General features: G+C 33.6%; 1 protein-coding gene and 1 long non-coding RNA gene across 2 annotated transcripts; one reads left to right on the top strand and one right to left on the bottom strand.

The window, feature by feature from the left end:
- Nucleotides 1–24,967: 24,967 nt before the first annotated feature.
- LOC124889382 lies at nucleotides 24,968–29,337 on the bottom strand. The gene is made up of 2 exons (XR_007048341.1): nucleotides 29,050–29,337; nucleotides 24,968–25,541 (listed from the first exon to the last, which is right to left on the bottom strand). It is a non-coding gene; the product is annotated as an uncharacterized LOC124889382 (long non-coding RNA).
- An 8,606-nt stretch (nucleotides 29,338–37,943) lies between these two features.
- Nucleotides 37,944–41,918, top strand: LOC124889597 (uncharacterized mitochondrial protein AtMg00810-like). The gene is made up of 3 exons (XM_047401558.1): nucleotides 37,944–38,445; nucleotides 41,428–41,575; nucleotides 41,675–41,918. Exons 1-3 carry the CDS (start codon nucleotides 37,944–37,946, stop codon nucleotides 41,916–41,918), a joined length of 894 nt encoding a protein of 297 aa, XP_047257514.1.
- The last annotated feature ends 30,171 nt before the right edge of the window (nucleotides 41,919–72,089 follow it).

Below are 72,089 nucleotides of genomic sequence, written 5' to 3'. Positions count from 1 at the left end.
AGGTCATAAGCACCGTGTGACATCTCGGGATGGAATCTCGGGGTGTTACAGTCTCTTAAGCGGCCAAGGGTCGATTAAGAGACTTGTGCAGATATAGCTAGTATCGCAAAACAACACTTGGTCGTTGATGTGCTATAGAAATATAACACTTTGGACACTTAAAATGAGAAAAATATGCAAGTTTCTGAAGTTGTTTTGTTAGATATGGTGCATTTTGGGTATGTTTTGCAGGAAACTAGGTTTTGGATGCTAAGTTTGTAAAAAATATGAAAAAGGTGTTTTTGGCTACTTGTGTGATCAATTATTGGTGTTCGTGACACTTTCTGAATTGTTTGTGACCAAAGTATGCGCGGAAATTGAAGAAGAGCTGCAAAAAGACTTCTGGCACCTACCTAGGTCAACATGCGGACCGCATGTAGCACATGTGGACCGCATGTGTCAGAAGTCCGAAATTCCGAGAGTAGACTTGCAGGAATTTTTTGTTTGAGCATATGTGGTGGCCACATCCACCCAGCCTCAGGCCGCATGCGGACACCACATGTGGTCTTCAACTTTTTTTTTGTCCATTTTCATTCTAGATTTAGTTTTAGGGTTTCCTCACGTACTATACATACCCCTTATGTGTTTTTTAGTTGAAGTAACGCACTTTAGATACTTACAAATATATTTTGATTTTGAGATTCGATTTTGGTCTTGGAATTTTCTTTTATTGATTTCGGTTGATTAATTCAGTTATGGTTTTGGGTTTTTCCTTGTTATTATTGTGATTTCATCTTATGCTTTCAATCATGAATGTTGTAGATTACTTCACAAGCATGAGCGACTAAAAACCCTTAGCTAGGGTTGTGGAACCCTAGCGGATTAATGTTGAACCCTTAAGGGTCTGACCACACACTGAGGGACCAGGTCCCTCAGTGCTGGTCCCCCAGTGTTAATCTTAGGTAATAGAACAGTAGAGCAACTATTAGGTGCTAAAAATTAAAGTCAATGCAGGAAAGGTAAAAGCATAAGTTTTTAACTTGGAAACCCAACATGGTAAAAACCACAGCTTGCTCTCACAAGCATCAAGGAAATCTGCTATAATCAACTTCCTAATAACAGTCTAGATTTCAGCCTACCTCTAGGTTCCTTTCACTTGTAGCAACTCTACTATAGGCTCATCTTGGTAACTCTACCAAGGACTTTCTCTACTGATTAACTCTAATCATCAATAATGCTTAGATAAATCTACCTAAGCAGGTCTCTCCTCATAAGAAAATAATACTCTTATAACATTAGTAGTTCAGTTACAATTCAACACTAACTCAAGAACAAATTCAATTTAAGCTTACATAAAACAAGAAACTTAAGTAGTGTAGAAATTGGGTTTTGTTGCCTCACTTTTCACTCTTTAGGATTTGTAAAACCCAATTGTTGAAGAGACATGTATTTCCTTTTACTGATGGGTGATGATTAGGGCTTGAAAATTCATTGGACTAGTTATCCAAGTTAGTACAAAATAACACCTGCAAGTTTATTACACAAGATGACAAAACTGTGCAGAAGGTGCATGCTAGCTGTATTGTACCTTGCACATCCATGGACCTGGTCCCTCGGAGTTTAGCTTCGTATCATCAAAACTACATATAACAATTTTCCCCCTTTTAATGATGACAAACCAAACCATACAATTTGAGCATCAATGCGCATTCATCATATTTAATCAGAGTGATCACCTCCTGAGGATGAATGTTCTCCCTATCATTATTCTTTCTCTTTCATGCAATATCAGGACCTGGTCCCTTGTTGTTATTTTGCAGCAACAACTTCCCCCTCTCATCATGCATCTTTAATTTGTGCATTTGTATTTCTTCAACATTTCTTCTCCTTGTCATTATGACTCCCTTCATATAATTTAGCACATCATTTACTTTCACTTCCCTTATGCCATTCACATTCACCTAAAACATCTGAACACCTTATGCCTGGTCCATCCCTACTTAGTATTTGTATAGAACAAATGCAATACACAAAGCAAAGATTCAATCGTAAGTAGGATAAGTCTCATAGCAGTGCATAAATTAAATGTTCTTAGGGTAAAAGCCACAAGAATTATGAATGATTAACAGGTGAAGGACTAGGAAGAAGAGACTGAAAGAGTAGGGTCAAATTATTATTGAGATGCCTTATCTCTGCATTTGACCTAAGGACCCCATCAATTAAGATTGACACCACCATCTTCTTCAATCAACATTCTCATATTTAAGCATTTCATTGTCATATGGTCTTCCTTTGGATAGATGCTTAATTGTCTCTTGAAGCTTGTTGATTTCTTCATCCTTGGCAACTAAGTTGCCCTTTAGTTTTTCTATGTCCTTGCTGAGCTCCCTTCGATAAATGTTACTTGGCTTGACATATTCAGTCTTGACTAATGTCTTCATACCAAGCATTTTAAGCATAGACCCTTTGGTTCGATTCTTACAGATAATGCCAAACTGGTCAAATACCTAGTTCAACCAATATCCATAAGGCATGCCATGCTTTCGTTCTTTCCAAGAACCACTTTATGAATGTGTTTAATCATCAATGCAGTTAAATTAATGAATTCAAAGCTATTCGTGCATTCAATTATTTACAAATCAGTGGATGAGGCAATGTTTTTCTTTTGTGACCTAGGCAAGATCACGTTGTTCACAAAGTCAAAGACCAATTGAAACTCACTCTTGAATGATCTCATGTTCATTGAAGCCACTGATTTTCCATTGACCTTGGATAAATTTTCTAAGAATTTTATTGAAGGTAGCTTCTTGGAGATAGTTCTCACCCCATATATAGGAACTTCCAAAATCCTTCCTAGTCTTTCCTCATTCATCTTTATCTTTCCTTGGACTTGTGTAGAAAGATGCATCCCATCTTTTGAGAATTCCAGAGTGAAGAGGAATTCCTGGACCAACTCATCAAAATAATAGAAATAGTTCCTTCCATGAGATACATCTACCCTTGATGTTTAAGTAGCTCAACAAGTTCCACCATACCAGGTTCTGCTAGCACGTTTGAATAAAAAATCCTTATAGTTAATACTTTTTGATTATTCAAGAACTTGTTTCTTTCTTCTTTGGATACACCCTCATTTTTCTCCCTATCCTTTCTTTTGGTGTAAGTGATCACAGATTCTTTTTTAGCTACGTTCCTCTTCTTGGGACCAGGTTCCTCAAGAGTCAGTTGTTTCTTAGTAAAACTTCTAGAGCTTTTTCCAAAAAATTTTGGTGTTTTACTGACATCGGTTTTCTTATGATAAACCAAGCTCTTTCCTGAGCTATTTGACAACAAAATGAGATTTTTAGCTACCCATGTTTCATCCATCACAACTTCATCAGAATAGTTTTGAATATTCAAGGATGATTCTTCATTGACGGGTTGAGTGTTGAAGGAGTTAAGGTTTGGAAGATTTGGATAAGAAGGATGTTTTTTAGAAAGGTTTGGAAAGGTATTTTTCACAATGCTAAGCTTAGAATCCTATAAAGGACAAGAAACTTGGAGAGCTACAACCATGAAGAAGGTTCTTTTCTTAGAAGGGCTATTTGGAATTTTGGTTTTTCCTTTTTGCTATAAGAAGGAGCAATATAGCAAGATTTAAGAAATAGTAAGCACAAAGAAGGGTTTTGTGGGAGAATAATATATGATCAATTTTAAACTTTTGGTGACTTATCTTTCTTTTTAGAATAGGACAATTTTGTTTCGACACAAAGACAAGGAGGACGTGGCTTTTTCTTCATGAAACAGAAAAAATTTGCACATACAAGATATTAACCTAAGAAATGGGACCAGGTCCCTCTCTAGTTTGAGTGAATCTCCATCTTTGTTCTTGTCACATCTGTTCTCTCCATAGTTACTTTCATGGGTGTATACCCGCAAAGATATGTTACTGAGTTAGACCAATATGTTCCTAATTTATCAAGGATACCTGCCTCCTGAACATAGCCAAATAGGTGAAGAGACACTAATTCACTTGATAGTAGGTCAGGTTAGTCTGATCAATCCTAGCATCAGCTAGATAGATTCATTACACCATATGATACCGCAACTTATTCTGGAAGTATCTCTGAGGACCAGGTCCTAGACTTGGGATTCTTCAAATTTTCAAAGTTCTTTCAATATTTCTCTGAACTTGCCAGTTTTATTGAGCTCATCCTTGGGATGGAAATGCTAATCACATAAGACACTTTCACCTTAAAGTGTCTTAGGAAAGAGAATATAATCAGACCTTCCATTCATAGTCTTGAGAAATTATATAACAAGAAGATTTTTTTGACTGCAAACCCTTTGTCCCTCCTATATTTACAATAATTTGTTAGACTTAGGGAACCCATTTGAGGTTGAGTTCCCAGTAAGAGGACAGAGCTGTGATTAAGTTTTTCTTATCCGTCTAGGTAGTGTGTGCTTTATTTTTGTCCCCTTTTTCATACTTTTCAAGAACATGAAATTCTTTAGATCTTGTTGGACGTATATATCACTGAACATCCTTGCTCTATTCCAGATTCGACAATGTTCCTTCAGGTGTCCATCTCTTCCACAGTGAGTAAACAAGGGTTTATGAACTTTGTTTTTGATATCTTGAACATCTCTGTCTTGTTACCCCAAATATCGATCTTTGTGCTGATACCCAGGCCCCTTGCCATCAGTGAAATTAGAGAATATTTATGAGGATGAGGTCTACTAAAGAGATTTTTTGAGTTCTTCCTTCAAACGGACCATGTCCCTTTCTAACTCCTCATTCTTCTAGAGCACAGTCATGAGATGGTCTTGAGAATTCTTCAGCTCTTCTTCAAGCTCAATTTGAAGTAGTGATGCCTCTTTCTTCCTTTTGCTATCAGAAATATCTACTTTCTTCTATTGGCTCACCAAACTAAGACCGATAAGTTTTAATTTAGTATATTGTTCTTTTATTTCAGAGATCTAGTGATTTAAGGCAATTAATTTAAGCTCCTGATTCTCTATTCTTTATTTTAGGCCAATTTTATCAGTACTTAGCTTGCACATAGTAGCAACCAATACATTTGCTAACTTATTTAACTTTCTATCAAAATAATCTTCAAGTTTCTTATTAACGGCGGAGATAGTTACCTTATTCTCCTTTTTGCCCTTTATGTTTGCCAAAAAAGAAACCAAGGGATCATAGCTAATTGGACAGTCTTTCACTACTAGTATAGATCCATTTCTAGTCTTCTCATCTTCATCTAAGTTACTAGAAGAGTCCCCCCATGCTGCCAATATCTTCTTAATTATAAAAACCATGGCTTTCCCTCACAAACATCAAAGAAATCCACCATAATCAACTTCCCGATTACAGTCTAGATTTCAGCCTACATCTAGGCTTCTTTTGCTTATAGCAAATTTACTACAATCTCATCTTGGTAAATCTACAAAGGACTCTCTCTACTGATTAACTCTAATCAACAATAATGCTTAGATAACTCTACCTAAGTAGGTTTCTCCATATAAGAAAAAACTACTCTTATAGCATGAGTAGTTTGGTTACAATTCAGTACTCACTTAAGAACAAATTCAATTTAAGCTCATATAAAGTAGGAAACTTGATTAGTGTAGAAATAGGGTTTTGCTACCTCTCCTTTCACTCTTTAAGATTTGCAAAAACCAATTGTTGAAGAGGCATCTTTTCTTTTATAGTTGGGTGATGATTAGGGATTAAAAGGTCATTAAACCAGCTGTCCAAGTCGATACAAAATAGCACCTTCAAGTTTATTACACAAGATAACAAAACTATGTAGAAGGCGTATGCCAGTTATACTGTACCTTGCACATCCTCGGACCTGGTCCCTCGTAGTTTAGCTGATCATCATAAAAACTACATATAGTAATTGACGAATTAGGGGAAGTGCTATTGTTGTTACGAACCGATACGCATGCATGCATTGTATTATATTCACTTTAATAGTTATCTTAGCTGTTGTTAATACTAGAATCCCACCTAGATTATTGCTACTTACCCCAAAAGAGGTGTAGTGACTAGGAAAAGATAATAACAATAGTAATTTGATAGTTAGTTGTCGATCTACGCTACTAAGTATTATCTAAGTAAGATGGTTAACTTTTATTTAATAACTAGAGACTCAAAAGGTAATAGTTAACTTGGATCAAGATAAGGGTTAGTAAGGCAACATCTTGAAACTCAAAAGGTAAAGGGTGAAATCTGTTTTCTTGTCCAAAAGTTTGTAGATGGTACCTAACTTATCAATTCTGCATGTAAGGTATCGGGTTTGTTCAATAAAGCATGATAAGCATACGGAGTTGGGTGTCCAAGGGGAATACAATCCTAGTATCACCTATGACTAATTTCAACCAAAGTTGATATTCACCACTTGTTCGATATTACTACTCAAAACCCCCCTATTTACCTTTTCAGTTCTACCCATTGATTACAACAGCTGAGAGTCATGATTTTATCTATTCCCCTGGGATTCGACCCCAACCTTTATTGTGTTACTATATTTGGAAGCAACTACATAACCTTCTAAATGAAGGTATAGCTTGGGCATTATCAAACTTTGGCACCATTGTCGGGGATTACAGTGTTGATTTTTTATTTGAAGCTGTTGCAGTTTTTGGGTTTTTGTTTTTGTTTTTGTTCTTAGTTGGGTGTATCCCCAACACACAGAGTAGAGGCAATCCCTTACTCCCTTTGAATCTGAATCGAGAGAGGATCATACAAACACCTAATAGGATGACGAAACAAAAAAGAGATGATATTTCTGAAGGGGTTCATGATGATGTGCCTCCACCTCCTCCCAAAGTAGTTTAGGATATTATTGATTGATAGACTGGTAAGTTCTTGGTGGTGTCTTTTGGGTTGACCAATGCCCCAACATCGTTCATGAATTTAATGAATTATGTGTTCAGGCTTTATTTAGATTCATTCGTAATTGTGTTCATCGATAACATCCTTCTATTTTCGAAGAGTAGAGAAGAGAATATCTATTATTTGAGGATTATGCTCGATACTTTGAGAGATCATAGGCTTTTTGCCAAATTCTCTAAGTGTGAGTTCTAGCTTAAGTTAGTGACATTCCTAGGACTTGTGGTATCTAAGGATGGGATTATGGTAGATCTGACAAATATTGAGACCATTCGTGATTGGTTCAGGCCTACATCTCCGTCCAAGGTTCATAGTTTTATTATTTGGTCGATTACTATAGGTGATTCTTTGAGGGTTTTACTACTATTACAGAGTTGATGACCAGATTGAGTCGAAAAAAGGTTCTTTTTTAGTAGTCTAAGGGGTGTGAGTTGAGCTTTTGGAAGCTTAAGATATTTCTCATTTTATCCCTTATATTGGCTCTTCCTATTGAGGGTGAGACATTCACTATACATTGTGATATTTATGGTGTTAGTTTGGATTTTGTGTTAATGCAACATGGTTGAGTTATTGCTTATGCATCGAGGCAGTTGAAGGTGCAAAAACACAACTACCCCACTCTTGATTTGGTTTTAGTGGTGGTTATTTTCACACTTATGATTTGGAAGCATTATCTTTACAGCGTGCATTATGAGATCTACATGGATCATCATAGTATTCAATATCTTATGACCTAGAGATAGCTTAATACTAGGAATCATAGATTGATCGAGTTATTTAAGGATTATGATATCTCTATTTTGTATCTTTTGGACAAGGGAAACATGGTAGCAGATGTCTTAATCTAAAAGGCAATGGGTATGGGTAGATTGGCTTCTATCTTAGTTTCTCAAAGGCTTTTAGCGTGGGACCTCTAGTCCTTAGCCAACCTGATAGTGTGAATTGACATTTCTGACCCTAGGAGGATTCTGGATAATATTGAGGTGAGGTCTAATTTGTTTGAGTAGATTCAAAGTTGTTAGTTTGAGGATGTGAGACTTGGTATTATTTGAGATCAGGTGTTGTGTGGTGAGTGTAAGAGGGATACCATAGATTTTGAGGGTATTTTGAGATTCGATGTCTATATTTTTATTTTGAGGGTTGGAGATTTGATTTAGTTGATTTTGTGTAAGGCTCACAGCTCCAGATATTCTATTCACCCTGATATAACTAAGATGTATAGGGATTTAAGGCAATATTATTGGTAGAGTGGTATGAAGAGAAATATGGCAGACTGTGTTGCTCATTGCCTATATTATCAGCAAGTGAAGGACAAACATCAGAGTCCTAGTGGCTTGATTAAGAGAATGCTATTAATCGAGTGGAAGTGGTAGCAGATCACCATGGACCTTATTTTTGGGTTGCCTCATACCTCCCGTGGTTCTGATGGTATTTGGGTCATTGTAGATTGATTGACCAAATCTTCACATTTTATTCATATTCAGATATCTATCAGTATCGAGAAGTTAGCTCGTGTCTATGTTAGAGAGATAGTCCATTTACACGACTTGCCCATATCTATCATTTCAGATTGGGGTTCAGTGTTCACTTCTAGCTTTTAGAGATCTTTTTAGGAGAAGTTGGGTACTTAGGTGGATCTCACCATATCCCTCCATCCTCATACTGATAGGCAGTCAGGGTAGACTATTGAGGTTCTTAAGGATGTCCTCCTAGCCTGCGTTATAGATTTTGGAGGTTAGTGGGAATAACATTTAGCTTCAGTAAATTTTCATATAATAATTACTACCATTCGAGTATTGAAATGGCACAACTAGAGGCTTTATATTGTAGATGATATCGTTCTCCAATCGAATGGTTCGATACCCCTAAGATTAAACCCTGCGGTATTGACCTACTTCGGGAGTTGCTGGATAAAGTCAGAGTGATTTAGGACAGGTTGAGAATACCTCAGAGTAGGTAGGAGGCTTATGCAAATTGTATATTTTGTGCCATGTGATTTGGAGTTGGTGATCAAGTTTTCTTCGAGTATCATCCATGAAGGGTGTGATGAGGTTAGGGAGGAAAGTCAAGCTCAGCCCTAGGTATATTAGACCATTTGAGATCCTTACCCCCAGCTTTTGCTGTCGTCCATCTAGTCATCCATGTTTCTATATTATGGTGGTATATTCCAGATGCATCCCATGTGCTCAAATTGGACTCAGTTCAGTTAGATGAGCGATTGACCTTCGTGGAGGAGCCTGTATTCATACTAGCTAGGTATGTCAAGCGGCTGCGCACTAGAGAGATTTCAATATTTAAGGTTCAATTGAGGCATTGCCTATTAGAAAGGCTACTTAAGAAATCAAGAGCGAGATACTGACCCAGTAACCTCACTTGTTCGAGGCTTCAGGTACCATCCTAACCCTTCATTTTCATGAACAGAAATTCTTTTAGAAGTGGATATTATAATAACCCTCCAGGTAATTTTTGGCATTTCCACTCATTTTAGCCGTTTATAGCTATCTTGTAGCTGTCCCAAGTCATTTTTGACTTGTTGGAGTTGACAGTTCAATTATCGGGCAGTTCATTTGTTTTTTAGAGTCAACTCCCTATTTTGAAGTCTTTAATGGTAAGAATTGGTTATCGGGCAAAAACTCTCCTATTTTTCACCCATTTTCAAGAGTGTAGAACTTTAGAAAGTGTGGAAACTTGGGAGAAGCATTAATGAGTGATTTCAAGGTGTTTGCGAGCTTAAATTTCTTATCACTTCTCTAAATTCTTGGTAAGTTTCTATTATTTTCATGGTAAATTTCTAAATTAATTCTCAAGATTACTAAACTATTGATGGGTTGATTTTAGTACCATTTTAGCTCAAAATTTATCCAATCTTGAGGGTAATTATTCCTTGAGCATAGAGGGTCACATTGATGGTTTTGAAAATACGATTCAACAAGCGACCCCCATATGAGATTTTTAAATGATTTGGGACCCAAAGCATAAAAATGCAATATGGGTACCATTGTTCTCATTTTGATGAGTAGATTATGATTTTTATAACGTGACAACGTGTGAAAGCTTCACGAAAAAAAATTCCTTGATTTAGCAGATTTCACCAGACATTCTTCTGCATCAAGGTAGGCCAGGTCTACCTTTCTTATAGATTAAGATTAATCATAGTATATTTATGATAATTTATTAGATATAGGTTGGGAATTAGGTCTTGGAGGTGTAATTAATTGTAATGCCCCAAAAATGGGTCTCGAGACGTAACACGGTGCTCAAGACTACGAGTATCCTCAAGCTAACCCTGTAATCCTGCTACTAGATCTGAAGCTCATAATAGAGAAATATAAACATAAAATCAATGCGGAAGTCTGTTTGATCTAAGCTGAAATTATCTAAACATATTATCTGAAAATACTTGACTCAAAAATCTTGAAAATCAAAATTGGAAATCTAAATCATAAATAACAGTCTAACAAGCCTCTACTACTAACGACTAGAGATCCACTGGGACAAACCCCCAGCTGACTTGAACTGAGTGAAAATACTGAATCATCTACTCTAATTAGCTGAAAAATTGAATAACTGGGTCCCCAAACTATAAGGACTCACCAACTGTCGGGAGGTAGATGGAGATGCTTGAAATCACTCACGCTGCTGAAACTGAGCACCTAAACCTACATTATTAAACAATGTAGCATATGACATATATGTGGATCAGTACTTCTGAATATACTGAGCAAGTGGGGGTGAATGTATAAGTAAAACAATAGCTCAACATTATTATAAGTTTGTAAGAGAATGCATGCTAAGTGTAGATGACTCACATTAGCTTGAATAACTGAAAACTGAGAATCATAATCATGAGTAGTAAAGCATGTTGTATAAATCTTGTGATTCATAACACTTAGTTCTAAAAGTTGTACTTGTATTCTATCTTTAAATCATACTGCCTAAGTGTAGAAAGGACTCACTTTTATATTTGTAAACTGAAAGCTGGAATGTAGTAGCTAATGTCCTATGTAAAGCAATATTTGAATAAAGCTGTGAGCCTTTACACTTAGTTTCTAAAATCTTTTCTGTTAGGATTACTCTTTTTTTTGTAGGGAGGTTCTTCTAACTGATTTATACTATGTGAGCTATTATAGTGTTCAACGTCTAGTTCCCTTATGGGAAAACCTCACATTGGGGAGAGGTGTCATACTCTTGCCAAGGAGTATAACCTGAGCTAAGTGATCATATCTGTAACTATCATCCATATAGAAATAGTAATAATCTGATAATCTGAAAAAGTATCATCTGCTGTTATGCATTATCTTTCCTGCAGAAAAACTACAGCTTACAACAATACTATTGGCTGCTAGAAGTTCAACAAATGATAGACCTAGTCCCTCATATGGTCCCAATGAAATAAGAACCATCTGAGGAATAATTAAAACTTTTTCCTCCTAAGATCTTGAGTCCCTTGTTCCTTTTAAAATTGACCTAGTGTGAGTACCTGATTCTTTATATGGACCATCGGTAGGTTTGTCATATCATTAAAATGAAACATAGTATCATAGTAACCATCATCATCACCATAGATTTCACTACCTAATTTATAAGTCATGATGGTACCTACTTTATCGCATCGATAGGTAAGCAAAACAGTAGCCCAAAGCTATGAGCAATGGGCTAATTTTGAGGAAAGGTGGCATAAATTCTAGGAATTTTGCAAGTAACGACTTACAATAGTAAATTAGAATAAAAAAAATGGTAATAATACTAATACGGAGGATAAATAAGATAAACATAACATCCCACGCCTAGTAGTGTCGGTACAAGAGCCACTAACAAAAGAAATATGAGTATTATAATAATCAAATACAACTCAGTCTCGAATAACAAAAGACTAGACATAAATAAAAGAAAGAAATAGGGAAACTCCGACTCTGAGAGCTTACCTTATCTCTGAACTCAAATCAACATGATCTAGATGTCAACGACGGCCACTAGTAATCGGATCTGCAGCAAGAAAGTATATAAGTGTAGTATAAGTACCAAAGCCACGGGTACTCAGTAGGCATCATCGACCGATTGCGCTAAATCATAATATAAGTACAATAAATGTACAAGATAAATATGCAAAGTCAAGATGAAGGGAAAAACTTGGAATAATTCTACACATACTGTAAATAAATAAATAATTTGGAATAATAACTTAAGGAACACATGATTATCAATACAAAACTGCCCCTCATAAGACAGTAAGTGTAAAAAAGTAAATAACTCAACGCGGGCTCCCATAATCCCGGAGGGTGCAATCAAAGATACAAGTAATCAAAATTAACTAGATAACCGCATCTCAAGATATAACCAAGAATCCTTCCATAACATAAACCTCAGATTAGAACTAATCTCATAACCGACATAAACAACCCATTAAGGCCGTACTTAAACTAAAACTCATATAATCAATTTCAGACGTATACCACATATAATCAATGTCAGACTTGAATCGGAACTAATATCAACTCCCAAGTACAAAATAGCATAATAATCACGTAACCACTCTTTTCAAGCTACTAAATAAGCCATTTAAAGGGATACCATACACCTATAAAGTTAAGAAGAGCAGTTAATAGTCTTGGACTAAGATAGGTCAGAGGGTCGACCTTTAATTTTTGAGATCCATTCTTAGGCAAATTCTACCCCAGACTAAGCTAAGTCATCTAAATCTACTTCTAGATATTTATGAGTCATAATAAGTCCTAAGATAGCAATTGTACCCTAAACATTAGTAACTAAGTCAATTACGCCTAAGTTAAAGTCACCTAATAGGCTAAAACTACCAAATTATATTAATGTAGTACCCCATACTTTTCTTAGTTTTGTTTAGCTCCTAGTGTGTCAAGGGTCAACTTCAAAAGTGTATAACTCTTGATATATACAGAATTATCTAGCTCTAGACCCACCAAATTATAGATAATTGAATCATCTTTCCAATGATACCAATTTTGCCTTAATTCTATACTCGGGTGGGAAGTTATGACATTTTTTGTGTAAGGAAGTAGGCTAACGTGATAGCACCGCATTGCGGTGGAGGGCAGATTCACAATTGTCCTTTTTCCAGTGAAGCACCATGATTATGCCACGTAATGGTAAACCCTAAAATCCCACTCATCCTTTTTCAGTAGCTCACTGTGATTGGCCGATGTCGCACTAGGAATCGCAGTGGAGCATATCACCACGTTGCAGTGGAGTACAAAATGGCACTCATCCTTTTCCAGTGACGCAACGTGATAGCACCGCATCACGCTATAGTGAAAAATGGCACTCATCACTTTTCCAGTAAGCCACCGCGATGGTGCCGCATCGCGTTGAGGGTCGAAATCGGGATTCCAATTCCAAACTTAAAATTTTAAAGGGCAATTTAGTCTTTTCCCAAGCCCCCAAATAGTGAAAAATAGAGGATTAAACCTATTCTAAGAATTATAAGCTCATTATTCATCAAATTACTCTCCAAGAAATCCTAGAACTTCAAATTTTAAACTTCAAGAAAGCCAAATTCCACCATTCTTTTTCCAAGATAACTCAAAATTCAAGATTCCCAATTCAATATCTTCAAGAAACCATCCTCAATGGCATAAATAGGAACTCAAAGTTCAACATTCTTCATCTATTAAGGTATGTGGGGTTTTTAACAAGGATAATTCTTTCATCCTTGTGCCCAAAATCATTTTTGTAAATTTAATTTCACATGATTTTACAGGAGTTTCAAATTAGGTTTCATACCCAAATATTATTATTTGAAGATTATGATATTACAAGTATTTTAAATAATTATTTGTATGCATATTGCTGCACATTTATGTTCGTGAAGTAGATTATATACAATAAAGGTTGAATTTCATGATTTTAACTAGAATTGTGCAAGAACTTCATGATGTTGACTATTGAGCATGAATTATGACAATTTGACAATAAATTTGATGCATGGGTTATAAAGCCCTAGTTTGAATATTGATATTTCAAGAATAACTATGCTTTAAGAACCCTATGATTAGTTAAATTTTAGGTTTTGATCAAGATTTGATCTTTTGATATCAACCAAGATATGGAATCCACTTTACAAATTTATTACAGTTTAAAGTGAATAGATGCATGATTGGTTTTCATTGTAAACCTTTATACTAGTTTTAAAGTGGACTTCCTACAGAATGAGCATACAGATTAAAGAGAGTAGTACTTAGCACCGAGTTGGGTATATTTACATGCCTTAGAACTATGAGCCAACATAGGTTCAGATTATTAGATTATTCCTATTTTTATATGGATGACAGTTACAGATGTGATCACTTAGCTCAGGTTATACTCCTTGGCAAGACCATGACACCTCTCCCCAATGTGAGGTTTTCCCATAAAGGAACTAGATGTTGGACATTATGATAGCTCACATAGTGTATGTTGGTTAGAAGAACCTCCCTATAGAAAGGAGTAATCCTAATAGAAAATATTTTAGAAACTAAGTGTAAAGGCTCATAACTTTATTCAGATATTGCTTTACATAAGATATTAGCTACTAGATTATAGCTTTTAGTTTACAAATATAAAAGTGAGTCCTTTCTACTCTTAGGTAGCATGTTTAAAGATAGAATACAATTACAACTTTTAGAACTAAGTGTTATGAATCACAAGATTTATACAGCATGTTTTACTACTCATGATTATGATTCTCAATTTTCAGTTATTCAAGCTAATGTGAGTCATCTACACTTAGCATGCATTCTCTTACAAATTTATAATAATGTTGAGATATTGTTTTACTTATGCATTCACCCCCACATAATCAGTACATTCCAGAAGCACTGATCCACATATATGTCTATATGGTACATTGTTTAATAATGTAGGTTTAGGTGCTTAGTTTCAGCAGCGTGAGTGATTTTGATTATCTCCATTTACCTCCCGATAGTTGGTGAGTCCTTATAGTTTGGGGACCCAGTTATTTAGTTTTTCAGCTTATTAGAGTAGTTGATTCAGTATTTTTATTCAGTTCGAGTCAGCTGGAGGTTTGTCCCAGTGGCTCTGTAGTCGTTAGTAGTAGAGGCTTATTAGACTGCTAGTTATGATTCAGATTTCCAGTATTGATTGTCAAGATTTTTGAGTCAAGTATTTTCAGATAATATATTCAGATAATTTTAGCTTAGATCAGACAGACTTCCACATTGATTTTATGTTTATATTTCTCTATTATGAACTTCAGATCTAGTAGCAGGCTTACAGGGTTAGCTTAAGGCTACTTGTAGTCTTGAGTACCGTGTGACATCTCGAGACCCATTTTTGGGGTATTAAAAACTTGGTATCAAAGCCTAAGGTTATAAGAGTCCTAGTGAGTCGAACAAGTCGCGTTATGTAAAGTCTTGATCATGGGTGTGAAGCACCACATTTATGAGCAAGAGGCTGTGGGACCTTTTAGGAAATTATCCTTTTCTTTCATGATCTATTGTGCTTACAGTGTTTCTATCTACTTTTAACTCATGCTCTTACATGACAGTTGAATATAACTCCTTGCTTAGCTAATACACACAGAAATAATAACTAGCCACCCCAACCTGCTGACCATCTAAATGAGAATGTATTCTATGCTAAATTTTGGGCTGCCTATCAGGCGTTGGCCCAAGCTGTGACTGCTAATGTTTAGGGAAACCATCAGGCGGCAGTCCCAGTTTAGTAGAATGGGGATTTAGCAACAGCCAGAATTCGTGACTTTATGAGAATAAATCTTCCATAGTTCTTTGGGTCAAAAGCAGGTGAGGACCCACAGCTTTACTTAGATAAGGTAAGAAAGATCACCCATATTATATATGTTTTTTAGGAGAAGAGTGTAGAGTTGGCATCTTATTGGCTGAAGGATGTGGCATATGATTAGGTGGTTATGTAAAAGAATGGAAGAGGTAAGAATGCAGTTCCTATGAGTTGGCAGGTGTTTCAGGATGCGTTTCTAGATAAGTTCTTTCTGCATGAATTAAGAATAGCTAAGGTAGAGGAGTTTGTGAACCTGAGGCAGGGTTCAATGATAGTAATGAAGTACTGTTTTAAGTTTAACCAGTTGTTTAAGTATGCCCCTAACACGATGGCTGACCCTAGGTTGAGTATCAGTAAGTTTTTTACTGGAGTATCTGGTTTGATAGTCAAGGAGTGTAGGACTACCATGCTTATTGGGGATATGGATCTTTCTAGGTTGATGATTCATGCTCAATAGATTGAGGTAGAGAATTTGAAAGGGAGAGTGAGGGGAAATAAGAAGGCAAGAATCAGGCAATTTGAATATGGCCAGACAAGGTTTGAAGGGGTAAATCGTTCACAGTTTTAGGGTCGCTCGTCTGTGCCAGTGCCATCTTCATCTAGTGCTCCCTCCCTTAGAGCTAGGCAAGAGCAGTGAGGTAAAACTTCTATGTCTAAATCTTAGAATAGTGTGAGTGGAAAACCAGTTATCCTTTATATGCTAAGTGTGGTAAGAATTATCTTGGTGAGTGCTTGTTGGGGTAGAAAGGTAGTTATGGTTGTGGTAACTTGGGACATAGAATCAAAAAGTGTCCGCATGCTAAGCAGGGAAACATGGATGTTCGTCCCTAGACTCAGGCTACTAGTGCACCAGCTTCTCTAGGTCGCCCAGTCCCTCTTTAGGGTGCATCATCCAGTACCGATGGTGGTCAGTGCTAGAATAGGTTTTATGCTTTACCATCCCATCAGTAGCAGGAGAGTTCACCAGATATTTTTACAGGTATGCTTTGTGTCTTTCATTTTGATTTTTATGTGTTGTTAGACCTCAGGTCAAATCTCTCTTATGTGAATCTATTAGTTGCAGTGTATTTTGAATTAGGTCCTGAAAAATATTTCTAAGCCTTTCCTAGTTTCTACCTAAGTAGGTAAGTCAGTTGCTACCAAATAGATCTATAGAAAGTGTCCTATCACTGTTCTTCATAAGATCATGTTGTCAGACCTAATAGAGTTAGACATGGTCGATTTTGACCTTATTTTAGGCATGGATTGTCTCCATTCCTGCTATGCATCTATAGATTGTATCATTCGAGTGGTAAAGTTTTAGTTTCCAGATGAGCCAGTCTTTGAGTGGGAATGTAATTCAGTGTCTCTCAAGAGTCATTTGATATCCTATATTAAGGCCAGAAATTTAATATCAAAAGGGTGCATCTATCATCTAGTTCGAGTTAAAGTCACTCCGTGTAGTCAATGAGTTTTTTGAAGTTTTTCCTAAAGATTTACCAGGGGTACCTCCCGATAGGGAAATAAAATTTGGTATTGACCTTATTCTAGATACTCAACCCATCTCCATTTCTTCATATTTTATGGCTCCAGACGAGCTTAAGGAGTTAAAAAATAGCTTAAAGACCTCTTAGATAAAAGTTTCATAAGGCCTAGTGTATCTCTATTGGGCGCTCCCATCCTATTCATGCGAAAGAAAGATGGTTCATTATGAATGTGCATTGACTATCATCTTCTGAATAAAGTCACAATCAGAAACAAATATCCTCTTCCTAGGATTGATAACTTATTTGACCAACTCCAAGGTGCAAGTTACTTCTCAAGGATAGACCTTAGATCCGGCTATCATCAGCTTAGAGTAAGGGAATATGATATTCCAAAGACAGCTTTCAAAACCCATTACGGTCATTTCGAGTTTCTAGTCATCTCCTTTAAGCTGACAAATGCCCCAACAGCCTTTTTAGACTTGATGAACAGAGTGTTCAAACAATATTTGGACATTTTTGTTATAGTCTTTATCGATGATATTCATTTCTATTCTCGTAGTGAGGATGATCATGTAGACTATCTTAGAATTGTGTTGCAAACTCTTAGAGATCACCAGTTGTTTGCCAAATTCAGAAAATGTGAATTTTTGCTAAGGTCAGTAGCTTTCCCTGGAATATTATTTCCAGTGATAGCATTCGAGTTGATCCCCAAAAGATATAAGAAGTAAAAAGCTAGCCTAGACCTATCTCTCCATCAGACATCAGATGTTTCTTTAGTTTATATGGCTATTACAGATATTTTGTTAAGGATTTTTCATCTATTGCATCCCCTATGTCTAGATTGACCCAAAAGAAAGTTAAGTTTCAGTGGTCAGATTTCTGTGTGAAGAGTTTTTAGGAGTTGAAGACTAACTCACTTCATTCCCAATTTTAGCGCTACCTGATGGTACAGATGGATTCGTTGTCTATTGTTAATTTTTCTAGAATCGGTCTAGGTTATGTTTTGATGCAGAGAGGTAAGGTTATAGCCTATGCCTCTAGACATCTTAAGCGTCATGAAAAGAACTACCCTACCCATGACCTTGAGTTAGCTGCTGTTGTATTTGCATTGAAAATCTGGAGGTACTATCTTTATGGGGTGCATGTCGATGTGTTCAGGGATCACAAAAGCTTGTAATATGTATTTACTCAGAGGGATTTAAATCTTCGTCAGAGAAGGTGATTAGAATTGTTGAAGAATTATGATATGAGTGTGTTATATTATTCGGGTAAAGCCAATATACTAGCAGACGCGCTTAGTAGACTGTCTATGGGTAGTCTTGCTCATGTGAAGAATGATAAGAGAGAATTAGTTCAAGAAGTTCACTAGTTAGCTAGATTGGGTGTGAGGTTGGTTGATTCAGCTGAGGGAAATGTTTGGGATCAGAGTAGTTCAGAATCTTCTCTTGTTTCTGAAGTAAAAGAGAAGAAGGATAAGAACTCTAGTTTGGTCAAACTAAAGGGGTCAGTTAAAGACCAAAAGGAAGAGGTTTTCTCCTAAGGGGGAAATGGTGTATTGAGATCAAGAGTAGATTATGTATGCAGTGTGTTAACGATTTAAGGCAGCGTATTATGGCAGAAACACATGGTGCACGTTACTCCATTCACCCAGGAGCCACCAAGATATAAAACGATTTGTGAAAAGTCTATTGGTGAAGTGGTATGAAAAGAGATATAGCAGAATTTGTGGCCAAATATGTAATCTGTCAAAAGGTTTAGGTAGAGCACCAAAGACATGAAGGAACATTGTAGGAGTTTGGTATTCCCACTTGGAAGTGGAAAGAGGTAAGCATGGACTTTGTGACAGGGTTACCCCATTCGCGTCGACAATATGATTCAATTTGGGTTATTGTAGATAGATTGACCAAATCAGCCTATTTTTTGCCAGTTCTCATGTCCTACACAACTGAAGATTATACTAAGTTGTATATCAGAGAGTTGGTTAGATTACTCGGAGTTTTCTTGTCCATTATTTTAGATAGGGGTACTCAGTTTACCTCTCAGTTTTGGAAAGCCTTTCAGAAGGGTCTTGGTACCCAAGTTCATCCCAGTTCAGCTTTTCATCTGTAGACAGATGGTCAGGTAGAGAGGACCATTCAGAACTTAGAGGATATGTTGAAAGCATGTGTCCTTGACTTCAAAGGCAATTGGGATGACCATTTGTTATTGATCAAGTTTGCCTACAATAATAGTTACCATTCTAGTATTTAGATGACCCGGTTTGAGTTTTTTTATGGGTGGAGATGTAGATCACCAGTCGGTTGGTTTGAAGTAGGTGAGGCCACTTTGTTTGGGACATATATGGTGTTTGATGCCATGGAGAAATTTTAGTTGATTCTAGAGATATTGAAAGCAGCCCAAAGTCGTTAGAAATCTTATGCAGACATAAAAAAGAGAGATCTTAAGTTTGAAGTTGATGATTCTGTTTACTTGAAGGTTTCACCCATGAAGGGAGTGAATAGATTTGGTAAAAAAGGGAAGCTTAATCCCCGATATGTGGGCCCCTGTAGGATTTTGAGTCATGTGGGAAAGGTAGCATATGAGCTCGAGCTACTTGCATACTTATCATCAGTTCACCCATTGTTCCTTGTATCCATGTTGAAGAAGTGTATGGATGATTCAGCTATTATAGTTTCTCTAGAAAGCACAGATATTCAGAATAGACTTTCATACGAAGAACTTCTAGTAGAGATTCTTGATCACCAAATTCGTAGACTAAGGAATAAAAAAGTTCCCTTGGTCTTGAGCTACCCGCAGACTTATGGTTAGTTCATCCAGTTTTCCATGTGTCCTTATTGAAGAAGTACATGGATGATTCAGCTGTTATAATCCCTTTAGAAAGTACATATTTTTAGAATAGCCTCTCATACGAAGAAGTTCCAATAGAGATTCTTGATCATCAGATTCGTAGACTAAGGAACAAAGAAGTTCCCTTGGTGAAATTTCTGTGGCAAAATCAGTCTGTTGAGGGTGCTACTTGGAAAGCAGAAGTAGATGTGCATACCAAGTATTATCATCTTTTGTCCATGAATTTAGATTCAGCCAAAGGTAACATTCTTACTTAATTCAGTTCTTTTCTAGTCTCAGACTCAGCCATATAGTTATCTTCATGTAAATTCATGCACTCACAGATTTAGTTCAGCCGCTCAGTATGTTTTAGATTCAGCCATGCAATTTGTTTCAGTTGTGCATGCCAACATATATAGCCTTAGTTCCTTAGAATCTTCAGTTTAACTAGTCTCATTCGAGGACGAATATTCCCAAAGGGGAGATAATGTAAAACACCGTACTTTTCATATCTCAGTTTAGCTCCTAGAATGTCAAGGGTTAGCTTTGAAAATACATAAATATTGATACATGTAGAATTTTCAAGCTCTAGACCCACCAATGTGTAGATAATTGGCTCAGCTTTCCAACGATACCAATTTCTCCTCAATCTGATACTCGGTTGAGAAGTTATGACACTTTTAGTGAAGACAGTGTCTAAAAAAGAGCAGAACCGCATCACGATGACATGAAAAATGACACTTGTCCGATTTTTAGTGGACCACCCCATTGGCCTACATCGCGGTGAAGTCCCAGTTCCCATTTGTCAATTTCCAGTAGCTCACCGTGATGGTACCGCATCGCGGTGATGGACTAAATGGTATTTGTCAATTTTCAATTGCTTACCGCGATAGCCCAGCATTGCGGTGAAGTTTCAGTTCACAATAGTCCATTTTCTAATAAGCCACCGCGATAGTGGCGCGTCGCAGTAGGGCCCAAAATCAAAATTTCCAGTTTTTGAAGTTGATTTTAAAAGGGCAATCTAGTCTTTTCTTCAGCCCCCAATTCATGAATAAGACTGAATTAATCCTATTCCAACCATTATATGCTCACTTTTCATCAACTTTCTCTCAAAGAAACCCTAGAACATCAAAACTTAATTTCCAAGAAATCCAAATTCCTCCATTTTTTCTCCAAGGAAACTCAAAATTCAAGATTTTCAATTCAAGAAAATCAAGAATCTATCTTCAAGAGCACAAATAGGGATTCAACATTCAGGTTTCATCATCTAATCATCAATTAAGGTATGTGGAATTTTTCAACAAGGATAATCTTTTCATCCTTGTGCCCAAAATTTGTTTTAAAGTTGATTTTGTATGAAATTACATGAGTTTCAAATTAGGGTTCATACCAATATTGCTAATTGAAAGATTATGAGATTTGAAGAAATTTAGATGATGAATTTGCATGTTTACTTTTGTATTTTCATACGTATTGTAGTAATTTCCAGATTTTGAATTGAATTACCAATATTTACATTATCAAGCATGAATGTTATGATGTTTTGACATAAAATTGAAGTATGAGTTATTAAGCCCTAGTTTGTATGATGATATTTCAAGAATGACTATGCTTTAAGCATCCCATGACTAGACAAACTAGGGACAAACCCCCAGTTTGTATAAGTTCCAGTGACTCTCTAGTATTAGTCGTAGAGGCTTGTTGGACTGCTAGACATGATTCAGATTTTCACTATTGATAGATCAGACTCTTGAGTTCAGTATTTTCATATATTATCTTCAGATATTTTCAGCTTAGCTCATACAGAATTTTGCATTTTAGCTTTGACTGTATATTTATATTTCTTTAAGACGAGTATTCAGATTTAGTAGAAGGCTTACAGGGTTAGCTTAAGGCTACTCATAGTCTTGAGCACCGTGTGACGTCTTGGGACCCATTTTTAGGAAATTACAGACCTGACTTGTTGTAAGGTTGATTAAAGAATTCTATGTCACTAGATTACAAAGAAAGACAGGTGTATGGTATGGAATGAATTCGAGCTAATATTTGAGAAATCGGGTAGATAGGTCACATGTTTGAAATGGGTCTTCTCTAGGTATGCTAGTTGACTTATTAGGTTTTTTACTTAGGTCTAGGACTTTCCTCATTATATCTATCTTTAGAAATTATGTTGGCCCTTGGTGCGAGGTCAGACTTAGTAGTCTGGGGTAGTAGAATCATAAGAGAAAGAACGGTGTCTCGGTAGTCATAATCGAAAGTTAGAGAAGGAGGTGAAAGGGAATGTTGGGGTTGGTAATGAGCCTAAAAGAACACATATTTTCTATTGAATTTTTATGTTGTATTTGTGTAATCCAATTCAGATCTATTGATGAGGCTTACCAGTATGTGTGGTTTGTACTGATGCTACTCTGTTATACTTTTTTTGGGGAATAGTCTTTTGCAGGGATCAGTGTTGATTCCTTGAGTGTTGCGGTAGTGATCCATCAGCAACTTCCACTCCTCCCACTCATGGTAGAAATTGTATCCAGTGTTATTGTTCCTTCTAGTAGCTATTATACCTATTTAGACTAGATCCTACGGTAGTTATAATTTCATACTATTTTGCAGAATTTTCTATAATAAAGCTCACTTCATTGCTTGATTAAGGACTTCCGCTTGATTTCTTAAAGGAATGGGAAGGGATTCTCCTATCTAAGTGGATTTGAATAGGTGCCCTCATGATCCAGTAGTTTCGGTCGTGACAATAAGCTCAAAGATGTCAAGTGGTTTAAAGATCATTCCAAAAGCTATCAACTTAACATTACTAATCTCTATTTTGTAGATGATTTATTATTAATTGCAAGGGGGATGTTAATTTAGTAGGTCTATTGCATGAGAAATTTTGTATCTTTTCAGCTGCCTTAGGTCTATAACAAAATCTAGCTAAAATTACAATCTATTATGAAGGGATGGAGGATGTAGAAAAGCAGGCTATCCATGATCTTCTAAGTTATTCTAAAAGAGAACTATGTGCCACCTACTTGGTTTGGCAACTAGAGAGCTCAAGATTCTTGAACGACAACCACTTGTAACTAAAATTGTAGCTAAGGTTTCATTTTGAACTGCCAAAAATCTATCTTATGTGGGGAAGCTACAGCTAGTGATGTCTGTCCTATTTGGGATTCAATCCTATTGGACACAAATACTCATTCTACTTGCTAAGGTAATGAAAACTATTGAGACATATTGTCTACTAAGAAGGCTTTAGTCTCTGGAAGTAGGCTTTGTCTTCCTAAATCAGCAGGAGGTTTAAACATCACTAACATTAAGCTATGTAATATGTAAATATTAGTGTGATTGGTGAATTGTAGTACTAATTAAGGTGACTTGTACATAGTAATACTTGCATTAGATATTTGTACTCAAATAGTAAATGTGATTAGTTAGTGATAGGTGGTTATGATAATTAATGATGTAATTAGATATTTATATATATACTCCAACTACCGACTAATTAGAGTAAGTCGGTTACTTTCAACTCACTGCTTCACTGTTCTCTCTCTTCCTTCTCAGTAAATTCCCCTTTCCCAATTGCTCCTTCTTAGCTAGAAGTTGGCTTTCAATATGGTATCAAAGCTATGGTTGTGAAACAAACCTAGCTGATATAGTGAGTATTTAGGATTTCTCTTTCTTCGTACAATCTGGAGAGCTGGGAACAATATATTGTTGTTAAAATTCACTGAAGGTTCAGCAATTTCTATCAAAATATCAGAGTTTTTAATACATCGGTGTCATCAATTTGTAGAAGACGTTACAAAAATGGCACAAACAGCTAAAACAACAGAGACAACAAATCAAATGCAAGCTCAAAGGTTCAGTGACATTCAACCCAGAAATCCTCTGTATTTGCACCCATCGGATACACCAGGTAGGATCCTAATCCCTCAATAACTATCTAGCATGGAAAACTATACCACATGGAATAATTCTATGAGAGTAGCCTTACTAGCAAAGAACAAAATAGGGTTTATTGATGGAAAATGTAGAAAAAAGAACTCTACACGGGAGATTTGGAGCATGAGTGGGAAAGATGTAATGCCTTCATTTTATCATGGATTACTAATTCTGTTTTGAAGGAACTAGCAAATGGCTTGATGTTTTCGTCCAATGCATATAGTGTAGGGGTCGATTTGAAAGAATGATTTGATAAGCGTGACCTAACTAGGATATATCAGGTGCACAGAGAAATTAGTAAAATGAGTCAAAGAACTCTTACAGTGTCGGAGTATTATTCTAAATTAAGGAATCTATGGGATGAGTATATATCATTTGTGCCTCTTCCATCTTGTGGATGTGACAAATACAGGGTGTATGCTGAACATATGGAAAGGCAAAAACTTATGCAATTTTTGATGGGGCTGAACGAAGTGTTTGCACAATCAAGGAGTCAGATCCTTATGACAATCCCTAGTCCAAGCCTTAATCAAGCTTACAACATGATAATGCAGGATGAAAGTCAGAAAGTGTAGTCAATTCTAATCTCTAATTGCGTGTTACCCTTACAAAAAATGGATTTGAAGGAGTCTACTGTTTTAGTATCTATACAAAGTAATAAGTTCAACCAGAATCGAAACACTGGCCTATATTGTGACCATTGTCACATGACAAACCACAGAAAAAAATTGCTATCAACTTGTTGGATATCCTCCCAACCACAAGTTTGCTAAGAAAAGATTTCTCAACAAGAACAGTAAGCCACCAGGTTATGGAAGGAACATACAACAAAATTATGGAGGTAACAAGCAACAAAACTTTGGACAAAACAAGCAGCAAAACTTTAGAGATTACAGAAGAACACGTGCAAATAATGTACAACGTGTTGATGACTTTGAATCTGGGAATAATAATATGCAGTAGCTTGGAGATGGTAGAAGGTCTCATATCACTAATAACTATAACAATGAAGCTCTTGGAATTGCTAGAAATGGTATGCCAAACCTCTCCTCGTTGCAGCCTATGCCAACCTTCACACCTAATCAATATCAGCACCTGATAAAATTAATTGACAAAGATGTTGCATCAAAGGACATGGCTACTAACATGGCAGGTACTTCTCATAGAAATCACTCTATACTACATACATTCAATGCTTGTTTCTCTATAGGTACTGATACAATTCCCTGGATTATGGACATTGGATCTACGAATCACATGGTATCAAACTTGAATTCACTACTACATTCTATTTCAATCCCTCCTAATTCCAGTTTTGTTCACTTACCAAATGGTCGAACCACCACAGTTTCTCACACTGGTTCTATTGTTATTTTTTACAACAGTGAACTACAAGATGTCTTATACATACCTCATTTTGCCTACAACCTTTTGTCTATCTCTAAACTTATAAAAGAACTGAATTATTGTGTTTCTTTTTATCCATCCTTCTATTTGTTCCAGGACCTTTGCACTGGCAAGGTGAGGGGGATTGTAAGAAAGAAGGAGGACTTTGCATGCTCCCATCCACCACTAAGAAGCCAACACCTGTCAAAGCTCTTCATTCTTCTAGTTCTACCTTTGATTCATACCTTTACATCTGGCATATGAGGCTCGGTCATGCACCCATTGTTGTACTTCACAAGATTGATCTCCTGAAATCATGTAAACAACATAAAGATTTTAGTTCTTGTCCTGTATTCCCTCTTGCAAGACAAACTAGATTTCCTTTTCCTTCTAGTGTTAAAAAATCTATTTCTCCTTTTGAATTACTGCACATGGATGTTTGGGGACCATATAAACAATGCACTTATAATGGTCATCGGTTCTTTCTCACTAGTGTAGATGACTATTCTAGAATGACATGGGTTTACTTGATGAGATTCAAAAGTGAAGTCATTACTTTTATTACCTCTTTTTTGGATTTAGTCAAAACATAATTCTCAGCCACTGTTAAAATAATCAGATCAGATAATGGCCTTGAATTTTTTAACAACCAGTGTGACTCTTTTTTTTCATCTTCTGGCATTATCTACCAAAGTACCTGTGTGCATACTCTTAGCAAAATAGAGTTGCTGAAAGAAAGAAGAGCCATCTCCTTGAGATGGCCAGAGCCCTTAGGTTTCAGGCTCATGTACCACTTAAATTTTGGGGAGACTGTGTACTCATAGTAACCTTTTTGATTAATAGACTACCTTCCTCAGTTTTGTCAGGGAAATCACCTTATAAAATCTTTTACAACCATTCTCCTAACCTGAAACACTTAAGAGTATTTGGTTGTCTATGTTATGCCACTACACCTCTTAATTCTGATAAATTTTCTCCTAGATCAATTCACTCTATTTTTATGGGATATTCAGACACACAAAAGGGCTATAGGTTGTATAACATTGCTACTGGGTCTTTTTTTGTGAATAGATATGTCTCCTTCAGAGAAGCTGTATTTTCTTTTAAATATCCAAGACATACTTTTCTAGAAACTATACCAAACCAATCTTGTTCCACATTTCCTATAGCACCACAACCTTTTCCTCATCCAGCAGTTGACATATTTCCCTCTGTTACACCTTCTACTTCTAGCTCTTCTTCATCAAGTTTTTCAGCTGCTTCTAGATCTTCTTTTTCTTCTGATACTTCAGATCCTCCAGTTGCACCCTTAGTTCCTATTCCTGTCTCTTAGCCTACTAGAAGGTCATCAAAATTAACTAACCTCCTATATGGCATACTGATTATGTTACTTCTTCCACTACTCTTCACCCCATCTCCAGTTCCTTATCTTATTCTTTTATCTCACATCCTTACAAATCCTAAATTATTGCCTTCTCAGCTTCTATTTCTGAACCCTTCTCTTTTGAACAAGTTGCTCAGGACAGTAATTGGATTCAAGTTATGAACCAAGAAATTCAAGCTTTGAATGACAATCACACCTGGGATATTTTTGACCTACTTTCAGGAAAGACTCTCATTGGTTGTAGGTGGGTTTATAAGGTGAAATAAAAGGCTGATGGTAGTGTTAAAGATACAAGGCTAGGTTGGTTGCTAAGGGGTTTACCCATCAAGAAGGACTTTATTATCATGACACTTTTTCCCCTGTTGTCAAGATGGTGACTGTTAGGTGTGTTGTCTCTCTGGCTGCTCAATATAATTAGTCTATTCTTTAATTAGATGTGTATAATGCATTCCTCTAGGGTGATTTATTTGAGGAGGTTTACATGAATCTTCCACCTGGTTTTAGCAGCCTGGGAGAGCATAAGGTTTGCAGGCTGCTAAAGTCCTTATATGGACTAAAACAAGCTAGCAGACAATAGAAACTGAAGCTTACCACTGCTCTCACAACTGCAGGCTTTATACAAAGCAAACAAAACTATTCTCTCTTTACCAAAATAGATGATAATGGGGATATTGCTATTATACTGGTATATGTGGATGACTTATTGATAACTGGAAGCAATAAAGGCTTAATTCAGGAAGCTGAGAACATTTTGCATCATAATTTCAAAATAAAATATCTAGGTGAACTACGGTATTTCCTTGGCATTGAGTTTGCACTATCACGCAGGGGAATACTAATAAATCAAAGAAGGTACGTACTGGAACTCATATCAGAGTGTGGCCTAGCTGGAGGAAAGATAAATAACACACCTCTTGAGCAAAACCAGAAACTTATAAGTCTTGAATATGACAGTCTAGTCAAGCAACAGATGACACTGAATTGGAAGATAGAAGAATTTACCAGAGACTAATAGGAAGGTTATTATATCTAGCCATGACAAGGCCAGATATTTCATTTGCAGTACAACACTTGATCCAATTTATGCATGCTCCCAAGAAGTCACATTATGAAGCAACACTTCATGTGGTAAGATACATTAAAAGACGACTAGGATTGGAAATATTGATGAGCAGCAAAGGATCAAGGAAGATAGCAACATTCTGTGATGCTGACTGAGCATCATGCCTACTGTCCAAGAAGTCAGTTACAGGCTTTGGGATCAAGTTTGGTGGTTCATTGATATCATAGAAGTCTAAAAAACAAAGTATCGTCTCAAGGAGCTTAGCAGAAGCAGAATATAGGAACATGGCAACAGCTATGGTAGAGTTGGTTTGGCTATAAGGTCTATTACGGGAATTAAGAGCACAAATTGAGTTACCTATGGAGCTATATTGTGACAATAAGGCAGCTTTACAAATTGCTTTCAATCCTATATATCATGAAAGGACAAAACATATAGAGATTGATTATCATTTTATTAGAGAAAAAATTCAAGAAGGCTTGGTCAAGACTGAGTATATAGCAAGCAAAGAACAATTAGCGGATATCTTTACGAAAGTTTTGGGGAAACAGCTTCACAATGACATGTTGTTCAAGTTAGGACTGGTTGATGTTTTCCAGCACCCAACTTGAGGGGAGTGTAAAGATTAGTGTGATTGGTGAATTGTAGTACTAGTTAAGGTGACTTGTACATAGTAATACTTGCATTAGATATTTGTACTCAAATAGTAAATGTGATTAGTTAGTGATAGGTGGTTATGCTAATTAATGATGTAGTTAGATATTTGTACATATACTCCAACCACAGACTAATGAGAGTAAGTCGGCTACTTTCAACTCACTGCTTCACTGTTCTCTCTCTTCCTTCTCAGTAAATTCCTCTTTCCCAATTGCTCCTTCTTAGCTAAAAGTTGGCTTTCAATAGAATAAGGCAACCATCACCAAACATGTTAGAATCTATCCATGGAAAAGAATAGCTTAAGGATTAGACAGATTCATTCTTATTATGTGAAGCTACAGTAGTTAGAAATCATGTCACTGCCTCAGCAGACAAGTTGGATGGTAAAGAAAATTTTCAATTCTAGGAGCTTGTTGGGAAGCATGAGTGTCAAAATCATGGTAAGAAGTCGATGATTAGACAAATATATTTACAATAACTAGGGATTTACCTAAAGTAGCATGGAAGAATCTACTAAATCAAAGTCTAGCCAGGCCAAAAATAATTTTTATTTTGTGGCTGCACATACAAAATAAGCAACTAACAGTGGATAGGTTGAGCAAATGGGGAATATAGGTAGAGAAAAAGTGTTTCCTATGCAAGATGGTAGATGAAACTAGAGATTATCTCTTTAATAACTGTGAGTTTACTAGACAACTCTGGTAGAAATTACTTGATTGGATCCAGGGGCAATGAGCTAGTAATCTCAAGTAGGATGAAACGGTGGAGTTGATTATCAAAGCTAGCAAGGGCAAGTCTAAGCAAGTCAGATGCCTGAAGATGATCTACACAGAACTTATACCCTCCATCTGATTGGAAAGAAACTCATGGATTTTTGTGTAACAGGAGAGGTCTTGGGAAGTAATAACTAGAGAAGTTGTCTGCACTTGTTATGTTAGAGTAGATGTAGGAATAGCTCAGTATTTACAACATTTTCAATTCCTATAGGATTGATGAGGGCATGTATTAGTTAGGAGCCTGTTACTCCTAAGAGTGTTAGTGATGAGCCTGTTTAAGTATTGGCATATAGCAGACTATTGGTCATGCTAGGTTTGTAATTATCAACTTGGTAATTAATAAAATCTTGCTAGCTACCAAAATGTAAAAACAAATACAGTACAGCTGGTTACAACCATCCAAGCAAGCTGTTAAGTTGTTATGAGTTCTCATTTAAATATTGCTATCAAAGCTTGTACCTATTTAAATATTCAAATAGACCAATACTCTATTAAATCTGCGTATTAAGTACCTCATGACTAATCAGCAAAAACAAATCAAAAACATAGATTTCACACGCAGTAGCAAAATTTAATCATTAAAAGAAACAGCCATGCTTTTGACCATATACTGGTCCTATTTGGGCATGATTTGAATATTTGAAATCAAACTCATATAAGGTTGAAGGTTTATTTGAATAAATAATTTAAATTTTTTAAGTTGTATTTTTTTCTCACAAACATAAAAGCTCTATAAGTTAGTGAAAATTATCAAAAAAGTTTCATTCTTATAAAATCTTACCAAATAAATAAATCATAAACTCTAACACACATTGATTGATCGAGTATCTCCATGTTCCTTTTGTAAATAAGTTTTAGGATTACAAATTTTTAAATACACATAGTTATAAAGGCCTAATCAACAATAGCAATTTCTAGCTATCTTTATTATAATTCTTTTACATGGTACGAACAATTTGTTCACGTTAAACGTGAGTTTTTTTGACAAAATTTAAAATGATGAAACATTCTTACAAATATAATTTATAAATTAAGTTTTACAATAGTAGTTTCTAGCTCTTTATTATATATCTTTTACATGGTACGAGCAATCTATTCATGTTAAACATGAGATTCTTTTGACAAAATTCAAAATGATGAAACATTCTTTACAAATATGTTTATAAATTAAATTTTACAATAGTAGTTCTAGATATCATAATTATAATTCTTTTACATGGTACAAATAATCTATTCACGTTAAACATCAGATTTTTTTGACAAAATTTAAAGTCAGAAAACATTCTTTACAAATATAATTTATAGAGTGACTTTTACGTTTTAGAAAAAATTAAAATTCTAAATCATGATCCCATATTACGGTCAAAGTACCTACTTAATCCCCCCAAAAAGAAGACATTCGAGAAAGATAAAAAAGGGGAAAAAAATATTTTAGGGAGTGATGGCCCCTTGCTGCCGTCCCCGCACTGTGCACCGCCCATCCCATGCGTTTCTCGTTTTTCCTTTCTTTGGGATTGGTTGTGCATTTGTGCAACAATTCTTTCATTAATTATTTGTTGATTGTCTTCTATAGTTTACAGGTTTAATATGAGTTTTAAGGGGAATTTAAAATATGAAAAAGTAATTTTATAAAGAAGTTAATATCGTTTATATATTAAAAAATAATTTCAATATCATAGATAAAGTGATTTTTCAAGAAAGAAACATTTTATATGACAATATCATCAGTCATATGCATTGCTTATGATCATTATCATTAATCTCTACTAACACAATCATCATTGAAAAGTTATTTTTCAGAAGCTAATAAGTAGTTTTTCACTAGTAAGTGTTCAACAGTTAATGGTCAAATACAAACTGTTTCTTATCATATTTTCTCAAAAAAAAATTTTACAAAATAAGTTGATTTTAGAAGTTTAATCAAACATGCTATTAATGAGTGTACATTTCATTTGAATGATTAAGATTTGTAATAATATCTTACCATCATTTAGATGTTTATTCAAATATTTCTATCAAGATATTAATTAGCTCATCAATTTCATTCATTCACCGTTTCCGTTATCATGCACTATTATCAACTACAACCATCGTTGCCTATCACCCAAAACAACCATCCTCAGCCATAGCCATTATTTACACTCATCACCACTCATAACTATTGCCACAACAACCACCAATCACCATCAATAATCATCACCATTAGTCATTACTATATACCGTCAAATCAACATAATCATTCACCCCATTAGCCATCACATTAAGGATTTCATTAATATTTACGTTTGCATGTATATTAAATTTAGTAAAGTATTTAAGTATGTCGTTGGGATAAGCTTATAAAGTAACTTATCAACTGCATTATCTTAGCACTTGACAATATTTTAGTAGTAGAAGACAACAATCACATCTATTAATAGAAGGCAAGGCTAATTCTTTTAGTTTCTATCAAGCCGTAGTAGTGTACTTATATCCCGGGTCATCTGGCGTTATCCCTCATTTTCATATATATGTCCATTTATTTCAACTGAAATTGAAAATTGATCAAATGAAAATGTCAAATGGAAGAATTGCAGCTTGATAGCTTGCAATCAAGGAGAAGAAGAAGAAGATAGTCAGAAACTGAATTTTCATTATTCTCACCTGAAGATTACAGTTATGATCTATTTATAGACTTGAGTTAAGATGAGCTAAGAATGAGCTAAAAAGTGAATCATGTATCCAGCTCATTGACAACTAATTGTATCTAACTAATCATTGTATAACAACCTCTAACAACCTTCAATAACCTCTACAGTTGACTCAACTATTGACTAACTAACTACTCCTATCAATATTACACACCAATGGAACAGGTAGTCGTGTATGTTGCCATGTATGTAGTAGTTTAAAACACACCCCCTCAAGCTGCAGGGTGCAGAATGTTTAGCATACCAAGCTTGCCAAGTAAATGAGTATATTGGCAAGGCTTAGGCCTTTGGTAAGCAGGTCAGCAAGTTGATCACTAGAGTGAACATAGAGAGCCTTAATTAAGCCATCTTTGATCTTGTCCCTAATGAAATGACAGTCAATATCAATGTGTTTGGTTCTCTCATGAAACATAAGGTTGTTCGCCAACTGAATGGTTGAATTATTGTCACTGAAGACTGAAATAGGAAGGGTGACATAAACCCTGAGGTCTTGAAATAAACAAACCAGCCAAGTGAGCTCTGCAACTGTTGAAGCCATGCTTCTGTACTCGGCTTCAGCAGAACTCCTAGAAATAGTGTGATGTTTTTTCATTTCCACGTTATTAGAGATTCGCCAAAGTGAATGGCATAACCAGTAACTGATCTTCTGGTGTTGGGGAAAACAGCCCAATCTGAGTCACATCAACAAGTTAGAGAAGTAGCAGTCTTAGCCTTGAACCAGATACCTTGACCAACAAAACCTTAAAGGTATTTGACCACCCTATTAGCTGCTTCTTAGTGGGATTTCTTGGGGTGTTACATGAATTGGCTGAGAGTTTGCACAGCAAAATTAATGTCTGGCCTTGTAATAGTAGCATACATAAGTTTCCCAACAAGTCTTTGGTAAGATGAAATTTCAGATAGCAACTCATTATCTTGTGCACCTGTGGTATGATCATACTCAATAGATGTTAACTTGGCATTAAATTCTAGAGGGGTGATAGCTAGTTTAGAACCACTAAGCCCTGTATCAACAATCAACTCAAGAATGTACTTCCTTTGGTTCAATATGATAACTTTAATACCTAAAAAATACTTGAGATCACCCAAGTCTTTCATTTTGAACTATTGATGCAACTTGATTTTGGTTGCACTGATCAATGATGCACTGCTCCTAGTAATTAGAAAATTATCAACATATACAAGCACTATAACAGTGTCATTACCTTGATGTAGAGTGAATAGGGAATAGTCATGTACACTTTGGGTAAAACCATCATCAAGTAAGGCATGAGTGAGCTTTAGATTCCATTGCCTGGAGTCCTGCTTAAGTCCATACAAGGATTTGATCAATTTACACACCTTCTTCTTCCCCTATATTCTAAATCCTTCTGGCATCTCTATGTAGAATTCCTCCTCAAGATACCCTTGGATAAATGTATTATACACATCCATTTGATAAAGATTCCAACCTTGAGACACAGCTACTACGATCAGACATCTGACTATGACCATCTTAGCCACTGGTGAGAAGGTTTCATGATAATCTAACCCCTTATGTTAACTATATCCTTTGGCCACTAACCTTACCTTGAACCTCTCCACTTCACCATTTACAAGATATTTGATTTTGTATATGCACTTGGAACCAATAGTATTCTTCTCTTTAGGTAAATCAACAATGATCCATGTGTTGTTAGCTTTCAGTGCTTGAATTTTTGACTTCATAGCTTCCACCCACCTTTCATTTTGTACAGCTTATTTAAAGTACCGAGGCTTAGTCAAAGTTGTGAATTTGGTTAAATAGCACCGATAAATAAGACTTAGATTTTTCTAAGACAAGTTGTTAGATAACGGATGCTTGCATCTCTGGTTTTTGGAAGTGTCAACATAATCATGTATCCATACTGGTGGTTTGCTTTTTCTTGTTGGTCTACTGGAAGAAGGTTGAGGCAGGAAAGGTTCATCTTGGAATGTGTCTTCATGATTGGTGCCAGTTGAAGCTGCACCAGGTACTGCAACATCAGTAATGCCATTCTCCTCAATTGGAGCATCTTCAGTGACACTCCCAATAGATGTCTCGAGAAATATTTCATCATCTGTAGAGACCAAGAAGTCAGTGATAACTTTTTCAGATAAGGAAATTTGTGTATGTTGTGCTGGGGAGGAAGCAAAAGAAAATATATCTTCATTAAACATTATATCTCTACTAACTAATAGTCTCTTTGAGGTAAAATCCAACAGCAAATATCCCTTCTGAGACTTTGAATATCCCACCAATACTGCAGGTTTGGCTCTTTCTGTGAATTTATCACCTCTTGGTAAGATAGTCACATAGCATAAGCATCCAAATACCCTGATATGAGACAACTTTAGATCCTTGGAAAACATCAACTGAAATGGGCTCTTACCACTCAGAATAAAAGATGGAAACCTGTTCATTATATATACTGCTGCTTTTACACATAGTCCCCAATATTTAATGGGCAAGTGAGACTGAAACTTGAGGGCTCTGGCCATGTTTAATATGTTTTTGTTCTTCCTCCCCATAACTCTATTCTATTGGAGAGTGTGAGGATAGTTGGTCTGATGCAGAATGCCCAGGGACTGGAACAATGTCTTATATTGAGAGTTGATAAATTCAGTTCCATTATCAGATATGTGGTTTTCACTATTATTCCAAAATGAGTTTTAATCATGGACATAAATATTTTAATGGCCACTATGGCCTCAGACTTTAACTGCAATAGGTGCACCCAAGTGTATCTACTATGGTCATCTACCATAGTCAAGAAATAGTATTTGTTGTTAAAAGTAGAAGTTTTATATGGATCCCATAAATCCATGTGTACAAGTTCAAAACAAGTGGAACATCTAGTAGTACTTGTAGGAAATGACAATCTTGTCTGTTTAGCTAGAGGACACACAGTACATTTATTCAACATATTTACATCACTAGGATTCTTCAGAATGTCTAAACATTTGAGAACCTGAGAAGCAGGGTGTCCAAGTTTTTGGTGCCATAAACTGCAACTGGAAGTTGAGACATCTATAATGAATTTGTAGGTTTTTTATCCTGAGTGATTAGTATTTCATGTCTATCCACCTTTAAGAACATACAGTCCACCCTCTTGTCTACCAATCCCCTCCACCTTGCCATTAAAGAGGTCCTGAAAGATATAAAAATCAAGATAAAAAGGATACAAAGCATGAAAGTTCCTTGGTTATCTTAGCAACAGACAACAAATTAAGTTTTAAGTCTGGAACAAGTAGGACATCTTTGATCACATCATCTGCAAAAATATAGGCTTCTCCAGTGTGTGAGATTGTCACTTTATCACCTGTTGGGAGGTGCAACTTGTCCAAATGTTTAGTGTCTAATTTGGTACTACTTTTGAATAAGTGTCTATATGCAGACACATAATGTGTAGCCCCTGAGTCTACAATCCAACTGTCAGGATAGGCTTTGGACAAAAAATAAGTAGTAATACCTGTCATATTGACTTGTTTCATATCTTTGGTATCTTTGCTCAACATGATCATAATCTGAGTGTACTCCTCCTCAATGAATGTGAGGCTTGTCCAGTAGTGTATGAGTCCCTTCATGACTAGAACTAGTAGTATTAACATGACTAGCTATCATAGTTGAAGCCTGAGAAAATTTGTTACCAGTGTTGACAAAATTGTTACCATAATTATTACTGCCAGTGTTCTATGACCTGAAGTTAGAGTTGTATCCTTGTTTATTCCTGTTCTTCCAGTCATTTGGATACCCTACCAACTTGTAATAAGTTTTCTTGGTATGACCTAAGATATGGCAATAATCATATTTTCTGCCTTTATAGTTAGTGTTGTTTTGTCCAAAACCATAATTTTGATTCACTTGCATAGCAAGTGGTTCTGATCTGTCATTCACAGTCATCATACAAGTTGAATATTGGATTTCAACCTTTATAAGTATGGCATAAGCTTGATTAAGAGTAGGAGTTACTCCTTTGAGCAGTATCTTTCTTCTAGCTTGATCATAGGACTCATTTAGGCCACTTAAAAACTGTAAGAGTCTAAGTTGACACATATGATCTGAGTACTCTCTAGACTTAGGGCAATCACAACTAGGATTTAGCACTAGTACATCATACTCACTCTATAAACTCTTTAATTTGGTAAAATAAGCTGAGATTGAATCTGTACCTTGAGAGTGCATATTAATTTCATGATGCAATTATTATATATGCATACGATTTACCTTGTCATATCTTTTCTTCAAATCTTCCCAAAATGCACAAGCATTTATGGCATAAATAATTCCAGATAACAGACTTTCACTCACAGTGTTCATGATCTAGAAAAGCACAATTGTATTATATGTTTCCTACTACTCATGTAGCTCCTTTCTATACGACTCTTTGTTGCGGTTCCAGTGACAAATCCAAATTTTCTCTTCCCTGAGAGCAATACATATCCATAAACTATAATTTTCTGAACTAGTTAACTTGATTGGAATAAGTATGGAACTGGAACTATCAGAAGCACCAATGAAAAGTGGATCACTTTGATCTACTTTAGGAGCCATGATTGATAGTATGTAACTGCAAGGTAGATCTAAATTGTGAAGAAAAAAAAGCTAAAAATAGAGATCGAAAATGCACTAAGATAGAGATCTCAAGTTGCGCAGAGAACTTGGTGAAATATGATCGAAAACACACTTAGTGTTAAGCCCATAGCCATATAAAACTTCTACTTTTGACAACAAATACTATTTCTTGACTATGGTAGATGACCATGGTAGATACACTTAGGTACACCTGTTGTGGTTAAAGTCTGAGGCCATACTGGTCATTAAAACATTCATTTCCATGATTAAAACTCAATTTGGAATAATGGTGAAAACCATCAGATCTGACAATGTAACTGAATTTATCAACTCTCAATGTAAGACATTGTTCCAGTCCCTAGGCACTCTGCATCAGACCAGTTGTCCTCACACTCCTCAATAGAATAGAGTTGTAGAGAGAAAGCACAGACACATATTAAACATAGCCAGAGCCCTCAAGTTTCAGTCTCACTTGCCCATTAAATATTGGGGACTATGTGTAAAAGCTGCAGTATATGTAATAAATAGGTTGCCATCTTCTGTTCTGAATGGTAATAGCCTATTTCAGTTGATGTTTTCCAAGGATCCTAAGTTGTCTCATCTCAGGGTATTTGGATGCTTGTGTTATGTGACTATCTTACTAAGAGGTAATAAATTCACAGAAAGGGCCAAATCTACAGGATTGGTGGGATATTCAGAGCCTCAAAAGGGATATTTATTGCTGGATTTTACCTCAAAGAGACTATTAGTTAGTAGAGATGTAGTGTTTTATGAAGATACATTTCCTTTTGCTTCTTCACCAGCATAACATACACAAGCTTACTCATCTTAAAAAGTTATCACTGACTTCTTGGTCCCTATAGATGATGAAATATTTCCTGAAATATCTACTGAGAGTGTCACTGAAGATGCTCCAATTAAGGAGAATGGCATTATTGCTGCTGCAGTACCTACCTGGTGCAGCTTCACCTGGCACCAATTATGCAGACACATTCCAAGATGAACCTTCCCTGCCTCAACCTTCTTCCAGTAGACCAGCAAGAATAAGTAAACCACCAGTATAGATGCATGATTATGTTGACACTTCCAGAAACCAGAGATGCAAGCATCCATTAGGAAACAGCTTGTCTTATAAAAATCTAAGTCCTACTTATCAGTGTTATTTAACCAAATTCACAACTTTGACTGAGCCTCAGCACTTTAAACAAGCTGTACAAGATGAAAGGTAAGTGGAAGCTATAAAGTCATAAATTCAAGCATTAGAAGCTAACAACACATGGATTATTATTGATTTACCTAAAAGGAAGAATACTGTTGGTTCTAAGTGGATATACAAAATCAAATATCTTGTAAATGGTGAAATTGAGAGGTTCAAGGCAAGGTTAGTGGCCAAAGAATATAGTCAATAGGAGGAGTTACCCAAAGTGTATATGACTATTCCCTGTTCACTCTACATCAAGGTAATGACACTGTTATAGTGCTCGTATATGTTAATAATTTGCTAATTATTGGGAGTAGTGCATCATTGATCAACGCCACCAAAATCAAGTTGCATCAATAATTCAAAATGAAAGACTTGGGAGATCTCAAGTATTTTTTGGGTATTAAAGTTTTAAGATCAGCATCAGGGATCATATTGAACCAAAGAAAGTACATTCTTGAGTTGATTGCTGACACAGGGCTTAGTGGTTCTAAACCAGCTATCACCCCTCTAGAATCTAATGCCAAGTTAACATCTATTGAGTATGATCATGCCACAGGTGCACAAGATGATGAGTTGCTATCTGACATTTCATCTTACCAAAGACTTATTGGGAAACTTATGTATGCCACTATTACAAGGCCAGACATTACTTTTTTTGTGCAAACTCTCAGCCAATTCATGCAACACCCTAAGAAATCCCACTGGGAAGAAGCTACTAGGGTTCTCAGATATCTTAAAGGTTTTGTTGGACAAGGTATCTGGTTCAAGGCTAAGCCTGATGCTTCTTTAACTTGCTGGTGTGACTCAAATTGGGCTACTTACCCCAACACCAGAAGATCAGTTACTGGTTATACCATTCACTTTGGTGAATCTCTAATATCATAGAAATAAAAAAAATAGGACATGGTTTCCAGGAGTTCTACTGAAGCTGAGTACAGAAGCATGGCTTTAACAATTACAGAGCTCACTTGGCTGGTTGGTTTGTTTTAAGACCTCAAGGTTCATGTTACCCTTCCTGTTTTAGTCTTCGGTGACAGTAATGCAGCCATTCAGTTGGCCAACAACCTTATGTTTCATGAGAGAACAAAACATATCGAGATTGACTATCATTTTATCAGGGACAAGATCAAAGATGACTTAATTAAGGCTCTCTATGTTCACTCTAGTGATCAACTTGATGACCTACTTACCAAGGGCCTGAGCCTTGCTCAACATAATCATTTACTTGGCAATCTTGGTGTGCTAAACATTATGCACCCTGCAGCTTGAGGGGGAGTGTTTTAAAGTACTACATACATGGAAACATACACGACTACCTATTCCATTGGGTGTAATATTGATAGGAGTAGTTAGTTAGTTAGTTAGTCAATAGCTAAGTCAGCTGTAGAGGTTGTTGAAGGTTGTTAGAGATTGTTATGCAATGATTAGTTAGTTACAATGAGCTGTCAATGAACTGGATACATGATTCACTTCTTCGCTCATTATTAGCTCATCTTAACTCAAGTCTATAAATAGACTCATAACTGTAATCTTCAAGTGAGAATAATAAAAATTTAGCTTCTAACTATCTTCTTCTTCCCCTTGATTGCAATTTATCAAGCTACAATTCTCCCATTTCATATGGTATCAGAGCCAGGCCCACCCAGTTCATTATTTTTTATGTTGGGCCCTCCGTCTTATATTATACATGCTCCAGATGTCCAGCCCTGGGGTACGAGAAGGTGTTGGAGTCCCACATCGGTGGGTTAAAGGATCTTTGATCTCCTTATATGGTCTTGGGAAATCTTTCCCTTATGAGCTAGCTTTTGAGGTTGAGTTAGGCCCAAGGTCTATTTCTTTATCATGGCATCTTATGTATTCCACATCAGAAAAAGGATGGATAATTGGTCTCCTTATATGGATTTGGGTAATCCTCCCCTCATGAGCTAGCTTTGAGGTTGAGTTAGGCCCAAGATCCATTCTTTACATGGTATCAAAGTCAAGCCCATCCCAAATATTTGTTCACCGATGTTGGGCCCCCATATTATATTATCCACGCTCTAATTAACGAGGCCCAAAAAGGGATGAGTAATAATCTTTGTTCACCGATATTGGGCCCCCTTCTTATATTATCCACGCTCCAGTCAATGAAGCCTGGGCGTGCGGGGGAGTATTAAGTATCCCACATCAGAAAAAGGATGGGTAATTGGTCTCTGATAAAGAAATGGACCTTGGGCCTAACTCAACCTCAAAAGCTAGCTCATGGGAGGAGGATTGCCCAAGACCATATGAGGAGACTAAGGACCTTTTAACCCACAGATGTGGGACTCCAACACCTCCCCTCCCCCTCCCTCCATATGCCCAGGACTAGATATCTAGAGCATGGATAATATAAGATGAGGGGCCTATCATCGAAAATAATGAAATGGGTGGGACTGGCTCTGATACCATAATTAAGAAATGGACCTTGGGCCTAACTCAACCTCAAAAGCTAGCTCATGAGGGGAGGGTTTCCCAAGACCATATAAGGAGACCAAGTACCCTTTAACCCACCAATGTGGGATATGATAAAGAAATACACCTTGGGCCTAACTCAACCTCAAAAGCTAGCTCATGAGGGGAGGATTGCCTATGACCATATAAGGAGACCAAGGACCCTTTAACCCACTGATGTGGGACTCCAACACCCCCTGCACGCCTTGGGCTGGACATCTAGAGCATGGACAATATAAGATGGGAGGGCTAATATTGGAAACAATAAATTGGGTGGGCCTGGCTCTGATACCATGTCAAATGAAAGAATTGCAACTTGATAGCTTGCAATCAAGGAGAAGAAAAAGATAGTCATAAATTGAATTTTCATTATTATCACCTGAAGATTACAGTTATAAGTCTATTTATAGACTTGAGTTAAGATGAGCTAAGAATAAGCTAAGAAGTGAATCATGTATCCAGCTCATTGACAGCTCATTGTAACTAATAGAAATATCAATGCCAATGTGAGTGGCCTATTTGGGAACAATAACAATAATGGGAAAATTGCAGCTAAAACCATTCAGACTTGTGGTTTACAAAATATATAAGAATAGCTAATGTATACTTTGTATATATGCTATACATACATATATATTCTTAGATACTACGTGCATATACAATCGAAGTGTATTGATAGTGTACTTATATCCAGGGGTTATCCGGTGTTATCCCTCATTTTCATATATATATGTCCATTTATTTCTACTGAAATTGAAAATTGAGCAAATGAAATATCGATGCCAATGTGAGTGGCCTATTTAGGAACAACAACAATATTGGGAAAATTACAGCTAAAACCATTTAGACTTGTGGTTTACAAAATACATAAGAATAGCTAATGTATACTTTGTATATATGCTATACATACATAGACATTCTTAGACACTACGTGCATATACAATCGAATCATATTGATAGTGTACTTATATCCAGGGGTAATCTGGTGTTATCCCTTATTTTCATATATATGTCCATTTATTTCTACTGAAATTGAAAATTGATCAAATGAAATATCGATGCCAATGTGAGTGGCCTATTTGGGAACAACAACAATAATGAGAAAATTACAGCTAAAACTATTCAGACTTGTGGTTTACAAAACGTATAAGAATAGCTATTGTATACTTTGTATATATGCTATACTTGCATATACATTCTTAGACGTTACATGCATATACAATCAAAGCATATTAATAGTGTATACTTTGGCCATGTTATACTAGTTTTGATCGTCGGTTGGCCTTAAGGTTCGTCAGCCACCCTCCACCGGAGGTTGGCCAACAAGCTCATGTCACGAATGTTGCATGCCCTATCATTGAATGTACATATGCAGCCACGTTACAATCGGAAGTGGCAAAAAGGGTTGTTATTCCTGTTAAACCATTGACGTATTTGTATATAGAACCAAGAGTAGTTTGGGATGAGGAGAAAGTATCTCAGATAATTGTTAATGAAGATCTGGAATATGCAGTAGTAGGGAAGTTCTCATATGGATGACCTGATATTCAAGATCTGAAGAAGCTAATACCCAAACAATGCGAACTCAAAGGAGATGTAAATATTGGATTATTATGTAATAGATACGTGTTGATAAGAGCAGCAAGAATGGAGGATTACGTCAACCTCTTATCAAAACCTATTTTGCACATAGCACATAGGAATTGGAACTATCCTATGCGAACTTTAAAGTGGGATCCGTTGTTTGATCCACAAGAGGAGACGTCGATAGCAATTGTATGGATATCCCTGCCAGCTCTTCCACCCAATTTTTTTGGAAAAAAAAAAATCATTAGCAGCAGCAGTTGGCAAGCCCTTACAAATTGATATGGCTACTAGTAATAAGACCAGGCCCAGTTGTGCAAGGGTGAAAGTGGAGGTGGATTTATTATTTGATCTCCCAAAGCGAGTAAATATTGGTATAAGGAAGAAGACGGGGGATATTGTAGCAAAGTGGATAATGATTAAGTATGATTATCTTCCAAAGTACCGCAAAAATTGCAAGTTGCAAGGACATAAAGAGAAAAATTGTTTTATCATTCATCCAGAGCTATACCTGAAGGATGATAAACAAGAAAACCCTAAAGAAGAGACAAATCTTAAAAAGGAGAAGATAGCAAAGGAAAATAAAACTTTGGAAGACGAGGGCAAAAACAAAGATAAACAGCAAGATACTAGTTTTCAAAAATAGAGACGATGAAATGGAGGAGGTAGAAGAGAAGGTAGAGGTGGTGCTCAGCATAAAGGGGGTATGGTACAAAGGTGGAGTCATAGAGAGAACATACACAGGTGGAGGCTATTAACACAATGAATAAGTTTGATGTCCTTACAAAGGATATTACTGATGTGTAAGTCAAGGGTGCAGCAAATCAAGACAATGTTGTACAACAGAAAGATAGCAGTACTCAAGCAGTAACAAAGGGAACACCAAACATACATGATAATAGGTCTACTATGAAATGGGTTGAAAAGACATTTGAGGTAGCCAAGAAAAAAGGAGAATAGCTCTCAAATGATACTTAAGCAGAATGACAAGGAAGCACAGCAATCCAAATCTGTTAGTAGTAAGAAAACAGAGAAATAGAGGAGAAACAAGGAGAAACATCAAAGGATAGTGGTGATGGGAATGAAATGACAATAATTCAAATAGATTAGAGTCCACATGAGAAAGCAACATTAAATATCCAAGAGGCAAAGGGGAAGGAAAAAAAATCACCAGATGACTTAGTAACACCCTTAGTTAAGGAGGATTGTGAAGAATCATCAACTAAAGCCCAACATGGTCTTAATGAACAAACACATCAAGGGCAATCAAAAGAGGCTTTGCATTCAGATTACAAGGAAGGGAAATATGTTGCAGAGGATGAAGCAGATATTCAGAAAAATATTTCTGAAGTTAGTGTAAAAGGAGATCTCTCACCAAGACATGTCAGAGAGTTGAGAACTAGAGAAAATAAAATAAAGTGTCAAATTATAGAAGAACAAGGAGTAATTCAGTTAAACCTAATACTTCCAAATGACAGAGCACATACTATTTTGGAACATAAGATCAGTCAACACATAGAATTATTTTGATCGGGTGATTGATCTTAAAAGAAGGTGTAAGTTGTCTTTTGTATCTCTCTTGGAACCTTTCCAGGGACCCAATGAAATAGAAAATCATAGAAGAAAGTTAGGCATGAAAAATGTTATGGTGAATTGTTCTTCAAATATTTGGATCTTTTGGAGTGATGAATGGGAAGGAGTTGTAGCCGATGATAAACAACAATGAATCACTATAAAGTTTACCCATTCAGTCAATAAGGAAGAGCTCTAGATAAAATCTATGTACATTAGATGCAATGCACTTAAGAAACTAGAATTGTGTGATGAATTAGAAGAACTGCTTACATGATACACAAATCTTGGCTAGTGGGAGTAGACTTTAATGTCATTCTTAATGATTCAGAGAAGCTGGGGGGACTTGATGTCACTTATGATGAGACAATTGATTTGGTAGTTCTTTTACATGGTGGAATGTGAGGATAGAAGAGGCATGTATTTTCAAAAGATTGGACAGAGTTTTGAGCAATAGTTTTTTCAATCAGTAAATTCCTAACTCTGAGGTTGAACACTTAATAAAAGAAGGTTCTGATCATAGTCCATTATTGGTGAAATGTTATGGGTACCAAGAAAGATTTCCAAAGACATTCAGGTTCTTAAACTTCTGGGTTCAGTATCATACTTTTATGGATATGGTTAAAGCTAATTGGAATATTCCAGTTGAAGAAAGTTTATTCCACATTTTTAATATAAGGCTGAAGAATATAAGGAAAGTGTTTGCACACTAGAGTAGATACACTTATAGCAATATCTTTCATAAGGTGGCAACACTGGAAGATATTATCAGGGTGAAAGAATTGCAGCTGGAAGTTAATGCTTCAGATAATAATAGGAAAGAACTAAGGAAAACAGAAGAAAACTTAAGGAGGCACTATCACATTAAAGAAGAGTTATGGAATTAGAAATCAGGGATGGTATGGTTCCATGATGGTGATAGAAACACCAAGTTCTTTCACAATTATGTTAGAGGGAGAAGAAAGAGACTACATGTTCATAAAATAGAGAATGAGTAAGGAGTAACTTTGATGGATTAGGAAAGCATTGGGGAAAAAGTAGTTGATTATTTTAAAAAACAATTCTTGCAGGAAAACACAAATGAAGGGTATGACATGCTTAAATGTATTCCTCATACCTCTAAATAGTGAAAGTGTTGTTGGACCAGATGGATTTTCAGGAAAGCTTTTTCAAAATTGTTGGAAGGTCATCAGCAAAGATGTGGTAAACATGGTTATTATTTTTTCTGTTGGTATGAATTACCTAGATATATAACTCATGCTAATTTAGTGTTGATTCCTAAGAAAGAGTTAGTTAAGAAATTTACTGACTTAAGACCTATAAGCTTAAGCACCTACATTAGTAAGGTTATTTCTAAGGTGATTCATGGAAGATTGGTTGATCTGTTACCTCTAATAATTTCACAAAATAAGACAGGTCTTATGAAGGGTAGGAGTATTGCTGAAAATGTTCTTTTGGCACAAGAAATAGTTAGGGATATTAATAGAAGAAATAAGCATCATAATATTATGGTTAAGCTGGATATGGCAAAGTCTTATGATATAGTTAACTAGATTTATCTAACCAAGGTGATAAGGAAATTTGGTTTTTCAAAGAGAATCATAGACATGATTTGGAGGCTATTGTCTAATAACTAGTATTCAGTACTAGTTAATGGTAGATCATATGGTTTTTTCCATATAACTAGGAATCTCAAACAAGGAGATCCACTCTCTCCAGCACTCTTCATTATAGCAATAGAGGTTCTAACAAGGATTCTCAATAGGTTGTATGAAGAATCTACTTTTTTGTGGAGTATGAGAAGGCGTCTGGTCAGCTGATTAATCTAAGAAAAAGCTTCATATATGCTTATGAGAAAGTACCAACAGCAGTAAAGAGTAGAATCAGAAGAATCACATGTATTGCTTATGGCTCATTCCCTTTCACCTACTTGGGTTGTCCTTTATATTATGGGAGGAGGGAGAAAAGACACTTTGAAGATTTGGTTTAAAAAGTTAGAAGAAGAATTCTAGCATGGCACAGTAGATTATTAACTTATGGGTGAAGGTACACCTTAATCAAGAGTGTGTTGCAATCTATTCCAATTTATTTGATGTCAGCTATGAATCCTCCTAAGGGTGTAATTGAGCAACTACATAAACTTATAGCAAAGTTTCTATGGAGTAATACAGGGGGTGTTAAGGGCAAGCACTGGATAGCTTGGGAGGAACTATGTAGACCTAATGAGGAAGGAAAGATTGGATTAAGGTCACTTTATTCGGTTGCTGATGCTTTATTTACAAAGCTTTGGTGGAATTTTAGGACATCAACAGGTTCACTCTGGAGTACTTATATGAGGAACAAGTATTGCAAAAAGAATCATCCAGTGCTAGCTCAAGGTAAAGGTGCATTACCCATATGGAAAAGAGATAATTCAAGTAAGGGAAGAAGTTGAGCATAATATTTGGTGGCAAATCAAATCAGGGAAAGCAAGTTTCTGGTTTGAAAACTAGACCAAACAAGGGGCATTATATTATATTGAAGATTCTAATCAACAAGCAAAAGAGGTAGAGATTAGGCAGTTCATAAGGTATGGGAAATAGAATAAACTGATGCTCAATTTATATCTATCTGAGGAAATAGTAGAGTATATAATGGACAATATTAGTCCCAAATTACATGTTGACGTAGATAAAGCATGGTGGATGGGAAGCAAAATTAGAGTTTTTAGTGTGAAATCAGCCTGGAATATACTAAGATCAAAATATGAAAAGAAAGAGGTGTAGGGCACATCTGGAACAAGGACTTTCCTTTTAAGATTAATTTCTTCCTATGGAGAGTTTGGAAGGCAACAGTTCCTATTGATGACCACCTGAAGAAGATAAAATTACAAGAGGTGTCAAGGTGTTGGTGTTGTGAGCAAGGTGAACAAGAGAAATGGAGCATTTATTTCTAACATCCTCAATAGCCTTACAGCTATGGAGGTTCTATGCTAATTTTGCAGGTATCACTGAGGAAGGAAGGGAACTTGCACATCAGGTAAAAATATGATGAAACATGCAAGGATCTTGAAGACTTCAACAGCTATGTGGAGTTATACCAGCAGTGATTATTTGGACATTATGGAAGATAAGAAATACTATAAAACATGGAGGAAGCTTGTCTTTACTTGGAATGGTCAATCGGGTAGAACAAATACTGATATGCTTGTTGAAGAAGAGGTAGAAATAGAGAGGAGAGTATCCAACAAGATGGAAGGAGATGATACAGTGGGTACTGAAATAGAATTCAAGGCTTTATTATCAAGTAGTAAAATAGGAGTTTCCAGAAATTGGCTTTGTTAAGTGTAATACGGATGGAGCATGCAGAGGAAATCCTGGGATTGGAGCTTATGGATTCTATTTAAGGAATGAAGAGGGAGATTTATTTTATGAACAAGGGGAAAATATTAGTCATACAATAAATAGTTCAGAAATGAGGGTCATACAAGAAGCAATCAGATACTGTTAGGAACACAACATTAGAAAACTGAAAGTAGAATCAGATTCTTTTCTACTGGTCAAGGTGATTAATAATGTGTGGAAAGTCCTATGGGAGGTGGTTGAATTACTACAGGACATACAGGGATTTACAGGAAAAATGGAGATACAGGTCAAGCACATTTGCAGGGAAGGAAACTTGCTAGCTGATTACATAGCTAACTTAGCTATGGACACAAATGGCAAAGTAAGTTTCAATTCATTTCAGCAAATACCAATCAAAGGAAAAAGAATCATAAACACAAAAAAATCACAGATACCAGCACTAAGGATACGGTCTGAATATATACAGGCACATGTACAAGTTTAGCAAGCAACATAGAGCATACATAGTGCTGATTCTAAATAGTTACAGTATCTACAGAAGAAGAGGTCTTATTTTAGGAAAGTTACAGCAGCTAATCAAATTTGATAAACGAAGTCAACACAAAATACATAACCAACAACAAAGGGGAATGACATCAGCTTTAGCAGGGAATACAGAAGATAATCAGCAAGCTCAGGTGTTGATACAACCCTATCCAACATCCACAGCAGTCAAAAATAGAAATAAAAGATTTGAAAATGACAGAGGGAGATTAAATGCATACTATGGAGTGGATCTTTGAATGGCTTTATAGAACAACTTTCATCACCCCAATCACCTACATATCCAAACAATTTTAATGGTAGCTCACAGATGCAGATGCAATTAATGAAGAGTCGCAGAATACCTTGGTCAAGAGACACAACTTTTGCTATATTTAGCTCATTAAGGAAAGGAACAAGTGTATATATGACCAATAAATGAAGAGAAAACATGGTGAATTTCCAACGAGAAAGGAGACAACATGAAGCTAGGGATAAAGATTTGGAAAGTCAGCTCAATTTGGAGAGTGAAGTCATTAATTAGATTTAGGGTTTCTATTTTTGATTGGACCCAAAACAATGTAAAGAATTTTATTTGGTTTCGGGCCTTGAAGCCGAATTCCTTTAAACAATAAAAAGGCCACTCGGCCACAAAAAAACTTTTTAAAAAAATGACTGAAGGGGTATATTTACACAAGTTTTTTCAATAATAAAAACTACAGAAAGTGACAAACTTAAGACCACAATTAAGAAAAATTATAATACTTTTACAAAATTACATTTTGTAGCAAAAATAACATATTTTTAGTGGGGTCACCCACTTTTCATGTGTTGGGGGTAACGTACCACCTTTCACGCAACTTTTAGTTCAATTTTATCTTCTTTTTTTCTAACTTTATCTTTTATTTTTATTTTTTTCAAATTTCTCATACTTTTCAGATTTCTCTTTCTATTCCTTACCTTTTCTCACATTTCTCTCGCCTCTTTAATAAAGATCGTATTCCATAAAATCAGGTAACTATAAGATTTTAATTATTGCATGTTATCACTTACAAATTATATTTTTTTCTATTTTTTGTATTTTTCTATACACCATTCTCATTGTTGGTTTTGAGTTTTTTGTTTGTATGATTGTCAAGGTTTGGTCTAATGATAGAACACACATCAAATAGGGCTATACGACTTATCAATTTTATTTCTAATAATCCACCATCATTTATTTTTGGACTAAATCAAGATGGAGTTTTTAATGTTGTTTCTACTCCTTTACGGTCGAAGAAATTAGTGAGTATCGAAGAAGTTAGGTCCAAGCATCATAACGATCCTGAGAAGATGACCAATATTATGAGACAAATTAAAAAGGTTGAAAAAACTATCATCTTCAAAATTCCTAAAATTACAAAGATTTCAAAAAAAAATAAATTGAAGAATCAAGTAGAATTTCAAGTCATCATGTTGAAAACTCTTCTGAATATGATTTAGAAGAAGACTAAGACGAACAAGCAATTTGTATATGTATTTATTAGTCAAGATGTACTCATTTGTGTTTATATACAAATCTAGTAGTATGTGTGTGTGTGTGTGTATTTGGGGCAAATACAGATATATGTAGAGATTTTTACTTATTTGTGCATTGATTTGTACACATTTGTATATATATACATTTGGGGCATATGTGTAGAGATTTATGTCATATATGTATATATATATATATACATATGGATTAGTGAAGTATTATGTAAATACATATGCAGATGTATATGTATTTTTGTAATGTGTTTAGTGTGTGTGCTTTTTCAGTGTAATAAAATATTTTTTTGTAGAGATTTGCGCTGAGATATGTGCTGACATATGTATATATATATACACACACATTTGTAGCATATGTGGAGAGATTTATGTCTTATATGTATCATTTGAAGATTTAGCAAAGAGTTTAAACAATAAGTTGAAAGCAAGAGGAAAGTTTTATTTGCTATAGGAAACGTCGATAATTTTTTTGTATTTTAAATTTGATAAATTTTATCTCTACATTAACAGTGATGTAGTGGAATAGTATTTGACAGTTATGTTATATTATGTTATTATATTTGGAGATTCATACTATATTGAATTAAATGAAAGATTTTAATTTTAATTTTATGTTGCATATTTATTTATTTTCAATTATTGTATACTATGTGTACTATTCAATTTTTTAGTACTATTTTAAGTAGAAGTTGCAAATACATATAGAAAATTGTATATATATTTAATAAATGCATATAGGTAACAAATAGGCAGTTGTATATGTATCTTTTGAAAAAAGGTAGAAATATATATAGCCAATTGCATATGCATTTTTAAATAAAGTTTATAAATACATACAAATAACTGAATTGTGATTTAAGAATTAATCACATTTTAGCAAATACATATAGGTAACCACATGTGTTAACTACATATTTATCAAATACATACAGACAAATACATATAAAATTATGTTGTTCATTGTCTTTGTTAATACACATACGCAATTGAATATGTAAGTTTCAAACAAAGATATAAATATACCTTTAAACTCATTTCATTATGTATACATGTTTGCCCTACTCTACCGATTATTTGATATTCAATTTGAATACTTTTGCTGCTCAAATTCACATTAATATGAGATGCCAGAAAATTGTATAGTTGATTGTATGATGCATTCGTGCTCAACAACATAGCATCACTGATGTATTCTTCATAATGTTGTTCATATGTCCATCTCCCATAGCTTCACAAGAACAAAGATGATTCTCATTGCCAATTTCTTCACATAAAAAATATTATCAAAAATAACAAATTACAAAATACAACAATTTTAATTACAAATTTAAGCATTAAGTTAAAACTGCAATCAAAAGATACAACATAATTCTAATTATGCAAATGCTAACTTAATATACAATTTAATTTTAAAATACACAAATTCGTAAAAAATATATAAATAAATTACAATACACGAATAAACTGATAATATACAATTACACATTAAAATATACAAACAAAACTATAAATATACAAACATAATCAACATATACAAACGCAAACAGTATATACAAATAAAAACTAGAAGATTATAATTTCACTAGTCAGAATACAGAAAAAGATTAATCAACTATATAATTCGATGAAATTCGAAAAAAACTTGTAAGTTACTATTTAACGTATCAAAATAGCAAAAATTAACACGATCAGTTTGATTTTCATCTAATTCAATAAAATTATACAGTCGCCTTTATTTTTTGAATTCATATACAAAATATTTAAAAAACTATTTGCTAAAAAAAAATAACGAAAGAACTATTAAAGACATAAAAACAATATCAAACAACATGAAATCATTTTAAGCTGTTGAAATTCATATACAAAAATAATTTTTTGATTCAATACCTGTAACATCAATGATGATTTATTTTAAATTTTTGAAGTTCGTGAAGATAGAAATCTTCAATTGATTTTATTTGATTTTAGTTGTTGAAAACTACACTATAAAATATTTTTTAAAATTTTGATCTGAGTTGTTAAAAAATAACAACAATTATGGTTAGAGGAAGCCATTTAAGGAAAAGGAATCTTCAGCTTTAAATACAGAATAATTATTCCTAATTTAACTCAACTGATTTGAAAAAATTAAGGGCATTAAATCTATTTGTATATGTATTTTAGTAGCAACAAGTTTATAAAATATAAAATATAAGTTGCTATTTCAGGTAATTATAAAATAATTGGTATGTAACTCCTAATTATGGACATAAGATTGCTACTCATGAAATTTTCCCTAATAACATACTTAAGACCTTCATTATGAGATTCATAGCAACACTTTCATAATTACATAAAGTAGCAACTTGAATTTTGTATGTTGAACAAACTGTTGCTATAAAAATACATATACAAATTCTTTTACTACCCATATTTAACTCAAATCAGTTGAGTTAAATGTGGTACAATTATCCATGAATTAAATATGGAGATTCCATTGCCATTAAAAACTCTTAGTGAACGTGATTTCCGTTACTTGTTACCAAACAAAATCAAAATTCAAATTTTAGTTTCACAATAACATTTTCATCCAAAAAATAAAAAATATCAAATTCAACTGAAACTTCTTCTATTCAATATCTTCGAAAATTTAAATTCAACTATTACTGTTGTTGAAGGTATTTAATTGTAATATTTTTTTCTCATATGAATTTCATTAGTAATGTTTCAAAAAATATGTTTGAAATCGATCAAAAAATATGTTTGAAATCGTAAGGTATATGTTTGAAATCGATCAAAAAATAATTGTTCTTAATATTTTTACGAATGATTATTGCTATTTCATTTAAAAAAAAATTGAGACATTATTGATGTTTCATTCAAATTATTTGTTTCATTGTTAAATTGTATTTGAATAATTTCTAAACAAAACTCAGAAAAAAAAAGTAATGAAACAGTAAATTGAACTGATCGAACAATATAGTGATCAAAATCATTTTTCAAGCTGCTCAAAAATAATTTTTTGGAGTTCTGATTCTCAAAATTTAAGATTATATTTGTATTTCCTTAAAGTTTGATTATGAATTTTTTGGTTGTGTTGGAATATGGGTGTTATGGCTGTGTTTGTATTTTACATTGAACAAAAATTTTGTAATTGTATTTATGGCTGGAAATTTTGGCTGTGTATATAAACTTTATATATGTTTATAACTGTACATGTTTGTTTGAATATCTTTTATGTAATTTTATATTGTAATTATATTGTATTTTTTTATGAAATTCTGTATTTCATATTGTAATTGAATATTTTAGTGCCCAATTGTATAATTATAAGTTTATTTGTATATTTTGGTAGTTGTTTTTTATATTTTTGTACTCATATGTAATTGTATATGTATATTATAATTATTGACAGCTTACTTATATGTATTTTTGTGATAACATTAGCAAATGGGAAGCATCTTAGTTCTTGTGAAGCATTCTGGAAGGTAAAGGTATGAAAAAACTATGAAGAGTACATTACTGATGCAATATTGTTGAGTACGACAGCGTCATACAATCAACTATACAATCTTTTGGCATCTCACATTAGTGTGGATTTTAGCAGCAAATGTATGTAAATTGAATATCAAATCACTGGTAATGCAGGGCAGATACAAATACATAATGATATGGGTTTAAAGGTGTTTATTTTGCAAAAGAAAGAGATACAAGACATGAATTGTCTTTCTTTATATGTAAGCATTTTGGAGAAAGATGTTGTGAGCACCTTTGAAAGTTTATCGGTATGTTCTGTTGAAATAAGAGACGCCTGTAACTATTCGCATCATGTGGTAAATACAAATACTGAAGGTGCATTGGTGGTTTTTGAAAATACAACAGCATTAGATGTATTTGAGATGGATACGGTTCAGGTGATTATCTCAGACCCACATCATAAGAATATTGAGGTTGACCAGGTATACTTGACAAAAAAAATTTAAAGTCAGTCATGAAAATATTATCCAATTAGAGAGAAGTTTCAAACACGAAGTGAAAAGTCAAGTAAGAAACGATAAGTTCATTCTAGATTAATTTGTTCACGTTTAAAATGAGTTTGAATTTGTATTTTAATTGTATTTTCATTTGTTGGATGTAGTTACACATTGGTGTGCAAATCAGGTAATTATGATTTTTTATGTCATGCCTCAGGTATGGGAGATTCTGGGGTGTTCAAAATTAGAGAATTTGTACCAAAACATACATGTCCGTTGAAGGAAAAAATTTATTCCAAGATGCATGCTACAAGTATGTTGATAAGTGGTATGGTTAAACAAAAACTCAAAAATCACAAACGAAAATACAGTGCAACTGAAATCAAAAGTGACATGAAGAAAGAATTTGGTATGAATTTAACATACATTTTATGTTGGAGGGTCAATGAAAGATCGTTAGAAGAATTGAAGGGGAAACCATCAGCATCGTACGATAAATTACCATCCTACTTATATGTTTTGAACAACACTTATCCTGAGTTACATATAAGAATGAAGAAGACGGATGAAAATAGGTTCTTATATGTATTTATAGCTCTCCATGCATTCATTAAAGGATTCGAATATTGTAGATCTGTTGTAGTTGTTGATGGTAGCCATCTAAGAGAAATGTATACTGGGACATTTGTAACTGCCTGTACCATGGATGGAGTAGGTAAGTAACATTTTATAATACATTGTAGACCTGTTTGTATTGTTATATGTATTTTTGCATATCTCTAAAAAATACATATGTCTAACTATTATATACATATCTCTAAAAAATATATATATTTTCAAATATTTGTGAATGAAACATGTAAAGTTAATAATGTATGTGTGTGTTGTATATTTACATTTTAGTATATGTATTGGAAATTACTTTTGGAAAAAATATATACATATTTACAACTTATTTGTAATAAATACATATGTAGTTACTATATGTAATTATATATAACTGTGCAAATTGTGTTTACATATACAGGACATATATTTCCTTTGGCATATGATGTGCTTGATTCAGAAAATGATACATATTGGACTTGGTTCTTTGAGAATCTAAAGAAAGCATACGAGGAAAGACAAAACATGTGTGTTGTTTCTGATTGGAAAGCAAGCATCATAAAAGTTGTTGGTGATGTGTACAAAGATGTACCGCATTATACATGTATGTGACATTTATGGGGGAACGTGAATTTTTTTACAGAAAGTCACATGATGCATTATCGGAGATATTTTATACAATGGTCAAATCATATTCAAAGTCTGAATTTCACAAGTTAATGGAAAAGGTAGAGGCAGTTAATATTAGAGTGAAGAAATACTTGGAATTGATTGATTACGATAAGTGGGCTAGGTCCTATGCAACAGTTCGTAGAGGATGAGCTTTGATATCAAACATTATTGAGTCAATAAATGGTGTACTTGTATCGGCTAGAGAACTATCGATATATGATTTTATAGAACAAGTTCGATTGATGTTTGAAAGATGAAACTGCGAAAATAGACAGGAGGCATCATATACATGCACGATTCTAATTGAAAATTTTAGTGTCATAGTCAAATAGAATGAGGCAGCTTGTACTCGTTTGATGGTATGATCATTTACATTTGTAGCATTTGTTGGTATGAATTTATTTGTAATTGTATGTATAAATATCTATGGACGTATGTTCTTTAAAAAAAATTAAGGTAATCAATGTTCTCTTTTATGCAAAAAAAAAATACATATGCAATAAGCAATATGTAGTACTCAATGTTCTTTGTTAAATACATATGCATTAATCTCTGTTATGAAATAAAATATATATGCAGTAAGCAATATGTATATTTGTGAAATTTCTTGGTATGAATTTATTTGTAGTTGTATTTATAAGCACACATATACAGTAAGCAAAAAATACAAATGCAGTGAGCAATATGTATATTTGTATTTTTACAGCTGTATTTTCAATAACCAAATATACATTTTACATCTTTTTGTAGCAATACATTTACATATTTGCGTTTGACCTTTTTAAATTTATTTTTTTAAAATAATATCAGGTTGTACCAGCCACAGAGTATGTCTACATGGTGCATGGCAAAGAAAAGCATTTCATTGTTTGCCTTAAGAAAAAAACATGTTCATGTAATGTATTTCAACTAGATGAGATACCATGTACACATGCGTGTGTGGTTTTGGATAGAAAGAATTTCACCAAGGGGCCACATAGTTGTGATCTGTATAAGCCAAAAACTGTCTTGAAAATTAATGATGTTCCAATCTATCCTTTGCCATATAGAAATGGCTGGATAATTTCAGAAATCATACTTGGTGAAATAGTACTGCCTCCGAAATACAAACGACCTCCTGAAAGACCTGCAAAGAAAGATCGTGAAAAATCGAGAAGGGATATGTTTGAAAAGAAGAACATCAACTCATGCAATGGCTGTGGGTCTAAAAGTCACAATAAACATTCGTGTAGAAAATATCGTAAATGATACATTTGTTCTAATCTATTCTTTCTTTATAATTTCATTTACACTTTTCATAATAATGAACTCATTTGTTAAAAAAAAATTATGATATTTATATTTCATTTATTATAAAGCATTATTAATGACAATAAGTAATACAGTTATATATTTCTAATTTTGAAAGGAAAAATACATATGATTTTTCTTTGAAAAATACGTATGCTTTTGGGTAAATGTATTTGATAACTATGTTGTAATTCAAATATGGTGAACTATATGTACTTCAATATCTTTTATAATATTTACTTGTATAGTTGTCTATTTGTATTAAGCGTCACAGTTAACAACATAGTTTTTTATTAATTGGCTAAATGATATTTGCCAAACAATCTATTATAACAACACAGTAAACTATATAGTGTATGAACACATATTTAAATACATATATCAAGCAGTGTATGTATTTGATATTGTATGAAAATAGAGTAAAATACATATATAAAGCAGCGTATGTATTTAAAATTATATGAACACAGAGTAAAATATATATATATAAATCAACTTAAAATACATATATATAGTGCATAAGTATATGCAAAGCCTTATATGTATTAAATATTTGTATGTAATGTAAACTGCATATGTATTTTGAAGATAAATCTGAATACTATATATGTATATATTGAAATGTAAACTGCATCTATATATATATAACTGTACACTAGAATAAAACACATACTATATAATTATCGAAAACATATCCAACATAAAAAGACTAAAATGAATAACTTTCATTCACTTCAAAACGAATAACTTTCATTCACTTCAAAATAGAAAATAAGTCTCAAAAACTACAGCACTAAATTACTGTCAACATTCAGTTAAATCTTGTCAAATACAAAATGAAATAAAATCATCAATAATAAGACTTCAAATATTTCTGTGAGACTTATTATCTTGCTTTTTCTAACAGGCCCCAATGGTGCTTTATCGTCACTTTGAGCTTTAGCTTCTTATTTTCTTATACCGTAGTCCCACATTAGTGAAGCATATCTTGTACGAAGTATTTTGAGATTGAACTCAATCGAAGAAATGTCTTGACCATAAGAAAGGCACTCTGCATATGTAATCATATACACACCACAGTCCTTACAAAAATATTAAATAATAATTAAAATATATTTTGTACAAACTTAAGAGATTCGATATATATATATATTAAAATACTTACAAGCTTTCACTTGGTTGTTGAGGAAAATCCTCTATAAATAACATATCAAAAAGGTTCAGCATATCTTTATCTTTGTATCTTGGATGATTATCAAGATCAATAGCTTTATTCTCATGGAAATTACAAGCCTTGAGACATAAAGGGATAATCTCCGCTAATTTCTCGATCTCAGCAAGAAGAACAACATAATGATCAGAAGATTCATATGAATCGTATATGAATATGTACCTCTCTGAAAATGATAAAACAACAAGAACCCAATAATGTTTGCCCTTTATATTGATAGAAATAAAAATATTGTCAACTATATGCCATGGTATTGTAGCATGCATACGGAATTCATTAATGTATTCATTTAGATGGTACTCATGTCCTCCCACATTAAGAGTTGGATCATCCAAAGAATAAACTTCAATCACAGTTCTAACTATGTTCATAAAGTTGCAACCTACTTTGTTATATTTGTATGTGATGTGGGGCTCATACTTTGACTTCTTCCGCAAATAGTAAAACCAAATATCAATTTGCTGCAATAAGTAATACTACAAATATAAGAACATTCAAGTTCTATATAAAATGAACATATATATGTAATGTAAACTACATATGTATTTTTAGAATAAATCTAAAAATAGCATATGTATAAATTGATATGTAAACTACATCTACATATATACACCCAATGTAAAATAAATATATGAAACAACATATGTATTTTTGGAACACAACATATGTATATGATAAAAGCATTATTTGTATTTTTAACACACCATATATAAAATACATATAAGAAACAACATATGTATTTTTGACACATCATATGTATTTTATGTAACATTATATGTATTTTGATTTGTGTTACAACTCTATAATGAAATACATAATAATAATCTACTTACAAATTTTGTCCATGACTAATCAGCAAAACCCATAATGTAGAATTATTTTTTATCTTTGACTGTTTGAACTTCAAAATGCATAATTGGTATGGTTGACTTGCTCTTCTTGTAATGCTCCTCTTTTCCCATCATATTAATTTATTCAATACGTTGCTATATCATGAAACATAAAATCATTAAAAAAACAATATTGATGATTTGAACAGAAATACTTTTTTGCATGACCTTTAAAAAGGTCCACTGAAACTCACTTTAAGAACTTGTTGACAACATTTGTGTCCTCTATCCCATGAATTGGGTGGGAAACAAAAGAATGCTTCTGAGAGAATGTATGTAATCGCCGTGCTGAGCTCCCTATGTAATTACATAATACAAAAAACTAAATGATAAAATGTATTTGCAAAAAAGTTTTACACTTTGTTTAAAATACAAAGATAGTACAAACATATGACAGTAAAAAATATATATAAGTTAGTGTACTTACCAGCTGCTGAACCAAACTTAATTGTGTATGGAGACTCTTTGAATTTAGACGGTCATCTAATACTTGGAGTTTGTTGTTCACGATTTGTTGATGAATTTACAACGATGTTTTTTTTTTGTTTCAAGTAGGCATTGAGACTAGGTGACAGCTCATCGAAGATTGTGATTTGTGAATCTGACCAAATTAAATCATTTCCGTTTTCATTGTTGGTTAATACATGAGTTTGTTGGTGTTCTAATTTGCTCCTCTGAATGATTTTCAGCCACACCATAAATCGATGTACTTGCACTCATATCTGAATCCTCTTTGTAGGTCTACAAAAAAATAAAAAATAGTTTATTCTGCCAATTAGAAATGACATAATCTCAAAAATATATTCATTATACATACTCGAAAATCATCTTGAACAACCGGCTCAGAATGTACATAATTCAAATTAATGCTTTGAAAAAGCTCATCGGATATTAAAATTTGCAAATCGGATGCATCTTTTGTTTGATTTGACTGAAAAGCAGTAGACCCCCTGCAGACAAGTAAAAAGGGTAAAACAACATTAAACATTCATGCAGTTGTATATGTTTATATACATACTAGTTTAGGTGTACGCGCCTCGCGCGTGTACCTCAGTTTATTGAGTTCAATTGTTACACTAAATAGGATATTTGTTTAAATAATAAAGATGAATATAATAAGTAAATTCAACATCTTTTGGAGGATTTATTTAATTAAACCTAACCTTTACCAAAAAAATTTCTCAAAGCTGATCGGCATTCATCTAACACCTGTAAACTGCAATAAAACAATACGATGATGAGACATCAAAATAATATAATTAATCTAACCTTTACATAAAAAATTTCTCAAAGTCGTCCGACACTCATCTACCACCTGTTGACTATAACAAAATAATATGATAATAGAATATCAAAATAATACAACTAAACACCTTTACACACAAAAATTCTCAAAACAGAGATATAAAATGGCAAAATGGTTCAGTGGACCCTTGTATTATGTCTGTTTTGTAATGTGGATACTCCTACTTACATGTTTGTCATCTGGACCCTTGAACCCACTAAAAAGCAATATTTTAAACACTTTTTAGTGAGTATAACACACTGTCCCACATCAGCTGTCATGTCATCTTCCACGTCATTTTTATATATAAAAAATATTAAATATTAAAATAAATAAATTAAAAAAAAAAAAAAAAACACCACCACCCCTTCCTCTTGTTTCCTCTCTCTTTCCCTCCTTCTTCTTCTTCTTCTTCTTCTTCTTCTTTTTCTACTCTCTCTTCTCATTCTTCTTTTCTTTGTAAACCTCCATTTTAACAATTTCTATTTAAAACCTCTAACAACCTTCATTTTTAAACTTGCTTACAAATTGGACATAAAATTCATTTCAAATAGCTTAAATATTTTTCTATTTGACTTAAATTTTCAATTACAATTTAACAAATACAAATTCAATGAACCTCAAACTCTGTCTTGAAGGCAATCTCCCATGGATGAAACACATTGTCTTTATAACCAGACAAGCTTCACAAACTCTCAAATTCTTCATCACACTCAACCAAAACAACACCATTTAGTCCATTTTTCACCAATTATTCTCTAATACAATTCCTCTTCATTGTTTTCCTAAATGAACTCAATGTTATTTTTGGTGGACCTTTCCACCTAATCTCCACTGCAACACCACCACCAGAAGTTACCACCTCATTCACCCAATTTTCAAATTTACCTACTAAAATCTTCACCTCAAATTTCTTGGAAATAAGAGGTGTCGCCATTTCATCATCTTCATTACCATTTTTCACACAAAAAATGACAGACAAATCAGATTTTTTTACCCAAAATGGCAAAAAAATCATATTTTTTCAACACCCATTTTCAAAAAAAATCTTTAAAATGGTAGATAAAATAGATTTTTTGGACACCTTTTTACAAGAAACTCTTAAAAATGGTAGAACTGGTATTAAAAAAATAATTTTTCATCACCACCAACCTAAGCAGCAGCTTGTAAGCATGGGATTTTCCGTCGACATCGCCGTCGAAGCTCTGATGGCACCGACAACAACAGCATTCAATCAACATTCAATCCAAAATCACATTTCTTAAAATCATTAGAAGAAAAAAATCCTTTCTATTACACTCAACTTCCCTAACAAATCTATATTAAAAGGACTGAAAAATTAAAATTAAATCAAAATTTCACCCACTTATATAGACATAGATACAAACATAAATACAAAAAATTAAACCAAAAAAAGGGGGAATGACCATGATGAGTGTAAAGATAAGCATTTCTCCAAGAATAGATGTGATCTCCAAGCTTGATTTCATCTTTTGGGATCTTATTTGATAGGATTTCAGCCATCTCCGACATCGTCCACCATCATCCATTTGCTTGGGGGGTGGGAGAAGGTGGTGGACGACGTGGGGGTAGGAAAAGGTGGTGGTGGACGGCGGGGGTCAGGGAGAGTGGTGGCATTCCTGGAACGGAGAAATAGGAGAGCAGCAGCTTATAATAGATGTTTTTTTTAATTTTCTATTTTTAAAAAATTTTAAATGTTATAAATATTTTTTAAATTTAATCACGTGCTCAAAAAATGTGTGTTTACACGCGTTTTGCCACATCATCGACTTAATGCCACATAAGCAAAAAAGTATTTACAATGTTGCTTCTTAGTGGGTTCAAGGATTCAGATGACAAACATGTAAGTAGGAGTATCCACATTACAAAACGGACATAGTACAAGGGTCCATCAAACCATATTTTCATATAAAAATAATACAATTAAACCTAACATTTACCTAAAAAAAATTTCCAAAGCAGACAGGCATTCGTCTATCACCTATAAATTCATCAACGATATGTAAACTATAATAAAATAATACAATAGTGATCACAAAGCTTCAATTTTGGTGAAAATAATTCTTGTCTAAGCGAAAATTTTGACACTAAAGAATGACTTGAATAAAAATAAAGAAGATATATATATACACACGTTGAATTCTATTATGTTGACAAAAATAGTGAAGAAGTTGAGGATTAAAAATTTAAGCACCACCAATCTATACATGCAACCGAATTAAGCTAGATGAGCATCAATCATATTTTTTCAATAAGTAAACCAGTTTCTTCTCTAGTTTAGCGTGCATCTCAATATTTATAGAAGTATTTCCTTAATAGATTCCTATTTTAAGAGTATTTTTTAATTCTATTTTAGGAGTATTTTTCTAATTGACCAGTACAAAGAAAAATATTAATTAATTCTTCTTCCATATAATTTAGTAGTCTAGTTAATATAATAAAATAATTAAATTGAAAAAAATAGTGAAAAGATAATTTTGTCTAAAAGAGAAATAGTGAAAAGATAATTTTGTCTAAAAGAGAGTCTTTTAATAAAAGACAAAAAGTTCAAATCACTTTTCTAAGGGTTTTTCACATTTTTAATATATTATAGATTATAGATATATAAAAGAATATATAAAACAAAAGTACATACAATGTGTAACTGCATATGCATATAATCATATACATGAAAATATAAAATAAAACAAACATAATGAAATTATATTCAAAAGTAGTAACAAATAAACATATGTAAGTTAAAAAATTATCTTTGTACCATCAAACTTCTTATCTGAACTCTGAACCACATCAGGACTAAAGCGTTGTGGTGATTTTTCTACACCAGCATCATCCATATATGGCTAATCAGGTTCTTTGTCTTTAGATTATTGCTATAAATACAAATATAAGTACATTCACTAATAAATACACAAGCTTCACTGTATATGTATATATCAATCCACTAAAAATACATATTTGTATATTGTATATGTATATTTAAATTCACTAAAAATATATATTTGTATAACAAAAGTATAAAAATACATATGTACACTACATATGTTTTTTACTTATGAAAGTGTAACTGCATACGTTTATAATCATATACATGAAAATATAAAATATAACAAACATAATGAAATAATATTCAAAAGTAGTAACAAATAAACATATGTAAGTTAAATAATAACCTTTGTACCATCAAAATTCTTATCCGAACTGTCACGACCCAAACTACTGGACCATGTGGGTACCTATGTTATTCTAAGCAGTTAGGAGAATCCTTATTACCCAACTAAAAATATGTGGAAGACTTCTATTTTAAGGGAATACTGAATGACGAATCAAATATAATAAGATAAATTAAATATTAATAAATAAACTTTTTCAAGAGCTTCTTACAAATGTCCTTCACTATCCCAAGACTTGGACAGTTATGTACAAGAGCTACCTATTACAACATAGACTAACAATGAAATAAATAATACAAGGACTCTAACATCTTCCAGGAAGAAAGTGAAGAGGTTAGTGCTGAATATCATCATCCATATAGTAACTGCAACTAACCTGCATTCAGTCTACACTCCGAGAAGGAATGTAGAAGAGTAGGGCCAGTACAACCACACGTACTGGTAGGCATCATCGGTCGACCATGTTAGTTCATATAATCATAAAATAAAATTAAGGAAAATAAATCATGACATCTTTAATGGAATATAATTCAACTAAGGTTGCAATAACATTATTACTTTACCTATATAACTTACATCATCCAACTATTCTTCCAACTCCATCAATATCATATTCAATACTAATATACTCTAGCATCATTAATTCACATAATCAACCACAATCCAACGCTAATACATCATTATTCCTCTTTATTCACCTTATCCTTTTCATTATCTACATTCACGGGAACAAATCCGTAATCATAGACAACCCACACTAAACTCTCGGGCTAATAATCAAATGCTCTCTTATAATATTAAAGAATGATAACTAGCCATTCTAGTAAGCTATGATTAAAACACGTATAAATGAAGCAAGTCAACCAAGAAATAAGTAAGTACAAAATTTTACTTATTCAAATACATATCACACAATCAAATACCCAATGAATCAACAATACAACAATAACAGATCAAACAATGCTCACAAACAAGCCATATAACCATCAAGAGTATCAACTGTATTATAAACATCCACAGACTCAACACAAATATATACACACATGTTATGGGACTTATTTCTGCCCAAATAGTCATGACCTGCAGGGAACAATCTATGTTCATGTACTATAGGGGTGTGGTACCCAATTCACCACATACATATCTATACCGGTATGGTACCCGATCCATCATATACATATCCATATAGGCGTGGTACCCGATCCAATATATATCCATATCGGCGTGGTACCCGATTCAACATATACATATCTATACCGATATGGTACCCGATCCATCATATACATATCCATATTGGTGTGGTATCCGATCCATCATATACATATCAGCACCGGCATGGTACCCGATCTATCATATACATATCCGTACTAGCGTGGTACCCGATCCATCATAAACAAGTAATATCAATATCAAATTTACACTTCCTCACAGCATACAACACGATGTACTAAGTTTACAAGTACACTTAAAGTTATGAGACAATTCCATCAAGTAAATTTCAATAATCATTTATAAACGCATCAATAATCCAAAAATCAATAATTTCAAGCATGTTAAAGAATTAAAAGACAAAGAAAATAATGAAAAACTTACCTCAATGAAGGAATTTCACCTTAAGATTTGGAAAATCACCTATCTAGGTTTAGGGAATGAAATTTGGGGTTTTTAGACCTAAAATACGACTGAAGCTGATTTAAATATCATTAAAATTTCCTTACAGCAAAATCTCATTTCAGCCAGAACAGTGCTCAGTAAAACAGTCATAACTTCTTACTCTGAATTCGGACTAAGGAATGGTTTATTGCATTGGAAAGAGGGCTCAGAGATCTTTCATTTGGTAGGTATTGGAACCCTTTACTACTTATATTCTATGAGATATGATCGTTTGAAGTTGGTCCTAATAGAAACACATATCGAAACTGTATCGAAAAGAAAGTTTTATACTTAACTTTGTGTTAGAGATATTGTACGACCTTAATTAATACCTAAGTAACTTTCAAACTAAAATCCGACACATCCGAAGGCTAAAATCTTCGCCAAAAAGTTTGAGGTGACCTAATAAATAAAATATTGACTAATTTGGACATAAGTTATTAAGAATTTTCATGAATTTATTACGAATAATTTAGTAACGATGAAATGGTTCATTACACAAACTCTGAACCACATCGAGACTAAAGTGTTGTGGTAATTTTTCTACACCAACATCATCCATATATGGCTGATGAGGTTCTTTGTCTTCAGATTGTTGCTACAAATACATATATAAGTACATTCACTAATTAATACACAAGCTTCACTGTATATGTATATATCAATCCACTAAAAGTATATATTTGTATACTATATATGTATATTTCAATCCACTAAAAATACATATTTGTATAACAGAAGTATAAAAATACATATGTACACTACATATGTTTTTTACATATGAAAGTGTAACTTCATATGTATATAATCATATACATTAACATGTAAGAAACATAATGAAATTTTATTTAAGAGTATTTATAAGTAAACATATGTAAGTTAAATATTTACCATTGTACCATCAAACTTCTTATCCGAACTCGTTACCACATCGGAATTGAAGCGTGTTGGTAATGTTTGTACAACAGCATCATCCATATGTGGGTGATCAGGTTCTTTCTTTTCAGGTTGTTGCTACCAATACGTATACAAGTACATTCACTATTAATACACAAGCTTCATATTTGTATATTGTATATGTATAAATTTATCCACTAAAATACATAACTAAATCAGATATATTTTTTAAGCTTATTTGAATAGTAAATATTTTACCTTGCTTATTCGATTGCTTTCAGAATCATATCAAACTTTGTCTCCACTAGAGTACAAATTTTTTTTTAACTCCTCACAAAACTGTTTTTAAACAAAATCAATTAGCAAATTTTTTTTAATGTGCAAATCGTATTTATCAAAAAACTTACCTCATCTCGGAATGCTTCAAACACTTTCTTTGAAATAACTGCTTCTTCATCTACAGGACTCTTTGACTTTGAGCAGATCAGAGTAAAAATTACCCTTTTTGTTTGCTTCACATTATTTCGATTTGAAGAAGTTGTTTGTCGTGTTTGAATGGGTTTAAATACTGTTGTCTTCAAACTGGGTACCTTTGTAGCACGAGGAAGTGGTGTCCTCTTCTATGTATGCTCATCAACAGGATTGTGTGTTTGTTGCTTCAACGGTTTCTTCACTGATGAGGTTGATGAATAAACTTTTTATTTTTTTATCTTTCATAAATTTGTTTTGGTAGTGGATCCTTGAAATCATCATCTGAATCAACTAAAGGTTCATCCACAACTGCATCCTGTTGTGGTATTTCAAACTTTGAAATTTTCCTTTGAGATGGCTCAATGTTCTTAAATACAACCAAGGAATATACAAAAATGTATGTTAAAGTGTCTGTAAAATAATTGTAAAGCAAATGTATATATGTAGGCTATATATGCATATGTGGAATACATATTAGTAGAAGGAATATATATTAATACATATGTATTTGTTCACCACAAACCTTGTCATCTCCATTAAACATAGCGGCCACCAGATACTCAAAGCATGGTCGAGGTGCATTTGTCTTTCAATTTAATAATCGGGGAATACGATTGTCAACCTTGGAAGCAACCTTTCGTGGAACATTGAAACAACACTCATAAATTCATACTTGAATAGCAAGTGACATTTCCTGTAACAAATAAAATTGTCCTCCTGTTTTCAACCTATTGTTCAAATTTCTAGCTAAATCCTTAAATGATAAAGTCCCTTACGGAAAATTCTTATATCTACCACTCTCCACCAAATCAAAATGGAGTCGTGGAATAACAACAGAATCAATATTAGATAAAATAAAAGAATGAAGGAAATACTGAACTGCAAATTTCTCGACATCCTCATCATTATTCTTTCCCCAAACTTTTCTCGAGACTGCTAAAAATAATAGTCTTTTTTTTGTATACAATTAAAACCATTGAAATACTGCTCAACAATCCTATTAGGTACCTACTCGTCAAAAACAAAGTCGTACCTATTACCGACATAATTTAACTCAATAATAATAGCAAATTCTCTAGGAGTGAAATGTAGAGAAGTGCCATTAGCTGAAATAACTATTGAAATAGTAGAACTTTCCTTTGTCTCGAGGGACGTAACACATCTGCACGATTGTGCTTGAACTACACATTGTTTCTTCTTCATGAAATACCCAAGAATATTATTGTCAAAAAAATGTTTGTACTGCTCCTTGGTTAATATGGCCTGTAAACTTTCCTCAATATCATTATCATTGTAATAGCACATAAGTAGTGCGCCTTGAAAGTTTTCTTGCAACGCGGCACCTATACGAAGTAAAATTATACCTTAGTACACTGTAAAAACAACAAACACAATCAACACATCAAAAAAATACATATAAGTATGTATAAGTTTATTGACCAGAACATAAATACAAAACCATCACTACAGAAAAATACATATGAAATTGTATATGTATGTATAAAAATGCAAATGCTTCCATATAGAAAATGTATTTTTATTTCAACAAATACAAATATGTCCATAACCATAACTGCATATTTAAACAAAAAAAATACCCACATGTATATTTCAACATTCCAAGATACTGAAAATAACATAACAATTATAAAAAAAAAATACATATAGGCAAATACCTCTTCATAAAATAGTTTATATCTAAATGTATTTTTCATACATGAAACTTAGCATATGTATTTAACATACAAAAATAAATAAATGTGTATGACCCCAAAATGTATATTTAAACAATCAGCTTGACCAAAATACATATCAGTAAAATACATATCAGCTTCATCAAAAATACATATTACCGCAAAGGATATCAATTTTACTAAAATTCCTAAATACATATCAGTAAATAAAAATACATATACACCAAAAAATACCTATTCCTTCTCGTCTTCTTCCGATCATTACCAAAAAACTTTTCAACATCGTCATCAATATTCCTTGACTCTGTAATTTCTTTAGCTTTTCTTTTCTTCTCATATTTTTTTAAATTTTTTCTTTTGGAGAAGGAGTTTTTTTCTTCAAAATATCAGTCATCTTCACTGGGTCGTTACGAAATTTGAACCTAAGCTCCTTCGTACTCGTTGATTTCTTCGACTGTATAGGAGTAGAAACAACTTTAAATACTTCGTCTTGAGTTAATCCAAGACTAAAAGATGGTGCATTATCAGACGATAAATTAATAGGTGGTATACCCCTATTTATTCATGATTTTGGTATGCGTTCTGCCATTAGAGCATAAAAAAACTCAAATTCGAAGTTGTTAATGGTTTACAGTACAAAAAATAAAAATAAAATGAGAAATTGATAACATGCAGTAACTGAATCTATTAGTTACCTGAAATTGTGGAACACTATCCTTATCAGATCGTGCAAAAATCGCGAGAAAGGAAAAAAAAATTGAAAGAAAAATCTAAGTAAAGGCATGAAAAATAGTAAAGTAAAAATCAATTAAAGGAAAGAGAAAGAAACTAGGCGTGAAAAAGAGGACCTAAAACATGGTAACTTCTCAAAGATGGTAAGTAGGGAACCACATTTAAAATAATAGTACTATTTTTGTTACACAATGTAATTTCATTAAATTATTGATATTTTTTATAATTTAAGTCTTAAGTATGTTACTTGTTGTGCTCAATCATACTACATGGAACACCTCATGGAATCCATAACTCATCACTAACGGTCTAACCCTGCAAACACCCTATGGGTGGTCCAAAAGTTCAGCTAGCAACAAAAGTTCGATTATTGCATCAAATCCTATAAATAATTAATTATCTACACTATAGGAAGAATTAACAGAAAACTGTAGGTGAGCTTTATACATAACAGGGAAAAAGCTCAAATATGTCACTAAACTATCATAAATGGCTCATTTATTCCATCCGTTAAAAGTTGGGTTCATTCATGTCATCGCCGTTACAAAACTGGCTCATCCATGCCATTACTTTTAACAATCATTTTTTAAAAAATAGTTTTGCCACGTGACGACGTATTAGAGGTCCATGGCATTTTTTAAAAAAATTTAAAAATTAATTTTTTTTTGATGCATTAAAAAGAATCCACCTAACTTTTTGATCCATTAAAAATTAGTTTGACCTATGCTTTTAAAATTTGAGACTATTTGTATATTGCCCCAAATCAATAAAAAAAATTTCCTTTTCTAGCTTTCACGTGACTCTGTTCATAATACAGATCAATAATATGATCATCTCCCTTTGAATTAAGTTTTACTTGATTAATTAGTGTTAATGAGTTAATTTTGAGATTATTTGTGTATCATCCGAGTATTTATAGTTACCAAGCTCATCGACTTTTTTTTTATTGTATGCGGCTTAAAATTGTGGTCAAATATAGTAAATTGATCCATAGACAAGCAAAAACAATAAGACAATACGTCTTATGCCGTCACTCTATTATCCTCATACCATCCTGCAAAAATTTCAGTACAGTGGCGTTGATATCAATTATTGTGCTAATTAATTACCATAAAATACTTTTAATATTGTATGATATCATTCGCTTTGAACCAAATTGACTTTTTTTTTTTTCAAGAGACCTTAAATATCCAACATTTTATAAATAATTTCATTTCTTTTTTACTTTTCACGTGGGACATTGTTCTCTCAAACACTTATACTGCTCTCTTTCATCTTTTTTAATATGTTGTTTAATATTTTGACACAATCATATATTAAGATAATTATTTGACAATCAACATTAATCATTGGAGGTAGAATATTTGTCTAAATTAAAATTATATTTTTCTTAAATTACAATTTGATTTAATGATATAGTTGCATAAAAATTAGTGAGACGTCATAGTTTTATATCCTTATATAATTAAGAGTAAATACATAATTACCCCCCTGATGTTGGCCGAGATTTTCAAAAAGACACCTAAACTTTAAATTCGACCTATTACCCTACGATTCTTCTTTATTCTGTTTCAAATACACCATTTTGGACCTCTGCATGTATACACGCGCCACAGGCGCGTGAAAGGGCTCAAAATTGACTTTTTTAACCAATAAAAAGCTGTCACGCGTAAATAATTAATATATAATTTATATTTTTTTAAATTACCTGGTACCCCCTCTCCCCCCTCCCCCAACTCACCCTTTCTTCTTCAACACCTTCAACACTATTAAAGCTTCATTGAAACTTTTTTTAAAAAAATATCATTAAAACTCCATTAAAGCTCAACACAATGTCTTCTTCAACACAATATCTTCTTCAACACCATTAAAGTTCCTCCATTAAAGGTCCATTGAACCTTTTCTTTTTTTAAAAAAATATCTTTAAAACTCCATGAAAGCTCCTCTATTAAAGCTCCATTAAAGCTCATTTAACTATCTTTAAAACTCAATTCAATCATTTAACTATCCTTAAAGCTCAATTCAATCATAAAACAAATTTTTGAATTGATTTGAACAAAAAAAATATGGACGGGAAGAAAAATTTTGACGGGGTGGGGTGGGGATGGGGGTTTAGGTGGAGATGTTGACAGGGTGGGGGTGTTGGACTGAGGATGGGGGTGCTGAATAGGGGTGGGAGTGGAGGGGAGCTGCTGGACGTTGCAGGGGGTGCTGGATGTAGGAGGTGGGGGAAGAGGGGTGGGGTGGGTGATAAATTAAATAAAAAGGAAAGATTTATTAAAAAAAATACGAAATTAAATACATTTAACACGTGGCAGCACCTGATTGGTGCATGTGTTCAATCTCTTTGTTGTGACTGAGATTCAGCGAAAAATGGTGTATTTGCAACGGATTAAGTAAGAATCGTGGGGTAATAGGTCGAATTCAAAGTTTAGGTGTCTTTTTGAAAATTTCGATCAACATCAGGAGGGGTAATTATGTATTTACTCTATACTTAGTTTTAAGTGGTCCAATCCTAATTAGAAATTGAATAAAAATAATATATAAGTCATGCATGCAAGTTACAACTCACAAATATTATGTATGTATAGTCTTTATCACTTTATTATATACTTAATTCAATGAACTGATTAATTCCAAAATTTTATTGTTCTTTTATCTTTAATGAAATAAAATATCTAAGAAGAAAGAATAACATGAAGATGACATGAAAATTGTATAATATAATATAAGGTGAGTTGGCATATATAAAAACAAAAGTAAATCCAATATATTTTTGATAAGTTAGATAACATGTATATATTTGTGTGGGAGTATAAAATAAATTAATGTATATTTTATATATATATATATATATATATATATATATATATATATATATATATGTTCATTGATTTCTTCATTTATATTTTTATGTTATTTTAAAATCTTTTAATGAAAATTTTGACTCTATTATTGACCTAATCATCATAGATCAAACTAATTTTTAATGGATCAAAAACTTGAATAGATTCATTTTAACGGATAAAAAAGAAATTAAAAAAAAGATGTGAACCTCTAATATACTGTCACGTGGCAAAGCTATTTTCTAAAAATCGACTGTTAAAAGTAATGGCATGGATGGGCCAGTTTTGTTACGACGATGGCATGAATGAGCGCAACTTTTAACGGATGGCATAAATGAGCCATTTTTTATAGTTCAATGTCATATTTGAGTCTTTTTCCTAAAAAAAATACTGGTCTTAATCCTTTTAGCCGTGATTGTTTGTTGTCATTACTGTGTGTACTCGATGTATAACAAATCTATTCAGTGTAAACACGAACTGTATACAGATTCTACAATCTTACACATTGCATAATGCATACTGACTAGAAATTAGAATCTGCAAAACGATATTAGGATCGCCCTTTGTTTGGAAATGCAAACATCATTAGTACTCTTTCCGTTTAAAAAAGAATGATTTACTTTGACTTGGCACAAAGTTTAAGAAAATAAAGAAACTTTTAAATTTGTGGCCTTAAATTAAAGTTATGTTAAATGTACCAAAATGTCTTTTAATCTTGTGGCACTAAACATGTCATGTGGAAAGTTAAAATTAAAGTATTGCCAAAAAAGGAAAGGAATTATTTTTCTTTAAACGGACTAAAAAAAAAGTAAATCATTCTGTTTTAAGGGAGGAAGTATAAGTTTATAAAACAGAGAATGTGCAAAATTTTCAGCCCTAGGAAAAATATTAGATTCTCCTCAATAAAGAATTATTTACATCCTATGAGATGGGACAATATTTAATTGGAGTTTACTTGCTCATAAGAGACACCGGACAGAGAAAGGTGAGTTTTTTATCAATATATATAAATAATATTAATTAAGTGTGGATATCTTAACTGATTAGTTTACGCTTGGCACACCAGACAATATACAGTCTGATCGAACAGTAATATTTTCGAAATTTAATGTGTCACACAATTAAACTATAATTTTAATATAATGTTATGTTTCCATGGGCATGAAATGGTCTAATAGTTCTTGCTTCTTAAAAGTTGTCCAAAAGAACGGTTGGTCAATATTTTCAAATCCCATTTTGCCACTTTGATATGGAGTGAAACCAAAATAACCAAAATTCTAGTAGTAGTACTTTTTATCGATGAACTTTGAATATCTTTTTTTAAGGCTTAAATTATCGACAATTCTCTAAAGTTGTTTAAAAAATTTACTTATATAGCTCAATTAGGAATATCTGTTGAACATTTAAATTATTCGAAACGTATATTTATTAAACACAAAATACTGATATGAAAAAAGAAAGTATCACTCACCGATATGGCAAAGAAAGTATCACTCACTTTCTTGGAGCGCATGATTAAACCTCATAATAAGACTTTCTCTGTCCTATTTTATGTATCGTCATATAATCGAGTATGGAGTTATAGAAATAAGAAAAGACATGATGGTGTTTACCATATTGTCCTTATTAAAAAATATACTATTAATATATTTAATTAAGTGGGTTAAATCAATAAGGATAAGAGTGAAATCATTTCTTTAAATATTTAAATATTATCAAATAAGAAAAGGTGACATCTTTTGGGACGGATAAAAAAAATGATAACATATAAAATGAGACGGAAGAAGTATATATTTTTTTATAAAAAGAATTGCATTTCTTATCTTTAATTGACACTTGACATTAAAATAACTAAAATATACTTTTTTATTTCATTTTTAAAATTATCAGTTTTTTAATTAATAAAGAAAAAACAACCCCCCCGGGCCCCGTCGAGTCGTCTTCTTCTCCATGTCTCTGCATTTTTTTCTTCTTGCTATGTTATTCCTTTCTTTTTTTTCTTCCCGTTCTTCTTCCCTCCCAGTTGATTGTGAAACCTAAACATTTTTTTGTTTAGCAGCAACATCATAAA

Source organism: Capsicum annuum, chromosome 12 (genome assembly GCF_002878395.1).
Source record: "Capsicum annuum cultivar UCD-10X-F1 chromosome 12, UCD10Xv1.1, whole genome shotgun sequence".
Lineage (NCBI taxonomy): Eukaryota > Viridiplantae > Streptophyta > Magnoliopsida > Solanales > Solanaceae > Capsicum > Capsicum annuum.
This window is presented reverse-complemented; position numbering and strand designations above follow the sequence as displayed.

Bases quoted from the DNA above. Each gene is read 5' to 3' on its own strand.
- LOC124889597 (XM_047401558.1), top strand. From the start codon at position 37,944: ATGAAAGACTTGGGAGATCTCAAGTATTTTTTGGGTATTAAAGTTTTA. The intron at 38,446-41,427 runs GTGAATCTCTAA...GTACATATGCAG, and splicing joins TGGTTATACCATTCACTTTG to CCACGTTACAATCGGAAGTG. The intron at 41,576-41,674 runs GTTCTCATATGG...ATTATGTAATAG, and splicing joins GAATATGCAGTAGTAGGGAA to ATACGTGTTGATAAGAGCAG.